The sequence below is a fragment of the Gastrolobium bilobum genome, unplaced genomic scaffold (assembly GCF_033153095.1).
Source record: "Gastrolobium bilobum isolate Gb01-03AN ecotype WA unplaced genomic scaffold, APGP_CSIRO_Gbil_v1 utg3001, whole genome shotgun sequence".
NCBI classification, from domain to species: domain Eukaryota; kingdom Viridiplantae; phylum Streptophyta; class Magnoliopsida; order Fabales; family Fabaceae; genus Gastrolobium; species Gastrolobium bilobum.
In genome coordinates, this window is record NW_026898188.1 from 75,446 (window position 1) to 147,534 (window position 72,089).

Genomic DNA, 72,089 nt, shown 5'->3' on the forward strand with positions numbered 1-72,089 from the left:
GACACACGAAAAATTTTAAAATTTTGTTTGTCGGACACGTGTCCGACACGGACATGCTCCGACACGCGTCCGACACACGGTCAATATTTGAAGACATGCGGTCAACTCTCTGACACGTTTTTCCGACACGCAGTCAATTTTTTTGGACACGCGGTCAACATTCGGACACGCTCGGACACGCTGAGACACGTTTTTTTTTTAATCTTAATTTTATTTTATTATCTAAATATAAAAAAATAATTTATAAAATAATTTTTTTCTATTATGAAATTTGACATGAAAAATTAACAAAGTACGAAAAATTATTTTTATTTATATTTATGTTATGAAATTTAAATATCTGATTGGTTATATGACTTATTATAGACTCTTATATGTATTAAATATAAAAAGGAACCTTCATCATCTCATCTTTGTCTTCATCAGATCTCGGACATTGCTTCTAGTTCAGCTTTATGTGTCCGGCAAAGGGGGTGCTCACTGTTTTGGCTTTGTCCATGCTGAATCTCTTCAGAATCTTCTCAATATATTTCTCTTGACTCAACCACAGTAGCTTCTTCTGTCTATCTCGGATGATCTTGATTCCGAGAATCTGCTTTGCAGGGCTGAGGTCCTTCATTGCGAAGGACGAGCTCAACGCCTTTTTCAGGGCGGCTATCCTTGATTTGTCTTTCCCTACAAGAAGCATGTCGTCAACATATAACAACAAAATCAAAAAATCTCCGGCCTCATACCTCTTCACAAATACGCAGTGGTCAGCTTTTGTCTTTTCAAACTTATGATCAGTCATGAATGATTCAAACTTCTTGTACCACTGCCGAGGTGCTTGCTTTAAGCCATAGAGGCTCTTCTTCAACCGACATACCAAGTCTTCTTGGTCTGGAGCTCGGAACCCTTCAGGTTGCTCCATATATATTTCTTCTTCTAAATCATCGTGAAGAAATGTTGTCTTCACGTCCATTTGTTCAACCTCGAGGTCCATCGAAGCCGCCATGGCTAACATGGTTCGGACCGAAGTCATTTTCACCACAGGACAAAAAATTTCCTCAAAGTCCACTCTTTTCTTCTGATTGCAGCCTTTCACTACAATCTGGGCTTTGTATCTCGGCTTTTTCCCGTTCTCTTCATTCTTAATCTTGTAGACCCATTTATTTTACAAAGCTCGTCATCCTTTAGGCAACTCGGTCAGCTCATAAGTCTTATTCTCGTGCAGAGACTTCATCTCGTCTTGCATTGCCTTTTTCCATTCTTATTTCTCTGAGCTCGTCACAGCCTCATCATAACTCTGAGGCTCATCGTCTTCAGCAAAACCGGTGTATTCATCAGATGAGTATCTCGTAGAGGGTCTTCTTTCTCGAGTTGGATATCTCAACTGTTCTTCAGCTTGAGAACCCGGTTCATCATTCTCATCTCGGATCTCATCATCAACGCGGACCTCAATGTCTTGGTCATCCTCAGCTGGTTGCTGGTCATCAATTTCTTCATTTTCATGATTTTCTCCCCCTGCTTCAGCTCGGACAGGAGGATTGGGTTCTTCGCGTCTGACAGTAACTCGAACTTTAGGTTTCGAGATGTCATGAATGTTCTCATCTTCATGAAAGATCACATCTCGGCTTCTCACTATCTTCTTATTGATTGGATCCCAAAGTCGGAACCCGAACTCACATCTCGGTGAACCAAGATTGATGCATTCTTTTGTCTTCGCATCAAGTTTTGCCCTTTCATCTTTAGGATATCCATGAAAGCTCGGCATCCAAACACTTTCAATTGATTATAGGCCGCTTTCCGACCTGTCCAGACTTCTTCTGGAATTTCTCCTTCAAGTGGTCGTGATGGTGAGAGGTTGATCAAGTCAACAACTGTTTTGATGGCTTCTCCCCAGATTGATATCGGCCATCCGGCATTGACAACATACTTCAGACCTTCTCTTCGATAGTTCTATTCATATTCTCAGCAAGACCATTCAACTGTGGAGTCTTGGGGGGCGTCTTCTCAAGTCGGATCCTGGCCGCTTTGCAATATGCATCAAAAGGGCCGCAATACTCACCACAATTATCAGATCGGACCACCTTCAATTTCTTGTCAGTCTCCCTTTCAACCATTGTATGGAATTCTTTAAAGGATTGGAGTATCTGGTCTTTAGACTTCAACAAATATACCCACACTTTGCGGGAGTGGTTATCAATAAATGAAACAAAGTACTGAGCTCCTCCAAGGAACCTTTCCGACATGGAGCAGACAACAGTATGGACGACGTCAAGAATATACCTGCGTCGTCTGGGTTGATCCGGTCTCACAAAAGAAACTCGGTGCTGCTTTCCAGCTAGACAATATGTGCAACTCTCCAACACTTGGCCTTTCAACCGGTCAGTAGTCCTTTCTTGTGTAGGATTTGGAGCCCTTTCACACTCATGTGGCCGAGGCGCTTGTGCCATAGCTCCAAGCTAGGTTCATCTCGGATATAATTGGCTTCTCCGTCATTGATCTTTCCTTGCATCTCGTACAAGGAGCCTTCCTTCTTAACTCGGGCCACGACCAAATTTCCCTTGGCCAGCTTCCATCTAACACTACCGAAGTAGTTCACTAATGCATCATCAAGCTTGCCCACCGAGATTAGGTTCAGACGCATGTCAGGTACATGCCTCAAGTCTTTCAACACAAGTTGGCATCTGACGTCTGTGGTCAGGGTCACATCACTGACACCAACAATCTTGCTGGTCACCTGATTTCCCATCTTCACGACTCCAAAATCACCACCTCGATAAGAGGAGAAAAAACCTTTGTGTGGAGTAACGTGGAAGGAGGCACCGGAGTCAACAATCCAGGTGCAGTCATCATATGCAACATTCAAATAATTATCCTCACCAAGGAGGAATATCTCGGCATCCGGGTTGGCAGCCACCGCAGTGGTGCTCTTGTCTTCCCTCTTCTTGGGAATAATCTGATCTGACTTCACAGAGCCGTTCTTCTCGTCATTCTGCAGGGTCCAGCAGTCTGGCTTCTTATGACCTGTCTTTCCACAGTAAAAGCACTTCAACTCATATTTCGGCTTTGACCGACCTCTGGACTTTCCTCTTCTGTCACGATCTCGACCCCTGCTTTTGCTTCTACCCCGGGAGTCGGATTCCCCTTTGTTTTCAGCAACGTTGGCCTCAGACGTGCTCAAAACACCTCGTTCTCTTCTCCTGAATTCTTCGCTCCGGAGGCTGTCTGTCACGACATCTATCTTGAATTTTCCTTCTGGAGCTGAATTACTCAAAGTCACCACCAGAGTATCCCAGCTTTTTGGCAGCGAACTCAACAGCAGCAAAGCCTGCATCTCATCATCAATTTTCATCTCAGCTTTTGACAGCTGATTCACAATACCTTTATAGGTGTTGAGGTGTTCAATCATGCTCATGTCGTGCTTGTATTCAAGCTTCACAAGTCGGCGAACCAGGTATGCTTTATTCCTGGGAGTCTTCTTCTTAATCATGGACTCCAACTTCGTCCACAACTCATACGCGTTCGTGAACTCGGACACATGCTCAAAGAGGCTTTTATCAATATATTTTGTGATCGTGGCTTCCGCCTTCCGACTCAGGATCTCCCACTCCTTATCAGTTTTTCCTGTCGGTCTCTCATCAAGGATAATGGGCTCATGTAAATCTTTGCAGTAGAGATGGTCTTCCATCATCGGTCTCCAATAGGTGAAATTATTTGCGGTCAACTTGAACATGTCTCCATCATTGGTTATGCCACTGGTCTCCATCTCGTCTCCCTCAGAACCCATCGAACTCGGGCTCTGATACCACTGTTCGGAACTCGGTTCCCTCAAGCTCGGCTCAGGGGCCTTTGCGGAAGTCAGTCAATGAGATCCTCGATCTCGGATCTCGGCAATACCTCGGCCTGAACTTTAGCAGGTCGGGCAGCGCAGCGGAAAATCAAAAACACAAATAGGAGAGAGAGATAACACAAGCAGTTTTAACGTGGGAAAACCTTCTCCAATGAAGAAGTAAAAACTCACGGGACCTAGTCCAGATCAAAAATCCACTTTGAAAATAATGGTTACAAATAATCAGAATCACCAATGTGGTGGTTAACTCAACCTCTCCAACAATGGTGATAATCGAACCTCCCTAGAGATGTTTCACTCAAACTCTCTTTAGAGATCTCTCAAATACAAAGCATAAAAATTTTCTCTCAAATCTCAAACAATTTTCTCTCAAATATGAAATCTCTCTCTTAATCTCTCAACATAGCCTACACCCTCAACTAATGAATATATAGAGGAGGTGAGATCTAGGGTTTAGAGTTTTTAGAAAACCCTTCAATGGACTTGGGCTTAGCATTGAAAGAGGAAGCCCGACAATTTAAAGTGAAAAGACGCACATAGAGTATATACGTTTAAGTCGTACATCAATCAATCCATGCCTGACTTAAGCAAAACCCAACTTACACTACTCACGTGTCGCACTCTAAAAGAAGCACATCACGCCATGCGTGCTTAAGTCGTGCACATCCCAATGCATGTCTTGCGGAGCGTGAAATGTGACCGGCATATGCTGGGTTTTGCTTTAATCACGCATGAGGGTGATGCGTGACTTAATAGACACTCTTAATGCACATTTTTTCAGATTATATTAATAATTTGTTTGGAAAAAAATTAAATGAATAAAATATTTATAATTTTGCATTATATGGTCAAAAAGCGGAAATTATCTGCCTTAGTTGCAATATTATAAGCACCCGAGGTAACAAGTAAGACTGAAGATAAAAATGTAGAAACAAACTTGAAAATTATCGACATGGCTAATGAAAAGGTCGAGAAATTAATTATGGTTAGATAAAAATTGAACTGACCTAATATTTAGATAAAATATAAATCTATACATTACATATAATTAACTCATAAAATGTTAAAAAAGGAAATTAAAATTAAGAATAAATACTATTTTTGGTCCCTAACAAAAAACACGGTCCCCACTTTAGTCACTTACAAAAATAAATTAGTCAGTTAGTCCCTAACAAATTCAAAGTAGATCCATTTAGTTGAAATCGTGGTCCCTCACAAATTCAAAAAAGACCCATATTAGTCCCTCAAAAGGACTAAAATGGGTCCACTTTGAATTTGTCAGGGACTAACTGACTAATTTATTTTTGTAAGGGACTAAAGTGGGGACTGTGTTTTTTGTTAGGGACCAAAAATGATATTTACTCTAAAATTAAATGATATTGTATAATATATTTTAAAATAAATTATATTAATATAAAATTATTATCAAGTTATACACTATATATTGATTTACGTTAAGAAGTCTTATAATTTATATTATTTTAAGATTATAAGTTTTAAAATATTATTTCGCATTAAATTGGAATAAACCAACTCAAGATGTCATTTGAAACTGACATAAAATCTTATCAAGTTTAATTTTCAAGGTCCAAGCCTAATTTAATTAATTTCATGTCAAACCGAGTTATAGTTCCAAGTTGAATCACAAGCATCCATTGCACCCAGAGCCAGTGACACTTTTTAAATTATCTTCTTATTTGTCGTCAAGAAATGAATATTTGAAGGGAACTAGTGTGTCAGCATTTATTAATGCCAAATTATTGGATACAAATTGTAACATATATAGTACTAAATAGTTGCCCCTGATTCGTATGTTAAGATTAAGACCATAGAATACAAATTATTTTAAGGAAAAAGTGTCTATCATTTTAAAGGATGTAAAGTTGCGTCATTTTAAGTGAGAGAAAGAGATAGATAAAGGAGAAGAGAGAATGGACAAAAAATTATGAAAGTGTGGGTCTCACCTCCTTGTGAGAGTGAAATGATATAAGTTATGTCATTTAAAATGATAAATATTTTTCTCTTATTTTAATTTAAAATTTCGCTTCTGTTTTGGTCACCAACCGCGGGACACACCAAATCACCCCTTCATGCGCTTTCATGTTTCAACATCTTTTATCCATTAATTTCGGGATATTTTTTCTACTAGTTGATTAACATGCAAAAAACATTATTGAATATACAATGCCTACATCTATAATAGGCATTGTTATTTTAATCAAAGCTCTAGTAACTCAAAATTCAGAATTTCAGATCCATTGCAAGTCTGAAATGCTTAAGGAAGGCCTTGCTTTGAAGTAAAGAAGCTGCGTATTTTTACTTTTATTTTTTATACAAAAGAAGCTGCGTATAAAAAGACTAGGCTGGGAAGAATGATGTTAGAGTCAGAGATTAAAAAAAAATAGCATGTAAATTATTATAAACTATAAAGAACTAATTCGGTGTAAAAATATAATTTATTAGGTAAAGTTATATTAATAATTTTATATTATATCGTTCTTATATGTCCCCTCACAAAAATTCATTGGCAGACCTTTTTAATTACTTAAGAAAACGGTGTGGATTGAACTTGTAATCATTTGGTTATATAGGCTTTGATATCATGTAAAAAAATTAATTTTAATTTTCAACGCTTTAATTTATATTAAAAATAAATTTAATAATTTTGCTAATGAGTACTTTAAGAATATTAATTAAATAATAAAAAATAAACATATTGAAAAAAAAAAATTAAATGCACTTTTCATTTACTTTTTTATTTTTGATTTCTTTATCCTTAAAGAACTTGTTATCAAGATCCTAAATTTAATATTATGAAAAGGAAATTCGGTTTTTTATTTCCTTCATTTTTTGTGTGTCAATACATTATGTCTAGGTTGGACTTTAATTTGAGTTTGGGGGGGGTGTGTGTGTGTGTGTGTTGGGTAGGGGGAAGAGATTTGTTCCATATCTATGATGCCAACTTAAGATGATTGTGTACAGGTTCATTAATATTAGGAGTTTACATTTATCATGTTACATGACACAAAATTTTTTTTTACACACACAATATTTTGTGGGCCTACATTTTTTGAGGCACAAAAAAAAAAAAATAACTAACTCACGCAGAACAAATCTCTATAATATTACATAATCACTTTTCTTATAACATAACTTTTATAAAACCCTTAATATTAACAACAACAAAAAAAATAGTTGGCTCCAATTTTATGTGAACCAAAAGTCCAAATTCCTTGCCCTTGGAAAGATGATTGTCTACAATGGGAGGCCTTAGCCGCCGGTAACCATTTCATTGGGTGGGGTCCAAGCCCATTTGAAAGGTCATTATGTTACAAGCATGAAGCAGCTTGGTGGCCCCAACCATTATTATTGTAATTAACTAAGTAGCCACCTATTTGTGGGCTCATGGGTCCCCTGTCCCCACTTTGATCCTTGTCTTTAAGCTGTTGTCAATCAAACTTAGATTTGGTCTCATCTTCACACATGTAAAAACTGAAGGACAGAATAAAAAAAAATTAGTCCATAGGAGATTTACATTTACTCAAACAGATATATCTAAGATAATCTCGGCTGGAAATAAATTTTAAGTATATCTATTGCATCTGAATTCAATGCATCTCGTTCCTATCAATAAAAGCATTACATATCACAGAAGAGAACAAAAATTTGGCAGACGAGAAAGAATTTTAGCTGACATACGTTTCTATTAATGAGATACGGAATCTTTAATGCAACAGTAATACCAAATATTTAAATATACTTTCAAATTGAGTGAAAAAAAGAAAGTATTAAAGCCGCCCAATCAAGATGTACCAAAGAGAAAAGGCCAACAGTAAATAAAATTATTTCTGTTGGAGGATTTCTTGGAATGTATATGATATTGGTTTTCATTTATTTAGACTTTTATTAATAATATATATATGTGTGTCAGTGGGGGGGAGTTCAAAAATTATTTTTTTTTGAGTTACCCAACCCTAATTATCTCTTTGAGATGAGTTGGCTCCCTCCGGTATCCCCACGAGCTTCGACTCTTTGAGTCGGCTATGGGACTAATCCGGAGTGCGGGGGAACAGTGATGGCTAAAAGTTCAGCCACCTCCCCAAGAATGCATTCAGCGGGAATCGAAATACCGATATTAAATTTTGTTGAATTTTATTAATTTGATTATAGTTTATTAAAAATTAATAATTAATTTATTAATTCTTAATAAATTATAATTGTTATATTAACAAGAATTAATAATTGAAATTTGATATCAATTTTTTTTTAATTTAACACCGACATTAAATTATCATGTCTTTCTCTCATATATATATATATATACATATATATATTGTTATAATGTTATATGTGGATAGTAGCTTAAGTTTTTATTTCACAAGTACGATGATATATAAATATGAGTTCAGTGTTTCGTTTTATGAGGTATTAATTTGTTATTTAAATCGTTTAATTTGATTTCATAAAATTAGGCCGGGTCTCTATTTTCTCATGCTGTAAGATAATTCTTTTTCTTATTATAAAACACAAGATGTGATGCGTCTCACCTCTCATTAAAAAACAAATAAAAAAAGTTGTTGCACACATTTCGATGTATCACTAGTAGGAGAAAGAATTTTCCTATAACATAAGAATTTTTTCCCCTTTTAAAAAATATAAAATATTTGAATTTGTTTTAAATTAGATATGACTATTGACTATCCTTTCAAAGTGTGCGTGCGTGCTTCATAGAGTGTATGTATTATTTAGCGAAGATTATTTTGTTAGAAAATCTTAGTAATATTTAGGGGTGTATAACATAACTAAAAAACTAAACCGAACCGAATCGCTATTAAAATAACTGATTTTTAAAAATTAGTTCAAGAACTGAACCGGTTTTTAAAGAACCAGTTCACCGAACCAGCTTTTAGAACCAGTTTAAGAACCGAATCGAACCGTTTTCAAATCGTACCAAATTAATTTTTATAACTTTATTTTTTAAATTTTAAAATTTTTTTCTTTTCAAAAGAGGGTTCCAAACCGAACCGCATCGTTTCCAACCGAACCACTTTTGAACCGAACCGAACCACTTTTGAACCAAACCATTTAAACCAATTCAGTTCGATTTTTCAAAAAATCCGGTTCGGTTCTACCCATGCACATCTCTAGTCAGTGGCGGACCCACTTGCGGGTGCGGTCATAAAATTTTGAATTTCAGTTTTTCTTTTCTTTTCTTGGTTGTAAGTTCTTATTTGTCTCTTGGTTTAATATATATATTAAGAGTAAATACCATTTTAAGTCTCTAGCAAAAAATATGGTCCCCATTTTAGTTCCTTACAAAAACAATTAGTCTCGAGGTCCCTAAAAAATTTAAAGTGGATAAATTCAGTTAAAATTGTGGTCCCTCACAAATTCAAAAAAGACCTACATTAGTCCTTCAAAAAGACCAAAATGGGTCCACTTTAAATTTCATAGGGATCAGATGACTACTTTTTTTATAATGGACTAAAGTGGAGACCGAATTTTTTGTTAGGGACCAAAAATGATATTTATTGTTATATTAGTTAGCAACGTAGCAACGTACGGAGATGATTAGAACAACGTAGCAACGCAAATTGATTAGAGAGAAAACTTATTCTTTCTCCCCTGTCACGTACCCATTCCCATGCTCTCTTCATCCTTTGTTTCCTTTTTCATTTTTATAAAAAGAGAGGATTGATTGCAGGTCTGACATTCTCAAATAAGTTAATATCTAGAGACGAGGCATTCATTGTGATTTTGCTTGCCTTCTGTACAGGTAGTGTTAACTTTTTTATTTATCACTATAAAATAGAATGATAATATATGAATCCACTGGAGTATATTCTCATATTTGTTTTGGAGGATTGATAAGATTTAGGGAAAGAAATAATTGGTCAAACTATTGCATGCAGCTTGTTATAGAAACAACTAGATTGTGAGCGAGTTTAAGCGTTGATTTAGACTTTCTTTACAAAAAAAACTCCGGGGGCGCTGCTCTCAAACCTCCGCCACTAAATATGCAGACATAAAAAATATTTCCTGAGTCTGCCACTGTCTCTAGTAATACCCTTCTAAGAAAATAATAAAAATAAAAGCCGGCAATGCAAATATTAATAGATTTTTTTTTCTTTTGTAAAATAACAAGCGCTAAGGAAATACCATTTCTGATCCCTAACAAAAAACACGGTCCCGACTTTAGTCCCTTACAAAAATAAATTAGTCAGTTAGTCCCTAACAAATTCAAGGTGGACCCATTTTAGTCCTTTTGAGGGACTAATATGGGTCTTTTTTGAATTTGTGAGGGACCACGATTTCAACTAAATGGGTTCACTTTGAATTTGTTAGGGACTAACTGACTAATTTATTTTTGTAAGGGACTAAAGTGGGGACCATGTTTTTGCTAGGGACTAAAAAGGGTATTTACTCGAAAAAATATTTCTTCGGTCACCGGTGTTAAAATTATCTTCAGTGAGCTCAAAATGACGTCATTTTGAGATTATAAGATTAAAAAATTATAAAGATAAAGACTAATATAACTCTGCAATATTTTAGAATTACAAAAACAATTTGATTTTCGGCCTAAAACGAAGTCATTTTGGACTCACTAGAGATAACTTATTTCCGTTGACCGGACAAATCCTTTACCCGTATTTATAGCATAATAAAATACAATTTCAAGAATTTTCTTTGTAAGGATTTAAAAATAACTACAATTTTTTTCTTAAATTGACACGGTAAATAAAATATCAAACTGAAATACAAATTCAGCGCCTAACTAAAACTTTTCTTATCTTTTATTAAAAAAAAAAAACTCAATTGTTATCAATAACCTTTACTCAACAAACCGATTAAAATAAATAAGGGTTCGTTTTTTATGTAATTATTGTAGATAAGTTATCTGCAGTAAGTTCAATACGACGTTGTTTTGGAGCAAAAATTATGGTATTTTTATAATTTTAATTTATTTCAAAGTTATTTTAGTCTTTATAATTATAACTTTTTAATTTTCAATCCCAAAACGATGGTATTTTGAAAATAAATACAGATAACTTATCTGCCGTAACTGCAGAAATATTTTTCTGAATAAATAAATCAAAACTTCTTCTCCAATCTATTAGCAAATTTACTTAACTTTACAATATTTAAAGTATAGCCATTCCTTTTTTGGGGGTCCGAATGATTTATTTTTTCCAATTATCCTCAAATATGCGCGTAGCCATTAAATGCGTACCTAGTACGGTTATATATTATGAGTTATAAGCTTATAATACCCACCTTATTTAACAGCAGTAGACATTAAATTCTATATCTAATAAATATCAATATTAATATATTTCTTAAGCCAATATTCATAGGGTAGCTGCGTGGATTCGATTGCCGGGTATTCCTCAAGAATTCTGTGTAGCTCCTTTCTTGAAGTTAATTGGAAATACAGTTGGCAAAGTGTTGAAAGTAGACAGAACTACTTCCATGGGGGACAGGGGCAAATTTGCTAGATTATGTGTGGACTTAGACCTTGCTAAGCCACTGAGGGGTGAATATATTTTGGAGGATGAAGTGTTTAAAGTCGAATATGAGGGCCTGTACCTTATCTGTATCAGATGTGGAAAATATGGCCATAAAACAGATAAATGCCCAGATTATGTAAAACCAGATGAGCCTACTGCTAACAAGGAATCCAATCAGCCTGAGGCGGCTAACTCTCAATCGACTCAAGGGGGTAGGCCCTTGGATGGTAGTCAAAAAAAAGAAATTCTATAGGAACCAACCTCCAATAAAGGATGAAACTAAAGGTGAAAGATCCTTTGGAGTGGATATCTCTAACAGTAAGAAGCCTCTGCCTGCTCAGTCTACGGGTATCACTATTTTGAAGAATCCAGGGTTGGAAAATGTGATTGAAGTGAAAAAGGGGTCACTCAAAGAAAATAAGAGGAACTCCATATCCTATGCCACTCCCAAGGCCTCCAACTCGAAAGCACCAGCAGGTAAAGCAAGTCCGAGTAATACTGCAACTAAAGCCTCATACAAACCGAGAAAGACAGAGAAGAAAAATGCATTTATTTTCTCCTCTGAAGCCAACCCATCCAGAAATAGTTCCAAGTCGTTAGAGCCCCCTTCATCCAGCAAGGCTACCAGCAAAGGTGACCTTAGATATGTCCCTATCTTACCCTCTGTTCCTGTGGTCAGTAGTGGCAATGATATTGATCCTGGAAACACAGAAGGCGATTTATGCTTAAAAGTATCTGCTGCAAGTATTACAAATACTAATAGCACTTTGCCAACTTGCGATTTATGTGTGGTGGATGATAAACTGTTGGATATGGATACTAATATGGCTAACAACAATCAAGGCATTGAGAGATTGGAGAGCCAAGAGAAAGAAATGGAAGATGAAATGCTTCTGGAGAATACTTTTAGTGAAGTAGCTGGTGATAATATGGTAGAGTGTGACCAGGGACTCGGGGATCCTGGTGACAATTTAGTTATCCAATGAACTGTCTTGTTTGGAATTACAGGGGTGCTGCTAAAAAGTCTTTCAAGACATCCCTCAGAAATTTCATTAAAAAGTACAAGATCAGTTTGGTTGCCATTTTGGAACCTAGGATAAGTGGTGCTATTGCCCAAAAGAAGATAAAGCAATTGGGGTTCAATAATTCTGTGATAGAAGATGCAGTGGGTTTCTCGGGAGGTATCTGGTTGTTATGGAAAGAGGAATTTTGCAATGTAACCATTTTAGAGAAATCGAGCCAAATTATTCATGTCTCATGCTCCATGAATCAGGGGTTAGATTTTTATCTTACTGTGGTTTATGCTAATCTTAGAGAGGAAGTTCGAGAGGAGCTTTGGATGGACCTAACAAGAATTAGTAGCAGTTTAGTAGGTCCCTGGGCTATGATGGGGGACTTTAATGAGATTGCCTCCGTCAAGGAGAAGAAAGGGGGAGCCCCAGTTAATCTTCTCAGGTGCCAGAAGTTCGCTTCTTTCCTTAATGATTGCAATATGTTAGATATGGGCTGTAAAGGAACTAACTTTACCTGGAGGGGGCCCAAGTGGCTTCATCTTGATAGAGTTTTCAAAAGGCTGGACCGTGTGTGCTAATGCTAATTGGAGAACAACCTTTGAAGAGGCTACAGTTAGAAGTCTTCCTCGGTTAAACTCATATCATAACCCTCTTCTGCTCTCCCTTTATCCAAAGAATCAAGACTGGAGAGAAAGACCGTTCAGGTTTCTGGCTAGCTGGCAGGATCATGTTACTTTTCCACATTTTCTCAAGTTTGTGTGGAAGCCGAATCTAAACATCAGGATCAGCTTGAGCAATCTGGTTCCTTCCCTTATATCGTGGAATAAGAGGGTTTTCAGGTGTATCCAATTGAGGAAATACTATCTTCTCAAAAAGATTCAGGATAACCAAAACAACTATGACACTGATAGGGATTACGCTCAAACTGAGTTAGATATAGCCCTCCAATGTGAACTTAATAGGGTCATGGATCACGAGGAAGCTTTATGGTTTCAAAAAGCTAGATGCAATTGGATTGCAAATGGGGATCGTAACACTACCTTTTACCATACTACTATCATTAGGAGAGCCAGAAACAGGATTAGTGAATTAAAGAATGATCAGGGTTACATGGTGAAGGAAGAAAGTGAGTTGATTTTGCTGATTCACTCTTTTTTCAAGAAGTTGTTTTCAGAGGAAGATGACTGCAGACCCTGGTTTAATACTACTCATACCTGGCATGTTTTGGAGGACTCTGAATTGAAGGTCATGCAAGATCCCATAACCGATTCTCAAATCAGAGAGGCATTTTTTTTCTATGAATGGCCTTAAATCTCCTGGGCCAGATGGGTTCCCTGCTCTCTTTTTCCAAAAGAATTGGGAATTATTGAGACTTCAAGTTACTGATTGTGTTAAACAGGTTTGGAATAGACCTGAGATGGTGAAAGAGCTAAATAAAACTCACCTTGTTCTTATTCCAAAGTTGGCTAAACCCGAAAAAATCAACCAATTCAGGCCAATTGCTCTTTGCTCTGTTATCTATAAAGGAATCAGCAAGTTAATTGTGGGAAAGCTGAAACCTTTACTAGACAAGCTAATTTCTCCCCAACAAGTTAGCTTTGTCCCTAACAGACAAATCCAAGACAATATTATCATTGCTCAGGAGATGGTCCATTCAATGAGTAGAATGAAGGGGAAGAGGGGTTTCTTTGCTATAAAGATTGATCTCGAAAAAGCTTATGATTGGATGTCCTGGAAATTTATCCATGAAGTTTTGTCTGAGGCGAACTTCCTAGTATCTCTGGTTAATCTAATCATGCAATGCATCTCCTCCTCTGAGTTGGAAATCTTTTGGAATGGCACTCAAGCTGGTAGTATCTCCCCTAGCAGAGGCTTAAGACAGGGTGATCCATTATCTCCCTATATCTTTGTCCTTTGTATGGAAAAGCTTTCCCATTTGATTACGGACTCCTTGGAGAAGAAGGAGTGGAAGCCAAAGAAAGCTGGGAAAGGTGGGCCTTCCATATCCCATCTCTTATTTGCGGATGACCTGATGTTATTTGGAGAAGCTGATTCTGACCAAATAAGGATTGTGATGAGCTGTCTAAACAAATTTGGCAGCATGTCTGGCCAAAAGGTGAGCCTTAAAAAATCTAGCATATTTTTCTCTAAAAATGTCCCTCAGGATGTTGTGAATGCTATTGTGGAGATTAGTGGTTTTGCTCATACTAAGAATCTGGGAAGATATCTTGGTTATAAAAGGAAGCATGGCCGTGTAAGCAAATTGCACCATGGAGAATTAATGGATAGGGTCAATAACATGCTCCAAGGTTGGGAGAAGCAGTGTTTGTCAATGGCAGGGAGGATTACTTTGGCCAAATCAGTTATTTCAACTATTCCTATGTTCAACATGCAAAGTAGTCTTCTTCCTATGGGAATTTGTGATGAGATTGAAAAATTACAAAGAAAATTCAGATGGGGAGATACTGATAATCAAAGAAAGTATCATGCGATTGGCTGGGATTGTCTTAAGTTGGCTAAAGATCAAGGTGGTTTAGGCATCATAGATCTCAGAAAGCAGAATGAAGCTTTTCTCCAAAAGGGTGCCTGGAACATTACTCAATTTCCTTTACAAGCATGGGTTCAAGTTCTTTTTTCTAAATACAGTAGGAAAAAGGATTTGATGAAAGAGGTGAGTTGTAAAACTTATGATTCCCACTTGTGGAAAAGTCTGTGCAGAATTTGGCCAAAAATGCTCAATAACACTGTTTGGCAGATAGGTAATGGGAGAAAGATTAAATTCTGGAAAGATGACTGGGTGGGAAACAGCAGCAATCTCATATCTATCACAGCAGCCCCTCCTACAGATGAAGACTCTGATTTGACAATTAATCATAGCAATTTTTGCTCAGAGGAGGGTTGGAACATGCAATTTCTGCTAAGTCATTTTGATCAAAACACTGTTAATCTGATCTTAGCCATTCCTTATCCAGAAGATGGGGTAGGAGAGGATATAATTGTGTGGAAATATTGGAATCCGAATAGTTCTATTGTTAAAATGGCTTATTGCAGTCAGACAGCTTCAGATTCTGCTCCTACAGACAGCTGCTGGAACCGTGTTTGGAAGTGGAAAGGAAAAGAGAGATTCAAGATACTCTTATGGAAGATGCTACATGGAAGAATGTTGACAAAAGATAGAGTTACTAAATGGAGTGGAGGGTCGAACAACTGCCATTTATGTCCAGATCAAGTGGAGGAGTGCTTACATGTGTTCAGAGACTGTTTTATGGCTAAAAAGGTTTGGCTTTTACCTATGTTTTATCCTCTTCCCCAAGGATTTTTCAATCCTATTTCGTTCAAGGAGTGGTTATGTCTTAATCTAAATATTAATTCATGCTCTGGAAAGGATTGGAGAGATGTTTTCTTTGTAGTTTGCAACTCTCTTTGGATTTGGAGGAACAAAGAGATTCATGAAGAAGGTTACAAGAGACCTGTGGACCCCTCAATTCCTTTAGCTGCCCATATTGAGGAAATCAGATGTAGTTTTGTTCACAGGTCCAGAGAGGTTCTTAGCATACCTGCTCTCATTAAACCCGAGAAGTGGACAGCACCTAATCATGGTTATTTCAAACTGAATGTGGATGGTGCTGTGAATGGGGGACAGGCTGCTTGTGGAGGTCTCATAAGGGGTAGAAATGGTGACTGGATTGATGGGTTTTCGATTTTCTTAGGTTCATGTTCCCCCTTAATGGCTGAATTATGGGCTGTATATCATGGCCTTGTATTTGCATGGAACCACAATTGGAAACAGATAACTTTGGAATCAGATTCCTCTCAAGCCTTAAGCCTACTTACCCTTAGGGGTAATGACACTCGAAAACTACCTTTAGTAGCTAAGATTCGAGTATTTCTGCAAAAGGAATGGAATGTTCAGCTAAATGGTATCTCAAGGAAGGCTAATATGTGTGTAGATTGGATTGCGAAAAAAGCTTTGGATGATCATCCCCTTGGTCTCTCCCCAATCTCTTCTCCTCGTTGTGCCCTCCTCAACCTGCTAGCTGCTGATATTCTGGATCCTGGGTTGGATACCGCTGCAAACTAGGAACCTGTGGTTTGTCCACTGGTTTTTAGTTTTTAGAGTTTTTTTTAGTTTCTTTCTGTTGCTTTGTATTTCTGTCTGTATCGTTTTCTGTCTTCTGTTGTTGGGGTGTTTTAGCCCCTGTTGAATACCAAAATATATATATATATATATATATATATATATATATATATATATATTTCTTTTTCCTTTTCTATTTTGTTTGTAAATCAAAATTTTCATCTTCAAAAAATGTATTTTCAGATATTGTTGTATGGGTAGACAAACCAATACGGTAAACCTTTGGGGTGATAAAAGAAGAAAATCAAGGCTACTTCCTCAAAGTACCTATTCCAATCGGTTTATTGTTTCGCAATTAATCCAATTCAAGGCAGGTTTAAAATTAAAGTTTTAAACTCCCAATAATAATACTGAAAAAATTCAAACACGTACTCCCATCCACCTGCTTAGCTCATATACGCCATTTTGAAACTCACTCATCAGAATCTTATTGTTGCAGCAGCAGCGGCCGCAACGTGGCCTTTCCCTTTTCAGTCATCTTTTTACAATAACTCATCAATCTTTATTCTTTAGGCAACACGAAAATTTCTTCAAATATTACCAAATTATATATATAATATAAAATTACAATAGTCGTTCATGCTCTGATAGCATTTTCCCTCCCTATGGCTATGAGTCTTCTCGCTCACTAACTTGCTTTACTTCTATTTCTTTTTTCAATATTTTTTCCATAATAATAACAAATTAATTTCTGAGAAATAATCTCTTGCCACGAAACAAAGAATCGCCGCTTCAGTGCTAAGATGGGATTGTACCGTACCACTACAATAATTCTACACTCTTTCACCAAGCACAACAAAACTTCAGCGAGGGCACTTTCAGAATTTCACACGTAGCATAACACAGCAATTACCAAACTTTCCCCGACTTTTTCAGTGAAAAAATCAAATAGGTCCCTAAGAATTTTAGTAGGACCACGTCATGAACTCGTCGAGATCAAACTCGCCGAACACCTCCTCCTTCTCAAACCGCTGATGACACGTCATCATTTCGTCCCCGTCCGGCAGACTTAACGGCACGTCGAAGTTGAACCCGAACGCGTCCACGTCGTCGCCGAAACGGAAACCGTCGAACGGCGTCAAATCGCCGTCGTACGCCAAGACGGACGTCGGCGACGCGACAGCATCGGAGTACGGAGCGCCGACGTCTATGATATTGCTGTCGACGGCGACCGTCGGTGTCGGTGTCGCTGCCTCGCCCTCCATCGGATTCCTTGGGAAGTTTGTAACGGCGTTTGGGCCCTTGAGCTTCACCGCCGCCTTGTCGTACTCGAGGGCGGCCTCCTCCGCCGTATTGAAGGTACCGAGCCAGAGCCGTTTCCGACGGATAGGGTCACGGATCTCGGCTGCCCACCTGCCCCAGGGCCGCTGCCGGACGCCACGGAACTTGTGGCGGTGCAAGGCGAAGGTGGAGGGTGCCGGTTTCTTGGGTTTCTTGCGCTTGGCCGGGTCATGGTCCGAGGAAGAAGAGGAGGAAGGAGGAGGAGGCGAATCTGAGAAAGGTAGGTGCATTTTGATCTGGATGATTTCCCTCTTCACTCTTGGTGACCTCGTTGGCTTGTTTTGTCGCTCTTCGTCGCTGGAATCAGTTGCGTCTAGGTCGGTGAGTATGATCCGAACGAGCTTCGTTTGGGTTTTCCTCCTGGCTTTGCATGGTGGGTCGCCCTCAAAAAGGGAAGTTGGGGTCCCAAGCTTCATTGTTGACTGAACGGATCGCTTGCCTAAAGTAAACAAACAGAGAAGGAGGAAGGGTTGTGTGTGTGTGTGTGTCTCAAGGTTGTTTGAGTGAAGGGAGGGAGGTAATGTAAAGGGACAAGAGGTAAGGTTTTGCAGTGTTTGAGTGCACGAAAGAGTGGGAAAGGAACAAGGCGGCTTTAAAGCGTAAGAATTTTGAGGTGATGAAAGAAATATGAGGAGATCAAGATGCTTGGTGGGTAGAAATAGAATGTTGAGGACTTGAGGTGGGAAAAGTAGATGTAGATCAAGTGGACTAGTAAATATCCTGGAGGAACTAAGATGTTTGGAAACTTTGCTGGTGATGATATGGTTAGAACCAAAAGAAATAACTTTTGCTTTTCGTCTAGATATATATTCCAAGAGAGAGAGAGAAGAGAATATGGCCAACCTTGGATGCGCTTAAAATCTCACCTGACTTTTGCACACCCACATACAGAGGGAGTATGAGTGAAGAGAGGGCAAGAGAAGAGGTGAATGTTATAGAGAGACGGTGAAGAAAACGAGATCGATCAAAGTGGTAAGGTTAAAGGCGGCTATTTATAGTGCACGGGGTATGTCCTCATTGGACGATTTAGAAAAATATTTCTCTCGTGAGTGGAGGGAAATGGGAAATGGGAAATGGAGTGAGAGTGAGTGGAAGTTTGTGACTCTGTGGTGCGTCATTGTCGGGAGTAGAAAATTCTGGCTTCCAGGTTCCAGCTGGCACCGTTGACGTGTCCCAACTCAAGTTTCCTTCCTCCTCTGATGTCCGTTTCTCTCAACTATAATTCCACTCTTGGATGAGCATTCCACTCATATGATAATATTCCTACTTCCTTCTTATCTCATTCACCAAATCACAATCACAATCACCTCTTTCGCTTTTACTCGCCTAAATTCATAAACTATAATTTTCTTTTGTTCTTTTAATTTGAGAGCCATATCTTCAGAAAGGCTCTTGTGAACTTTATTACTTTTATCTTTTTTATTAGCTAATGTATTCATTCCAAATAAGGGGGAAGAGGGAGCCGAGTCAGGCCAGAAAACTGTCCCAACTTTACAAGTTGGTCAAACTAAAACCGCGCAAATCGCAATTGACGAGCTGCAAGTTTGGTAAAGTTCTCTGAAAAGTGCAGTTGTTATTCTCCAAGAATCAATAACGTTGAAATCGGGCAATTGGTGTGCCTTTCTAGTTTTCACCAAAGCGTTCCAAAAACCAAGAACCGTGACGAAAAAAATAAATCAAAACAAAGGAGAAGACTGAAGAGTAGCGACTGGAGTCTAGAAGTAACGACACTGTTTATGCCCGTAACTAATCTCCTTTCAGTACAACTTTCTGCAACGTTTGTCCACTGGGGGTTCACGACATGGCTCGTCATGACCCTGCATTTGCCCGTAACTACTTCAGTACAATTTTCTGCACCGTTGGTCCACTAGGGGGCTCACGACATTGCTCAGCTGGAGCCTGCAGGTCTTCCTTTTCACCAACATAAAGTTTAAATATCAATTATGCTCGGATTTGATTCCAATACGAAGTGTTAACTCTCCTGGCCGAGATTTGGTATTAAAAGATTAAATTTATATTTAAACGTATAAGCCTTATCAAGTTTGACTTATTTGTAAAAAAAAATAAAAGTCTTATTTAACTTATTAGGTTATATAAAAAAAATAAAACAATAAAAATATATCCAAATAAAATATACAATCAACAGTAATTATATAAATATTCATAATTTTTTTTTCCAACAGAATAATATAAAATAAAATCATTCAAAATTTTTTGTTTAATCAATAAAAAAATGAAATAGATGGAAGAGAGAGAGGACTATTATAAGTAATATAAAATAAAAATTAATATACTAGGTTAGTATAAGAGACTCTAAGGTCGAGCTTTTAAATTAGAGTTTCAGACCTTTTTATTAAACGAATTTTTATACAAATATAAATACGGTTCCAACAATAATTTTAAACATGTAAACTTATTTTAACTAACCGAGTCAAAGGCACCTAAAAAGTCAGTGATTTGTTTACCACTGCTAATTCCAACAACAAAACCAAAATAGAGTATAAGCCTAAAAACCGTGTTTTCTTTTTTAACCTGAAGGATCGGTGCAGGGTTATGATGATATACTAACTTTAAAAACAAGTCCTTGGTTGCAAGTACTAATAAGTGAGAAATTTATTGTGGAATACCTGATCAAACATATATACAATGGATTTTAAGTTTATTTCTTTTCCTTTTATTCTCTTTAAGAAAATTTGTTTGTATAAGCAGATTTTCTAATAATAAAGATGTTGTGTAGAGATTGAATATAATATGGATATTATCAACTAAAATCATCCTAAACGAACATTTATACTTCTTCCAAGGCAAAATGTTCTTTTTCGGAGGTGTTCCATCAAAGAAAAAGAAAATGTTTTCTTAGTGTCCGATAGTATTTTAAAACATCTTATACATACATGTTCTGAACTAATTTTATAAGATTATTTAAACAATAAAAGGTGTTCCATAAGTGCTTATTGTAATAAATAAGTTGAAAATAAACTCTTTCAAATAGGACTTCAAATCTCATATGATTCTTCAGTGACTTGAAATTTTTTCATGTTGGTGTAGTGTGGGGAAATTTGAATTTTAAATTGTGAGCATCACAGCAATGGAGTTCTTTCTAGCATATAGGTAATTTATATGAATTTGTGAGAGGATAATTGATTTTTCATGTTATTGGATAAAAAATATGTCTAAGATGGGATCCATTGAAAAAGAAGAATGAGAAAAAATTAAAGTGGGATCCATACCTTATTTTATAGGGATTTATACTTTTTATATAATATAAGAAGAGATTTTTCATGCTAAATTTATATTGTTTTGTGTGCTAATTTTTTAAATTACTTTTTTTCAGTAAGACTCATATGAGTATGTGTATGTCTCAAAAATTCTTTTTTTATATTGCCCCTATTTTATATCAACAGGAGATAATTTTTTAGAAGATACATTTTTTATCCGGCAGGAAAAATCAATTACTTTTCAAAGTATTTCTGGAAGAGACACATTCGACAACAGTTATGTGTGTTTGTAAATAAATTTGTTTCCCTAATATTTCTAGAAGATTATTATTATTTAGAGTATAGATGAATTAAAAAGGAAGGAAACCTTAAAATCTAAACATCCTATGATGAGTATAGATATTGGAGGGAAAATGTTTAATATGGCTTTCGGCTTGAGGAAGAAGCAAAGGCAAAATAAGCCTGCTATATAGTCAAACACGTGTACAATCATCTATGCTGGCAGAGGCAAAACGTGGCACGGGAGTGACCCCGCTCTTTGCGGAAAAATTTATTATCCTCCTGTTTCATTATTTATTCAGTGGTCTTTTGTTATAGATAGAAATTTTTCTATCACTTTTTTTTTTTTTTTTTACTTTTTCCTAGTCAAACACCCTACTACCGCTTCACCAAATACTCATCGCTCTTCGCTGAGTTTGCTTGTCAATCAAGTGACCAGTCATTTTTATAGATATACATTAATAAAAATTAAATTTAAATATAAATTACTCAAATATTTTATTATTAGATCAATTCAAATGATTTATATTGGTGTTGATATTATAGAAATTGAATAGATAATCTAATATAAATTTTCTAAATCAAAATTAGAGAAAGGTTATACTTACAACTTTTTTTTTACAACCTCTTACAATCATATCTTAACACCTTTAATTTCCGTCAATCAACGGTTATGATTTTCGTAAATTAAAACCTTGCAAATTCTTTGCAAAATTTTCTTTAAGAATGTCACCATAACCTATGTCAGAGGCATCAGTTTCAACAATTTTGAACTGATTTTCAATATTCTTAAAAGAAATTTCTTCTTTAAGGAAATTGATTTATTTTTGTTCAACGGTTATTATTTATTGTGAATTAATAATTAATTAATGAGTTTAATTTACGAAAATCATAACCGTTGATTGACGGAAATCAACGGTGTTAAAATATGGTTATAAGAAATTGTAAAAAAAGAAAATTGTAAATATAACCTTCCTCTCAAAGTTAACGAGTGACTTTTGATTAGTCATTTTGTTAACTTTTCCTGTTACCTCCAACGATCTTGTTTTGTTTTAACCACTGACTTCAATTATAGCAACTTGCCATGACCTCACCGCAAACGTGTCAATGCTAGTGCTTTCCAGCATGCCTTCTTCAGGCCTAGGGAAATTTTTTTAATATTATGAATTTACTGTACTTAGTACACCCATTTATTAAAATGGATAAAAAAAAATTATTTTATATTTTTTTATATTTTCCTTCATATCTCAAATTTTTCGCATTTAGTTAGGATATAGGTAGACCTATTGTACCAGAAAGTTGCTCTCTTGCTCAGCACAAAGCAAACTTTATGGCTTTAATATTTGATGGAGGTTATATTTATAGTTACTTTTCATTTATAATATCTTATAATTATTTTTATTGCTTTTTGATCAAAATCAAATTAATAATTCCCATTTAGTCTACTAAAAAAATTTAATAATTCTCATTTAATACCATTTAATAATCTTTAATTTAGTTTTGATCAAACAATAATAAAATATGGTGGTAAAGAAAAAATAATTGTAATTATAATCTCTTCCTTACTATTTTTATCACTTTTGTCATTCCTAGAGAGAAAATTCTGAAACCATCATAATTGAATGTTCCCACAACGTGGCTTTCATTTTCCAGATATGATGCACACTAGAAACATGCCCAACGTTTCAGCTTTCACCTTCCCAAGGGACATATGACGAGCTTGTAGTTGGGCTGTCCCCGTCAAAATAATGTTGAAAAACGAACTATATTAATACGTCCTTACTAATGATCAGTAACATAAACGAAGATAAGTACGTATCATGGGGTTCATATAAAAAAATGCTAATGATCACCAGCTCTGCCTGACTCTTAGGACAACATTTCAGAATCTCCAGCCCCTTAACATTATATGCCTTAACTATTCCCAGATCTAAAGTTATTTTTTTAATTATTTTTTGTCCCCAAGCATAAAAATTCCAGTTTACATTATATCTGTCACTCGATTGCAATATCCAAGGTCAACCAGCAGAAGTTCCAAAAAAATTACATAACAGTTTCTTCCATCATTAGTGTCTTACAAAGAAATATTCACAAATGATAACGAAGTCCCTTAACATTGTTGAGTCCAATTAACAATAAAAGAAAGCATTGGCATTCATTCAAAATATCTTGTGTTCTTTTACATAAATTATGATTTCGCTGCTTCAATGCAGAAAAGTATGATCATCCCATGGCATACTTCTGAGTCCAGCTGCGAGCCGTAGCTTCATACTTGGCCCTGTCGGTCTTATACATGTGCGCAATTTCAGGCACAAGTGGGTCATCGGGATTAGGATCCGTCAACAACGAGCAAATTGACAGAAGGACCTAAAACTAGTGGAATTAGTTTCTCCAAGGCTCTAAACAGCAGCATACATAAGGCGTCATCATTCAGGTAATAGCATATCACAACAATCTCATAAAAATACAGCTCAAGTAAAACAATATAAAAAGATTCTTAAATAGCTAATATGTCTCCCAGTCGTGTGATGATGAGCTGATCAAGGTGAAATGAAACTAGAGTACTCAAGTCAATACTCAACAACAGATCACAAGTTAACAAGTTTAAACAGATTTACACAAACATAAAGTTATGAGAAACAGCTATGCATATCCTGGATATCTGATTCCAGACTACTTTTTGCACTAAACCAACACTAAATCAACAAACAAATCTTGAATTATTTTGGTGCTAGGATCTCAAGTTTACTAGTACTGAAACGGGTTCCAAACAATCCCAAAAAAAGAAAAAGAAAAAAAAAGATACACAAATAAAGCCGAGATACATTAAAAAAAAAAACATAAAACACATCAACATGCATAATGCAGCAATTTTTGACGTATTATATAAGCCCAGTTCCTTGATCTAAGTATAAGCTCCAATTTCCCAAGAAATAGGCACCAAAGGTACGATAGCAATAACACTTGCATTTTTTTTAATTTCAGCAGTCACGAGCATTTACCCAATAGAACATATACTATTCCACTACTCGCACATGCAGTATATTGACTCATAACATACAGGATATCCCATGGTAATTTGGAAATTACATCCTACTATGATCAGCAAGTGACACACAAACTCAAAACTTACGCAAAATTATTAAATATCAAAAAACCTTGGAAATGGTTAGCGCTGGGCTCCATTGTTCTTTGAGAATGTCCAGACATATACTGCCATTACTGTTGATGTTTGGGTGGAATACCTTAGTCCTAAATGCAACCTGCAGTTTTTAAGCATATTAATTTTTATCAGTCTAAATTTCAAACTTAGACTCCTAATACGTTCAAGATATTTACAAACTTAACTACAGGCCAGTAAAACAGCAGTAGTTCAGAGAGTAAATTAAACTGGAAAATCCTACTATAAATTGGGTGAGTAGTTTATCAAATAATCAAAGTACCACTAGGAATATGACTGGAATAGGAAAAAGAGGAGAATAAAAAAGAAAAGAAAAAAAAAAGGAACAGGAAAATGTATCTCTCATTTAACGAGGTATAGAGTTGAATTGAGGGCTATGTAATCCAAGATCTAATTTTCTATCACTAACTCAACTTTCTTTCCAGCCTTCTTTTTTACTAGTACCGCCACTATTTGTGTGTGTGGGTGGGGTGGGTACACACATGCCTGAACTGGGATAACAGAAGTAGGGAATACTCAAAGGAAAATGTTGAAAAAGCAAGTACACCTTTATCCCAACTAACTACAAAAAAATAAAAATAAAATCCAAAATAGATATACAGACACATATCACAATCCCACCTGGAACTAATCAGTTTTCCTGCAAACATAGCACTAGGAGCCATGAAACACCAGTATTCAAGGAAACACAATTATGAGTATCAGGTACCACAAGTACAAAAAGCTTGGTTCCAACTTCAGATTACATTTCCAAATTCCAAGTATTAATGGCTTTTTCTACTTCTAATATATTTCATCCAAAATAGAAAGAGGTACTAGAGTGACATCTCTCTTCCACAGAGAGGAGAATCATTCAAGTCAACATTTCAAACAAAGAAAAATGTTATTATAAAAAAATTAATTTTGAAATCCTATATAACGCCTTTATATGAATAATTTTATTTTTGTAATGTAATATATTCGAAAAGAGAAGCCAAATTAATAAAGACCTTGATCCAAATGGATTTTCAAAACATTTGATTTTTTAATAAATCCAAAAGGTGGTGGTTGTTGTATGCATGTCATATTCATGCAAACTCCATCCACGATCTGAAAACTCCAATGAAACCACATCTATATTTCTATCCATGAAAACTTGCATAAAGAAATTCTTACCAAAAAATTTCTAAAAAAAAAAAAAAAACACTAAAGTCATTTAATAAATACAAACAAGAGTAAACCAAGACTTCAGCACATGGATAAATTCTTTTGTACTGTCAAAAACAATCTTATTTCTATTGAAAGAATTTGAAACACATGACACATGGAAGTTTGATTGTGCAAGTGTAAAGGTGTATGTTTGCATGTACAAACAAAATAAAAAGCTTCGGAAAGAAAAAATTGCAATTCCACAATATTAGTGGAAAGGCTCAATTAATGGACGTCTTTTCCATAAATAAATTGAGAAATCTAAATATTTTTATTCAATTAAAAAGAAAAGAAAAGAATGAAAGCTGGACATAAGTTATCTTTTAGTACAAAGACAGAATGAAATATATGGTAACACAAACATATAAAGACTCAGATCCTCTGTTTATAGTGTGTGGTTGATTTATCAGAAAGTAAAACTTATTAACAAGGGCCGATCATAACCATGATGACAAATGACCTGCTTGCACAACAGGTCAAACTACAAACCTCCTATGATGTTTTATGCACACCAGATAGCAGCAGAAATTAGAAATACCCCCAGACAGATTGTCAGAGAGGCCACCAGGCAAACATCCTTCATATAGAAGTTTTATAATGTTAATACCTATATCTTTTGTCATCTTTATATTGTATAGTTTGAACCATCCTTGAAATAATATATAGATTCAAGCTAGGTGGATTAAATGGAGACCAATGTTTTATGGTAGAGAAAGTGGGGCAGTAAAGTACCAAAAATAGTATAACCTAAGTGTTGCAGGGATCAAAATTTGGTGGAAGAATGGACATACAAGTCAGTATGGAATGAATGTACCGGAGAGAAAGTAGGTGTAGCATCTATTGACAAAAGAGATGGTAGAATCTTGCCTCAGATGAGAAGATCTGTAGAAGCTTAAAACCGCAATAAGAAGCCTAAAACCTAAGATGGTTTTTCTTGGAAGATGATACGATACCCCTTAGGGTCAATTTAGGAAAAGCAATTGGGCTGAGTCAGCAATAAGGCAGTTAGGGAGAAAATGACTAGGCAGCATGGGCAACGTGAAGACTATGTGGCTGTTATAAAAGAAAGTGGTGCTGGAAAAGGAAGGAACTTTGGGAATTATTGGGATCCTTTTGGATATTGGGAGAGACCCCTGAGCCTCTCGAATCGCTCAGGAATATCCTTGTTTTCTTTATCTTCATGTGTTAGTTCTTCATTGCTTGTAATCTGTCTCTGTTTGTATCACAGTTTTATGGTTAATGCAAGAGTTATACTGTTTTCTTTTTAATTCTCTTATTTTTCTGGGTTGAATCCTATCAATTGGTATCAGAGCTCTCCGATCTAGGGAGGGTTTTGAACCACATCAATTCAAAAGAAAGAAAGAAAGAAAGATGGAATACAGATCTGAAGATTGGAGGAAAAGTGAGATGCAATTGGAAAATAGATTTGAAGAATGGAGAAAAAGAGGAAAGCAAGTTGAAGAAAATCATAGAGAGATTCTCAGACTCCTTGATGAGATTCTTCAGAACACCAAGCGTCTCTCTAGAGAACGATCACGTACAAGAAGGAGCGGCAAAAGCCTTGAGGAGAACAAGATAATCGAGACTTTGAAGAAGGATGATGAAGTGGAATTTTCGAAATCAAAAACAGAGATCGTGAAAGAGGAAACTCTTGTGAAGGATGCACAACCAACATCTTCATTCACGAAACCAGATTTGGGCTGCCGTATGGAGAAGAAATTTCAGAATGAAAACAAAGAACAGTCACCTATGAATGATGTGCAAGCGACGATGTCGACACAGCCTACGGAGTTGGATCTTCATGAGTATGAGGAGTCTCCCCAATGCAACTATGAACGAAATCAAAAGACGTGTGGGAGAAGGAAAGTAGGGTTAGGGAACTCAATACAAAACGTGGGCCACAGTGCTGATTATTCAGGTCAGACCCCAATTGTTGATGGTGAACCTGAGTATGATAAAATGGCTGAAGTTGAAGATGTTGTGGATAAGGAAGCTTCTGCAAGTGAAGATGAAAAGGAAAAAGTAGATGAAGAAAGTTGCGCGAAGTTGGTGCTTGAATCGGCAGCGTCACATCCGCTGGAAGAGGTGGGCAACCCGCCACTATTTCTTGAGCCGCCATCGGTCAAGAAGGAGGAGTCTTCGTGGCTGTTACAAACACGCAAGCAGTTCACTAGATCAGGAAGTGCAAACCAGAACTTGGGCCAGTTTGCTAACCTAATGGGCCAGGTCCAAAGTGCTGCCAAATTGTCCCAAGGTCAGCCCTGTTTTATTTTTTTATGTGTAAGTTGGGCTGATGAATCCAAAAAGAAAGAAAAAAATTCTGGTCTTTGGGGAAATTGGGCTTATGAGCCCATAACTACATCTGGACTAATAGGACTGGAAAAAGGGTTAGTGGTGAGTAGATTGACGCACATGATCAAGAACTCGTTTGAGTGAGGAAGTTGTAACATGAAGGCGGCAACATCCATGGGCAAGGTGCTGGCGATGCAGCTGAAGGCGGAGGAACCATGTATAGGAGTAGGAGGTAGGGTCTACATTGGCATTGAGAAGGAGATCAATCATTCTGGATCTAGTGGATTGTGGGCTGAGTTTGTAAGCAACAGAGGATTTGAAGCTTGGGGCCTAAACTCTCCTTCGAATATTGATCCTTGGTCGATTATGGGAGATGAATCGTCTGTAAATATTTCAATTGATTGTAAATCCTGCTTTGACCATAATAAGGTTGCATTTCAATTGGGGATATTATACAGTACAGGTGAAAACAGATGCCCAATTGATCATTTTGGTGTTTATAATTCTGGTTTTTGGGGCATGAATATTGAGCCTAATGTGCTTGGGACAACAGTTGAAATAGAACAGTGGGATCCAGGTGGAAATTGTCGAAATTGGTGTGTCTATGGAGTCCTACAATTCAAACAGTGGGATCCAGGAGGTGGGTCTTTATTGACTAAACCGCACCTTGAGGACAAGGTGCTTAAAAGAGGGGAGTATTGATACGATACCCCTTAGGGTCAATTTAGGAAAAGCAATTGGGCTGAGTCAGCAATAAGGCAGTTAGGGATAAAATGGCTAGGCAACGTGGGCAACGTGAAGACTATGTGGCTGTTATAAAAGAAAGTGGTGCTGGACGAGGAAGGAACTTTGGGAATTATTGGGATCCTTTTGGATATTGAGAGAGACCCCTGAGCCTCTCGAATTGCTCAGGAATATCCTTGTTTTCTTTATCTTCATGTGTCATTTCTTCATTGCTTGTAATCTGTCTCTGTTTGTATCACAGTTTTATGGTTAATGCAAGAGTTATACTGTTTTCTTTTTAATTCTCTTATTTTTCTGGGTTGAATCCTATCAGAAGACCAAGAAAAACCCAAGTAAAACGGTTAAAGAGGACTCAGATCTAAATGCCCTTCTTGAAGACATGATTTTTGACAAAACACAATGCCATTGTTTGATCAATGTAGCTGACCCAACCTAGTCGGAAAAGGCTTTTGTCGTTTGTATTTTGGATAGAAAAAGAAAGATTATTGAATACGAAGGGGGACATACAAGAGAATAAGGTATCCTCCAAAAGAAACCACAAACTGAAGGAAAACAAAGAAAAACAATAGAAAACCACAAAATAAACAAATTATTACAAAGAAACAGAAAAAGGAACCACCAGAACTGCCCTAAAACCCTTATAGGAAACTCCCTCAGCAAAACACCTGCAACAAAAGGGAAAACTAGAACAATATTAAGCATAAAACAACACTCCTTTTGCCTTTGACAAAGAAGACAGCTTCAAATTACCTCGTTGAGCTCTCCACAATTTACAGTTGTTACCAACCAAAGGTAGTCTATCCCTTCAACCCTAAAAATTATGTATTTTCATCTTGAGTAGATGTGAGTATATTCATACTTCATAGAACATCACATCCACTGCCAGTTTAACAAGGAATGGGGTCCTCAATGGCATAGTCTGCAACCCGTCAAGGGCACTCACAGTGAACTATTTGCATTAGGACAACTGGACAAGCCAGGTAGCTAACCAGTCAACCTGGAAACAGTTTGGGCAGTAGGTGCAAAGGTTGTCAAGTATCTCGCTCAACAAAACCTCCACTGCTATTGAAGATTAAAGGAGGCTCAACACTAAGTTCATAATCACATTAATCTTCGAAACAAAAAAAACAGTTTGAACTCTATAGATACAACTTAAAGAAAGAAATTTAGAATGACAGACATTGTAAGCTTATTCCAAAGCAATATGAATAAAGTAATCATTGAACAGACCTCAAAATGATTGCAACATCAGAAGACATGACTATACAAGCAACTAATATGAGTAACGAAGTAGAATAGAGTACCTTTGGTGGCTTGAAGGGATAATCAGGAGGAAAATGAATTGAGACTAGGAAAACACCACCTGCATACGGGCTATCAGCAGGTCCCATGATTGTGGCTTGCCAGTGAAACATGTCCTCAGCCACAGGACCTGAAGTAGACAACAAGATCTTCCAAAGTTCTTGAAAAACAAGAATAAAAAAGGAGGAACCTAAAGCTAATTTCAAATAACCAGCAAGAAGAGCTACAACTTACAGCAGATGAAGTATCTTAATTAATGGATAAATACATGCTTAATGAAAACGATTGGAAGCACAACATATCTACCAAGGACTAATACTTATCATCCCCAAAGCTCTGTGGACAAACTGATTATGCACACGTTCTAAATGGTCACTGGAAATAACAGTCTTACCCACACCTTGCCATAGTAATAAAAATGCAGACACATACAGGAAGCAGATTCTTGTGGATCGAAGTATATTATAGGTTGTTTTGTTTAAAATCAACTCTCCAACTTGAATCTAAAGCTAAAAGAGGAACATAGTTAAACTAAATAACATAATCAAGATACCAGCGATAACAGATAAATAATTAAAGAATTTTACATAAGACCATGCACACACACACACAAAAGCACATAAAAATCCACAAATAGCAGAAAATGAAGCACCAATATTTTTTCTGTTCTTCATTTTATTTTTAGGGTGGTGAGGTTCAACAATCAACAACCTAATAGCGTTGGTTATTACTTATTACCCTTCGAAATTGAAAGATAAAAATTAAAAGAATTCAACTTTTTTTTTATCACACAGAAAAAAAAAACGAGGGATCAGGAAGCTCACCTGCACTGCACGATGTAGGAGGGTCCTTCTGCAAATCCTTGAGCTCCTTCAAGATGCGTTTCGAAGCCATAGATAAACTTCAGGGGGGGGAAAAACTGAGAAACGCAACGTAGAAACCAGAGTCCACATATATCCCCCAGAAATAAAGCTTATGAGAAACAGATCGTTATACCCAGAAACCAATCAACAGAATTGAACCAAAAAAATTTTGAACTTGAATTGATATTGACAGAAAAGGCACTAACCGGTTTCAATTAGCACAGGGAAAGCGAGAGAAGGAGAAAACTGACCTGGGCCAGACCCGTAGAAGAAGAACAAGGGACTCAAAGACAAAGAGACTGCGAAGAACTGAGAGAGAAAGTTAAAGAAGGGGAAGAAGGAGGAGGAGGAGGAGAATAAGAGAAAGAAAGGACGAGAAATTCTGGAAATTTCAGAAAGAAATGGTATTGGATGGTAGCGTGAGATGAACGTTGTGACGTTATATTAATTTTTAATTGAGAGACAGAGAGAAATACCGACAGAAAGAAAATAAATGTGTCATAAAAACAAACATATATTTATGTAATAATGTAAGTATGTAACAAAGAGACTGCATTGAATTTCATCAGTATTTGTATATATTTTGTTAGAGTTTTATAATTCTCATCTCACTCAACATCAGAATTCAAATTTTTCACACCTTTCGATTTTTGTGCTGACATAGGTTTTATATATAATTTTTTCTAACATATAAGTCTCACATGCTTTTTATCTCTACAACATGAGAATTGAATTCTCATTCAACATGAGAAAATCAAACCTCATTTTGTTAATCCTACGTATACACATACCTTCTGGCTTCTACCGTTCCGTTACATTTTATCTCAAATAATAAAAACAACCATAGACTTTCGAAAAAAAATAAAATAAAAACAACCATAGTTACCACTATCATATGCTATGTAATACGTATCCTACGAAATGGTATCATTCACAAGTGGAGCGATATACATACAGAGATGTAACAAAAAAATAACTGTATCGGATGACACGATATTATATTGTATGATACGATATTATATCGTATGATATAGTGTCATATCATGTATTATACTATACAAAAATTAAAACAAAATTTATAATTTTTAATAGAAAATCGTGTTTCATATGAAGTCAAAAAACTAACTATTCAAAGACTATAAGCTTTGAACAAATCCAGCCATAGAGATGTTAAGCTTCCAGCCATAGTTTCACGAAAAAGAGTTTTATGAAAAGCATCAGAGACATCTCCAAGAGTTCAGCTTCGACTTCAAGTTTAGTTTTCTTTTTCTTATACCTGTTAATCCATTTTTATTTTTATTCTAAATTTATTCTTTTTTTTCTTATACTTATACAAAAAAATAATGTGAACAAGCTTGATAAATAAGAAATGAGAGATGAGTAAGATAACTACACTTATGAAGAGAATGATGTATTAGTTATGTCATTGATAAATAATGATAATGATAGTAGTGATAATAATATTGATAATTGAGTAGGAGAATAATTGATTTTCATTTTAGTTACTTATATATTTTGCTGAGTGGATCCTTTTTGAAATTTAAATTTATATCATATTAGTTATATTATATATTTTTAAATAATTTTTTTGATATTTCTCTATTGTAATACGATTAATAATATGTGTATAGTCAAAAAAACTAAGTTTTTTAAGTAAAAGAATAAATTCCTTAGGTCGTGTTTGGTTCGAGACTTCTCCTCACTATCCCAGCAAAGTGCATCTGGGTATCTTATTTCTCCACGTTTGGTTGAAGGATATCATGAAATTTCTCCATCAAACTTGCTTCCCCATCTATCCACATATGCGTGTAAAAAATGAGTTTTTCACTATTTCAGAAGCCCTCTCAGATGATGGTATTGTTTTGAATACCGGACAAATTGAAAAGGGGAAGAAAAATGTGACAAATTTACCCCTCCTCTTATCCCTCCTCTTCGCTGCTATCTCCACAGCTCTGCAACTGGGAGAAGCCACCATGAAAGAGCACAAAAAATTTGGGAAAATCTGGAGAGAGAAAAACACAGATAGAGAGAGAAGGGATGAAGCCACCATGAAAGAGCACAAAAAATTTGGGAAATTCTGCAGAGAGAAAAACACAGATAGAGAGAAGGGATGAAACCACCATGAAAGAACACAATTTTTTTTTGAGAAATTCTGCAAAGAGAAAAACACAGATAGAGAAAGAAGGGATGAGTGCTATTGTTTATTGGTGTGTTGGTATGAATCCCGACGAGATGGAATGGGCCAATGAATGAGTGCCACGTCAGTGAGGGGAGGGTGGGGCTCTTTAATCATGCGCTTGGAGAGAGCCAAGGTTACGACATGAACACCATACAATACATCCGCTTCACACTTTAACATTTCAAAATTTTAATAAAAAGGTTACTTTCGTAATTTTAACTTTTTTTCCCATCTATTTCTTATTTTCAACCAAACATACATCAGGATTTTTAACCCAATTTTCCCATCAATATTTTGAGGTACCAAACAACTTTTTTTAAACTTTCCTACCAAACTTACTTTCCTTCCATTTTCCTATCAATTACATTTTTCTAGTAAAATAAAATTTCTCCTGAACCAAACACTACCTTATACAAGATGAGATAAAGGGATGACTCGGCAAAGTACAGATCTCTGATAAATAGAAAAATCTATGTTTATGAAAATGTATTGGCAGGATAATGTTATATATACTTGTGATGTTAGACATTTTCAAAATATATGAAGTTGACATTATTCATTAAAACCATGGATGATTTTTCCATATTAAGTTATGGCTAAAAACACTATATTTTAGCAAAAATCCTTTTAAATTGTTATCTTCAATAAGATAAATATCTCATTCAGTGTGTGATTTGGTACGTGGAAGACAAAGACTAAAATAGATGCTATGTATCATGTATGTGCAAGGAAGAAGTATTAGCCAACAAAATCTGCATATTTTTTTACTTGTGAAATTATGTATTTGTTATGGAATATTTTCATATCCTAACCACCTATCCAAGGATCCCTTAAAGGATAATTACCCAATTATCCTAACAATATAAAACAGTAAGGCTGCTAAGGATAGAGTCCCTATCCACACAGAAAGGAAGTTGAATCTTACTACAACTGGGAGATCTACACAAGCCCAAGAGGTAACCGTTATAAATAAGAGGTTAAAAACCCCTGGTACACACCTTTAACTCATTTACTACTTCTTCCCACACTGTGCACACACCCACGTCTCGGCTATAAGCATATTGCTTGTGCGCAGTGATGGGGATATTGGCTATAAGCCAACAAAGATACCTATCCATAGGATATCTCTGAGCGCATACCATACGGTATAGCAATACGGTATTTCCCGGACCGAACATTGGCGCCGTCTGTGGGGATCAGCAAATTTCGACTCCCATACATGGTGAACACGCGCGGCATAGCACGAAGCCACAGATTGCAGGCTACCTCACGGGCCCTGAAATTGCTGAAACCACATATATATGAGGAGAAAAACCCTACCGCAAAAAGGGCCTTTGATCCTCCGAGAGACTCTAAAATAGAGCTCTAGATCCAAGCAGATGATGATTTGACAAAGATTCTTGTCGTCGCAATTCTTGATGGAGAAAGTAAAGACCTGGAGGTCATTAAATCATAAGGAAAAAGCTTCAATCCAAAAGAGGGCTTAAAATTTAAAAGCTCAGCCTCAGCCTTAAGCTCAGCCCAACGAAGGGCTTCAAATTTAATAGTTCGGCCTCGGCCTTGAGCTTCAACTCAACCCAGTGAAGGGCTTCAAGATTAAAGCTCGGCCTCGGCCTTGAGCTCAGCCCAACAAAGGGCTTCAAGTTTAATAGCTCGACCTCGGCCTTGAGCTCCAACTCAGCCCAGTGCAGGGCTTCAAGATTAAAGCTCGGCCTCGGCCTTGAGCTCAGCCCATCAAAGGGCTTCAAGTTTAATAGCTCGGCCTTGGCCTTGAGCTTCAACTCAGCCCCGGCCTTGAGCTTCAACTCAGCCCAGCGAAAGGCTTCAAGATTAAAGCCCAGCCTCGGCTTGAGCTCAGCCCAACAAAGGGCTTCAAGTTTAATAGCTCGGCCTCGACCTTGAGCTCCAACTCAGCCCAGTGAAGGGCTTCAAGATTAAAGCTCGGCCTCGGCCTTGAGCTAAGTCCAACAAAGTAGGGGTGTTTGCGGTCTGGATTGGATCGGTTTTGGAAGCAAAAATCATTCGATCCAATCCTTTCGGTTAGACCATATAATCATCCATTCGGTTTGGACTTTTTTCAAATCCGTTCCGATCTGATCCAATTTTTTCGGTTTGGATTGGATCGATTTTCGGTTTTTTGAAAATTCTAAAATTTGTTTCATGCAGATAACATCTTTTACAGATATATTGGCTTTGTAAAAAAAATTGAAATACAAAAGCATCAGTAAACAATAATATAGGTTTTTTTTGGGACAATGAGATATGAAGCTCTACGCAGATGAAATTTTGTTGATGAGATGTGACTAGGTTTTTTCTTGGGTTTAGTTGATGGGTTAATGGGTCTTGGGTTTAGAAATTTTTGGATTATGATTGGATACCAAAGTAAGTAGAGGGGAATTAATATATTGGATCGGTTTTCATTAAGCAATCCGAAAACCGATCCAATCCAATTAAAAATTGCGGTTTTTTTCGGTTTTCGATTTTTCGGTTTTCGAATTGTTCGGTTATCGATTTTTCGATTCGGTCACCGCGGATTGAATCGGTTTGGATCGGTTGATGAACACCCCTACAACAAAGGGCTTTAAGTTTAAAAGCTCAGCATCATCCTTGAGCTCAGCCCAACAAAGAGCTTCAAGTTTAAAAGCTCGGCATCAAGCTCGAGCTCAGCCTAGTGAAGGGCTTCAACTTTAATAACTCGGCATCGGCCTTGAGCTCCAACTCAGCCCAATGAAGGGCTTCAACTTTAATATCTCGGCCTCGGCCTTGAGCTCCAACTCAGCCCAATGAAGGGCTTCAAATTTATTAGCTCGGCCTCGGCCTTGAGCTCAGCCCAACTAAGGGCTTCAAGTTTCATATCTCGGCATTGGCCTTGAGCTCCAACTCAGCCCAGTGAAGGGCTTCAAGATTAAAGCTCGGCCTCGGCCTCGAGCTCAGCCCAACAAAGGGCTTCAAGCTTAATAGCTCGGCCTCGGCCTTGAGCTCAACCCATCAAAGGGATTCAAGTTTAATAGCTCGGCCTCGGCCTTGAGATCCAACTCAGCCCAGCGAAAGGCTTCAAGATTAAAGCTCGACCTCGACCTTGAGCTCAGCCCAACAAAGGGCTTCAAGTTTAATAGCTCGGCCTCGACCTTGAGCTCCAACTCAGCCCAGTGAAGGGCTTCAAGATTAAAGCTCGGCCTCGGCCTTGAGCTAAGCCCAACAAAAGGCTTCAAGTTTAAAAGCTCGGCATCAGCCTTGAGCTCAGCCCAACAAAAGGGCTTCAAGTATAAAAGCTCGGCATCAGGCTCGAGCTCAGCCCAGTGAAGGGATTCAACTTTAATAGCTCGGCCTCGGCCTTAAGCTCCAACTCAGCCCAATAAAAGGCTTCAAATTTAATAGCTCGGCCTCGAGCTCCAACTTAGCCTAATGAAGGGCTTCAAATTTATTAGCTCAGCCTCGGCCTTGAGCTCAGCCCAACGAAGGGTTTCAAGTTTACTGGCTCGACCTTGAGCTCCAACTCAGCCAGTGAAGGGCTTCAAGATTAAAGCTGCTCGGCCTCGGCCTTGAGCTCAGCCCAACAAAGGGCTTTAAGTTTAATAGCTCGGCCTCGGCCTTTAGCTCCAACTCAGCCCAGTGAAGGTCTTCAAGATTAAAGCTCGGCCTCGGCCTTAAGCTCAACCCAACAAAGGGCTTCAAGTTTAAAAGCTCGGCATCAGCCTTGAGCTCAGCCCAACAAAGGGCTTCAAGTTTAATAGCTCGGCCTCGGCCTTGAGCTCTAACTCAGCCCACTGAAGGACTTCAAGATTAAAGCTCGGCCTCGGCCTTGAGCTCAACCCAACAAAGGGCTTCAAGTTTAAAAGCTCGGCATCAGCCTCGAGCTCAGCCCATCTAAGGGCTTCAAGTTTAATAGCTCGGCCCCGGCCTTGAACTCCAACTCAGCCCAGTGAAGGGCTTCAAGATTAAAGCTCAGCCTCAGCCTTGAGTTCCAACTCAGCCCAGTGAAGGGCTTCAAGTTTAAAAGCTCAGCCTCAGCCTTGAGTTCCAACTCACCCCAGTGAAGGGCTTCAAGTTTAAAAACTCGACATCAGCCTTGAGCTTCAACTCATCCCAACTAATGACTTCAAGTTTAATAGCTCGACCTCAGCCTTGAGCTCCAACTCAACCCAGTGAAGGGCTTCAAGATTAAAGCTTGACCTCGGCCTTGAGCTTCAACTCAGCCTTAGCCTTATCTTCAGTCACCGAGATCAAAATGGAGACAGAAAATGAGAGATGTGATCTTAATAAAAGGATCACACCCCAATCTGAGATAAAAATGAAGACAGAATTGGAGAGATGTGATTCTAGTAAAAGGATCACACCCCAATCCGAGAAGACGAATTTGGAGAGATCGTGATCCTGGAAAAAGATCACACCCCAATTTGAGATAAAAGACAAATTGAGGCGGTATATGATGTTGGACTCCTATTCAAGATTTTGGCAACAAAGCCAAATGACAAAGTTTGCGGCCCAACAGGCCAGCCTCAAATTAAAGATCCACCGTAAATGAAGCGGGGTTCAAAATAAGAAAACCACGGCGTAAGAAGCCGGGTTCAGATAAAAAGTCCACCGCTAATGAAGCGTGACTCAAAGTAGAAAGCCACGGTACGTTAAGCCGGACTAAAATCAGAAAGGCAATGATACTGCCTTCAAAAGTATAGACAAGGCAAAGGCCAAGTCAATTTAAAGAAAGCCACGGTATGTGAAGCTGGGCTCAAAATGAAGAAGGCAGAAAACTGCCCTAGTAACTTAAGACTACAACAGCAAAGTCAAGTCGTTAAGGTTTTGGCCACAAAGGCCTAACGGGCTGGCCTCAAATTAAAAAGTCAACGCGAATGAAGCGGGGCTTAAAATAAAAGCCACGATATACTTATTCGGGCTTAAAATCGAGGAGACGAACTCTTCCTTCAAGAATCCAAGACTATGGCAAAAGAAGCCAAGTTCGTAAAAAATAAGAGAAGTCATGGTATTCGAAGCCAGACCAATTGTTCAAGAAGGCACGAAAGACCTTCCCAAAAATAAGATATAGGCAACAAGTCAAATCCAAAAGGGGGAAATCGTAGTAAGAAAATTAGTGCTCCCTAAAGTACAATACACCTTTGCAAAAGGCCAAATTCATGCTAATAGAGATTTCGGTATGCGAAACTGAGCCAAATCTGGAACCACGACACTTAAAGCCAGGAGGTGCAAAGTCGGGTTAATTATTAAGGAGGCATGAAATGTTGTCCTAAAACTTAGACGAACGCCTATATAAAAGATTGACAATAATAAGCCTAGTCAAAACTAGAGAGCCTCAGCAAGAGAAGCTGAGCTCAAAGTCAAAAAAGTCAAATACCGCCTCACCACTCAGAGACTTCAAGAGAAAAGAAGTCAATATAAAAAGCTAAACAAAGAAGAGGTAGTCGCACCAGATCCAAGGCAGGATCATAGTACCCCAGTAGGGTCGACCTACCAATCAGACTTAGGCACCCCAGCAGTCCAAGCTTCCGAATTGCCGAGCTAGGGGGCAACTGTTATGGAATATTTCCATATCCTGACCACCTACCCAAGGATCCCTTAAAGGATAATTATCCAATTATCCTAACAATATAAAACAGTAAGGCTGCTAAGGATAGAGTCCTTATCCCAACAGGAAGGAAGTTGAATCTTACTACAACTGGGAGATCTACACAAGCTCAAGAGGTAACCGTTATAAATAAGAGGTTAAAGACCCCAGGTACACACCTTTAACTCATTTACTACTTCTGCCCACACTGTGCACACACCCACTTCTCAGATATAAGCCTACTGCTTGTGCATAGTGATGGGGATATTGGCTATAAGCCAACGAAAATACCTATCCATAGGATATCTCTGAGCGCATACCATACGGTATAGCAATACGGTCTTTCCCGAACTGAACAGTATTAGACCATAATTATAGTTTGTTGTAGTGTTTGTATTTTGTAAATGTGACTTAATACCTTATTTTGGTTGAATTATTTATATTTTGATATTTTGGAATAAAATCAATTTTAATAAAACTTGCATTCTAAATTTTTTGTACAATATACTTATTTAATTATGTAGTTAACGCTCCTTGATTAATAATCAAAGGAAGTTACGTCTTTTACCCCATCTGCTCAGCCATTTGCCAACTCCCAATACGAATTTAGCATATCGTGCATAAATATGTATAGGACATTGTATGATGTTTTTTTTTTAGGATGCAAAAGTTGTCTTGTCACCACAAAAATCACACATATATATAGTAACTAGAGGTTGGCAGATTAATTCACAGTTAGTGATGTAAATGACCTGAGCGGAGACGAGCTAAACTTTAACTTAAACAAGTTAGTTTATGAAAAATATTAGCTTAGTACAAGGTAAATTTTATGCTTGTTTATAAAAAAATTAAAGTCTTGGCTTGAGCTTGGATTGACTTATTTATAATTATAAAATATATTTTTTCCAAATTCACATACGTCCAAATGTTGAGACTATAAATGCATCAAATTCTGTATTCCTTCGTCAGAGAAAAAACAATCACAAGATTCACTCAATCCACATATATTTTAAGATCAAATAATGAGTTTCGCAATTTCTTCTTAAACATTGATTCGATTTATAAAATAAAGAATGTGGGGGAAGAATATTTTTAAAAAAAATATGTAATATAGACTAACCTTTAAAAAATTTCAGTGATAACAATTTGTAATATTAAAAAAAAATAACAGTTACTATGACCTTTATTAAAATAACCAAATAAACCCGATAAACAATTCAATCTCATCTCATGTCACCATCATTCTCATCCTCAAATTGGAACAAAACCTAACCAAAGAAGAAAAAAACTACATATTAGCATTACTACCAGACCTCATGTTACCCCAGAAAAACTTAACACTTACCCCAAAGTCCACCAGCACCTTCATATGAGCAATTTGATATAAAAAAATAGGGTTAATGATTTATTGACATAAAACTATGTTATGTATTATAATAATATATCGAGTCAGCTCACGAGATTTCAAGCCAAGCCTCATGAAATTAAGCTTGAGCTTGTTTGCTAAACAAGCTTTTTTTAAAATTTAAGCCCGTTCTATTTATTAAACAAGTCAGGTCAAACCAAGTTTAAAGCAAGCCAAGTCTTGAGCCCTTGACAAACCGCTCGGCTCATTTACACCCATATTCACAGTCAAGACAGATTGTTATAAAAATACAAAAACTATTATTGTAATCTCACCCAATAGCTTAAGTTTTTGTAGGTTGAATTGATTCTTTTAGTTTAATCTTCATGTCCCTCATTTAATTAATTAATAAATAATTAAGTATTGTGAAATTTATTAGCATACATAGGTGAGTTTGTGCATTGTGCACTCTTTAAACACAGTGGACTTTTGTGTAAGGGGATGTGTTAGAAAAATATAAAAATTATTAATATAACATCACCCACAACTTAAATTTTTGAGTTGAATTAATTCTTTACAAACGATCTTAGGGGAAGTTTGGTATAAGAGATATTTTTTTTACAGGAAAAAAAATGTTACTGGAAATATGTTGGAATTTTTTTTCCTGAACAAGTTACAAAAAGGTATTTGATAGGACAAAATTTTTATAAAAAATGTTGAGTTATTTTTATTATGCTATATTTGGTTTGTTGTAAAATATTTGTGTAAATGTGTACTAAAACTACCCATTGTGTTTGAATATTTGCTTTGAACGTTCGTTTTATAAAAAGACAGTCTGTCTCTTTCCGTGTTCGTTGTTTTTGTTTTCTATATCGGATAGGGCTGCCGGAGAGCTAATCGACACCCGCAAAGCCGCGTTGTGCCAGCCCTCTCCCTCCGCCGTCCATATCGTGTGCAAGACCTGCCTCAGTATGCTGTCGAAACCCACGAATATTGCTTCGTCAACGTCTTTCGTTTTGCAGCCAACATTTCGAAAGATGTCATCATGTGCATTTTCAGTTATAACCATTTAATTAATGAGTTGAAGTTCATGTTCTGATCTCTCAATTTATGAGTTGAATGAGTATTCTGATTCTCTCTGTTTCTTTAAAATTCAACTTTATGTCTATTGCTTTTGATTGGTTTTCGCAGATTTCGTGTATTATAGATATAGCTACTACTAAATGACTACATTGTTTCAGTAATAATAAAATGTAATCCATGGAGACTGCTTGGGTTTTGGTAGGTTTTGGGTTTTTTTGGGTTGATTTGGGTCATAATTGTTTTTAACCTTGTAAAGTAAATGTCTTTCGCCTTGACAGAGGTTGTAAGTAGTGGAAATTATGAGTTTGTATTTTTGGTTTTAATTGTTTTTATTTCAAGAAGTATTTGATGCCAAGATTCATAGGATTTTACACCTTTTTAGCAATTTGTGGGTAATTTACCTTGGGGTTTCACAGAGTTTTTCAAAGAAATGCAAATTCAATTTGCATTTAGGTTTTCTTCACTTTGTTTATTTCTGTAAAGAACCAATTCAACCCAAAAGCTTAAGCTGTTGGGTGAGGTTACATTAATGGTTTTTTATATTTCTCAACACACCCCTTCACACGAGAGCTTAAAGGGTGGACAATGCACAGACCCACCTACCTATGCGAACAAAGAAATTCCACTTGAAAGAAAGTCGGGCGGCGAGGATCGAACCTGGGACACGAGGCTCTGATACCATGTAAAGAACCAATTCAACTCAAAAGCTTAAGCTGTTGGGTGAGGTTATTTATATATCTCAACAATTTCTATAGGAAGGTTCTTGGGTTAATTCATTTGTACGCAATCAGAACGTGGGAGTAACCGAACTATCTTTTGCTGCATTGGGTGAGTATTTTGATGTTCTGCATTCATTTTTTTAATTTTTTTTTTTTTTTTTTGCATTTCCTTTTTCTGTTTTTATGGTTTCTTTTTTGGTTCAGTTAGTTTGATAATAGAGAAGTATAAACTGTTTCTAGGATGTGTCTCCTTTATCATTTGTGGACAGTAATGATGTTAGTTAAAAGGGTATCTGGTTTTTGTTGCAGGAATACTTATCCAATTAGCCTTTTTCCACCATAATCTTGCACTAAATGGAACAGTCGAATAAGGCTGCAGAATGTGATGCCAAAGAGGTTGGATTTTCAAACCCAAGCAGTGTATGATTATGTCTTTGTTTCTGAAGCTCATTTTATGCATGTCTACAGTATTTACATATCTTGCCCCTTTGTTCGAATCTTCTATCCTTTGTTGTTGTGGATCACAATTGCTATTGATCTTATTATCGTTATTTTTTTATTTTGAAAAAATTGTTGTCATATTCTTGTGTTACTGTATCCTTTGTTTCTCTATTCTTGTTCTGCTTACAACATTGCTTTTTGGCTGGCAGGAGCTCTTGTTGTTTAACACATGTAGTTTAGTGAGCAGCTAATTTCTGCTGCTCAAAAGGATGATGTTAATTTTTTAATTCACTCATATCTTAAACCCTTAATATTTTTTTCTAGTGCTATATGGGTTCTTTCTTTCATGGGGTTTGGAAAGATTAGAAATTTCCATGTAGGTGGTGGGGAATAGTACTGCCTTTGTTTAGTTTTTTGGGATAGCCTACATGTGTTATTAGTCTCGTCAATGGTCATCTCTTTCTCTCACTCACTTTTCTTTTCTTTTTTAGTTCAAGTTTATTATTTGGTGTCATGTTTTTTGTGACTAAAGGATTCTGGTTCAAACTTCAGCCTATATTGGTGAATGTTATGTTTGACCTCAATCACTCTAGGCTTTTATGGAAATTCTTTCTTATCCGAAGTGATTGGGGTAGCAACTAGCAACTATTAAATTAATTTAAAAAATTTGCATTACATACCTCCCACATGGACGAAAACTAGTACGTAATACCTTCTCAATGTTTGTTGAATTTTCCAAAGGTTGATTTTTCAATCAATGGGGAAGTATCCAATGTCATAGTTGCTCCTTTGTGAACATAGATAAGTTGCCTTTGATTCTTCCAGAATCCCTTTTTGATACTTATGACTCTCATAACAAAAGTGATTGCAACAGACAGTAAGTAATGTATGCTGTTGTCTGGGATGGATAGTTATTCCCTTTCAATCCAAGTTTAGTTCATGTATAGAATTGTAAGTGCTTGCTTCCCATGACTACTAGAAGTATACAGCCGTGCAGTAGTTGGATGGTGGTGATTTTCGAGATGGTAAATTGCAAGTGCTCATTTGTATCCTCCCTTGTGTTTGCTTCCCATTCATCTTTCGAAATGGTACATTTTTAGGTGGACAAAATGTTCGGCTTTCATGGGGCAGAAGGCCTTCAAACAAACATAACATATTTACTGATTGTTGTAATTCTGAGTAGCATTAGCCTCAACGTGTTACTGATTCTGATAAATGAATTTGGTTTCCTTGGATGGTTTACAGACTCAAGCAGATCCAAATCAATGGAATGGTATTGGTGGATATTATGGATATGGGATATAGTTGAAGGAGTTCCGCCCCAAATTTTCCGTTTTCTTTTGTAATCTTATGATACTTATTTTCTGTTGCTTCTCTTTTCGTGTCTCGTGGAAAAGCTCTCATTGCTCCTTCCTTCTTTTGTATCAATAGGCTTTGTTTGGGAGTTGATTTTAGGAGGGGAAGAAAATGAAATGGAGGATTTTAACAAGCACTTTCCTTGTTTGTGAGTTTAAAAAAATGAGGAGAGGAGAAATTGAAGATTTTTACTAAATCCTCCAAAATTCTCATTCTTCTTAAAATTAAAATCCCCCCAATTTGGGAGGTTTAAGGGAGAAAATATTAAAAATTATTTATCTACCCATAGCATTAAAATGTAAAAACTACATAAATATGAATCATTTTTAAATGTGACATTATTAGAAAAGTCTTAAATACCGACAAGATTTATTCACGAAAAATATTTCGTAAAAAAATAGTGATAAATTTTTTGATGAAAACCATATACGTCAAAAAATATCTATCAAAACTAAAGATTAAACTAGATTTTGTCATAATCACTGACATAAATTTTTTACGGAAAAAAAATTCAATCAAAATTAATGATAAAATCTAAATTCTGTCGAAATTTTTAATGAAAATATTTCAGTCCACAATTTTAATGAAATAAAATAATTACGTCAAATTTTTTTAAGGAAAACATTTCCATCAAAATTTTCACGAAAAATATTTCCATCAAAATTTGTGACTAAAAACATTTTAGTAAAAAATTTTGACGGAAATTTTTTTTTGTCAAAATTTTATACGGAATCTAAATTTTGTCAAAATATTTCCCTCAAAATATTTAACAAAAGAATATGTTCATCGAAATTTTTAACGAAAAATATTTCCATCAAAATTTTCGACGAAACACATTTCCATCGAAATTTTTTGACGGACAAAAATTTCATTAAAATGCTTTACAGAATTCAAATTCCGTCGAAAGTTTTCGACGAAAATATTTTTGTTAAACTTTTTGACAAAAAAAATTTGCATCAAAATTTTTAACGAAACACATTTCCATAGAAAATTTTCGACGAAAAATATTTCCGTCAAGTTTATTTGATAAAAAACATTTTCATCAAAATTTTCAACGGAACACATTTTTGTCAAAAAATTTCGATAGAAGATATTTTCGTAAAAAATTTCGATAAAAAAATTTGGCGAAAAAATATTGTGTCAAAATTCTTTACAAAATCTAAGTTTCGTTACAAGTTTTGAATGAAACACTTTCCTCAGAATTTTTGACAAAATAATTTTCGTCGAATTTTTCTTCAGAACACATTTTCATCGAAATTTGGAACAGAGAACATTCCGTCAAAACATTTGACGGAATGTTTTCGTTTAAAACATTTGATGGAGGAAATCATTTTCGTCAAAACTTTTGACGGAAACTAAAGTTCGTCTAAATTTCGATAGAAAATTTATTTTTGTAAAAATTTTCGTCGGTGAAAAAATTCCATCGCTTTTCGATGAAAAATATTCTGATGAAAAAATAATTTTGTGACAAAATTTTCGTTGTTTGCAATGTAGAAATTTCATCGAAAATATGATCTTTTTTAGTATTGTGAAAAATATATAAATAATTTTATTAGAAATTTTAAATTTTATTTAATTTGTAAAATATAATAATTATATTAATTTTAAAAAAAAAGGTAAAATGATAAAAATATCTCATTAATCCTCTATTTTTCTTTCTCACCATTTTTTTAACTACTAAACAAGAGAAGGAAATAATACCCTTCAATTTCCTTTTCTTCCTCTCTCTCCCTTGGATCAGCATCTTTCCCCTCCAAACTCCCAATCAAAGCCATAAAGAATTGCTTTGCTGAAATACTTATTTGATGTCTATGTTTGATGAATTGGCCCACATTCGCTATCTTTGATGTCTATGTGACATTTTTTTCCGGATGCAACCATTGATTGATTCACAAAACTGAATTTGAGATATTTGGGGGAAAGAATTTTTATGCTACCAAAACTGTAAAAGATGCTTATTCCCTTAACAAGGATGATTACAATTTTTATGTATCCAAAACGTGATAATTCGATATTCAAGTTTTCTATAATAACAATAACTTATTAGCAAGGATCATCTTCTATATTCAAATTAAACATAACCAATGATCTCTACACTGTCATGACATCATCTTCTATATTCAAATTAAACATAACCAAGGATCAAATATTATGATTGACATATTTTGTACCTTCAACTCTTACACAGATTGTACATATGTCTTTGATGGGTAATAGCCATTTCTATATTCAAATTAAACATAACCAAAGCATCATATGATTTCTATTTACAAAACATAGGATTCAGTCATGGCTTCAACATGTCAAAGCCCCCTGTCCACACTGCCAAAATGAATTGATCACAACTTGGAGGTAAGACATTATATAATAATGTGCTCCTTTGCAATGTGATCCCCTCTAGCATATACAACACAGGTTACCTAAACAAGTTAGAAGGAAATTAATTATTGTAAGTAACAAAAAAACAAACCATTGTGATATAGTTCATATACCACTACGCATAAAGAGCAGCTACAAACCAAGACAAACCGCATTGCTCAATGAAATGGTTGGCTGCTCAATTGAAGAACATTACATATACCTCTATTCTGATCTGCAGTGACAAGTGGTTCTTTTTCCGGATCTGCAGTTGACACAAAAATATCTATTCCTGGAAGATCAGACTAGCCAGCAGGATTGGAGGGATTAGGAGTTTCAAACTTCTCTTTCAAAACATCAAGATCAACAACACGATTTATGGGGAAGAGCTTTGGAAGCTGGTCAAGCACCCAAGAATTTTTCATTTTGGTATCTAATTTTGTTTTATTTTTATTTGTATTTGAACACTATTTCTAAAAATGATAAAATTGCAAACATTTTTAATTTACAACTACAATTGCGTTCAAATATTCATGAACTTCTCACCTTACAATTATATTGATTTCCCCAAAATGTCATTATTTTTTTTATTTAAACATAATATAAAATAAATTATAAATATTTCTTACATCATATATAATTGGTTTGAAACATTTTTTATTATTTTAATCAGAATTAGTGTAATAGATACATAAGTTTTGCAATATTTGATTGATTACAATTTTGTATATGGAAAAAGTATTTCTCTCATTATTTGAGAAAAAATTTATCTCCAGCTCAAATAATGTCATTTTGAGTATGGAATTTTTTAATTGATTTTAGGCAAATCTGCCCGCGAAGCTCTTATTTAAGATACCTCCCTATTGTTCGTGCTCCTCACCGTATGACTTCTCGAGTATAAGATTAAAAAATTATAATTATAAAGACTAATATAACTCTGCAATATATTGAAATTATAAAAACACCTAGATTTCTGTTTCAAAACGACGTCGTTTTGGGTTATACCAGATAAATCCTTTACCCTTTGTATATTCCATTTACTATAAAAGTTCCTCAGGAATTCATTAGAGGAGTGTTTTCAATAAAAATAGTTTGTTCTTGGATCACTTCGAACTTGAGGCGAATAACTGATGAAAAGTATCACCACGACATGTAAATTTTACCATTTCATGCATTTTTCTCAGCAACTACTGGTCTATATGTGAAAATTCATCGATGTGATTTAAATGTCGAACGTCCAATGGTATATTTATTTTGAAAGCAAACCTACAAATTATTCTGGTTCTGAAGGGATAAACAAGTTGAAAATGTGTGGCAAAGCAATTATATGGATGAAAATAGTTATATAACGACTTGCTGAATTGAATAGAACTAATTAACTATTTTACTTTGTTATTTACTCTCTAACTATAATTATCATTCGTATTGCCATGGCTCGTGCTTCCTCCAAGGTATATACACCCTTTAAAATGAATGCAGCACATAAATTTGAAGAAAAAACTTTTAACATGTGATGGAGTCGGTTGAACCTGTGGCTAATGGGTACTTGAACATGACCTTATCAGAAAAGGAAATTTTGATGCAGAAAGATCCTCTTCCTCCAATTGAAGAGGTCTGATTGGAGTTTCAAATTGAAATTTCTCCTTTAACATTTTTTGAAAATAATAGAAAGAATAGATCCTCAACTTGTTTAAGGTCCGTACATTGGGAAGTTGAATTTTGTCCTGAATCCTGATGCTGTTAAGCAATATTCACTTGCTTCTAAGAAAACAGCGACTACGAAACTTTGGATTGAAAAAGTACAAAAACATCTTGCATATTTTGGATGGAAAATTGAGCGGACAGAATCTAAATTTGGTGATAATAAATTTCTGAATATTTATTTCATGTTGCTATAAAAAAAAAAAAAAAATTATTTTCGCCCCCAATTAAGAATCCTGACTTCATCTCTGTGCACATAGACATCATAGAAAGCACGAAAAGAGAGAGAAGAAAAAATAATAAAGACAAACTAGAAACCTATTCAACCAACACCGCCATAATAATTAAGCACATCCTACCCAAAACAAATTTCATCTTATAGTTTTTTTGACACAGATATAATCAAATGAAATAGTAACAAGTAACGACGGATAGAGAAGAAAACCAATCTAGGAAATAGAGAACCTTCTTCTTCTGGGCTTGGTCAAGTCCATAGGCCCATCGTCAATATGGGACGTGTCCTTGGACCCATGCTTGAACGGGTTCAACTTGTTCAGTTTCTTGGACACTGACGATAAGAACGTGGGCTTTTTGGCGGACACCGACCCTTCCTTCATAGACGACGTCGTTCCATTAACGTTATTCTGCAAATCAGAAATGTACATCTTCATCTTCATCAGCTCCGTCCGCAACTCCTCATTCTCCCTCACCAAAGACACGTCCGTCTGCAGCTGATTCCCCGCCGCCGCAGCGTCCCGATCCTCCGCCGTCCCACTTCTAAGCTTTAACTGATCGTAGTACAGCGCGTGAAGCACGATCTGCACGGGCAATCGCTTGTTCTGCGACGCGTGCACACGCGCCTCGTAAGACAGTTTTAGCGGGTCCATCACACTGCACACCTTCTCCTTCTGTATCTCATCCAGGTTCGGGTGCACCTGCAAAAACACGCGGGCGCGCGGGGGATTATGAGATTAGTTACTAGTTACTTAAGTTTAAACGGTGTCGTTTCATCTATTCCTCCTGTTTGGGAACGGGATTATGTTATTACGTACCTTGAGGTAGATATCCACGGCGCGGTATAGATCGTCATCGAGTTTTCGTGCGCTTTTGGGGATGAGGATAGCGATGCCGTTGAACTTGGAGATGGTTAGTTCGCTGTACGCGGCGATCTCGCCGAGGTATGCATCGACGGTTTTAGCCACGCGCTGCATCGTGGCGGAGCAGACATCCCTGACGTTGCTGCCTGCGTTTAACACCGACGTGCTCTTCTCCTTCTCCACGAAGCCGGAGATGATCCTCCGTACGCTGTCCAGATCTAAGAGCCTCTCTCCGTCGTACGTAAACGTAAGAACCAGTAGGTCGTCCACCGTCACGTGCTCCAGGATCTCCGTGATCCGCTTCTCGAGCTCGCGCTTGCACCCGCTCGAGGTGTGGAGGTGGATCGCGCACCGGAGAAGGCAGCAGAGGAAGTTGATCGGAAATGCCGCTTTCTCGGATGGGAAGAGATGGACGATGGACTGCAGAAGCTCGCGTTGTTCAATTCTTGATTCCGAATCGAAATCGCCGGTGTCTGATGACAGGATTCCTCCGCCGCCGCCGGTTTGGTCCCGGACTAATTCCCGGAGCGCGCGTTCTGTGTACGTCATTAACGCTCCTGCCAAGGTTAGGTACTTGGCGCCGCGCTGCTTCATGGCGGAGATCACTTGCCCGAAGGAATCGACGTCGAGGACGGCAAGCTCCTCCGTCCACCAGTTCGGTGGTGAACGGCTGGGAAAGTTGGACTCGCTGCAAACCTTGTTACTGACGGCTTCGACGCAGCGGTTAACGATGCTGAGGTTGTCGACAAAAGGGTGAAGATGCCGGCAGGACTTGAGGACGACGACGGCGCCGGGGAGGCTAGAGAGGGCGACCTGAGAGAGGAAGTCTTCCGTTCTTCCGGCGAGGTTGCCATCGCAGTACTCGTCGGTCATCTGGAGGAACACGGCGGCGCAGTGCAACGCAGCGACGTTGTGGACGGTGATCTCGAAGTTAACGCCGTAGCAGAACTTGGCTGCTTTCTCGAAAGCTTCTAGACTTCCGGGTATGTCCGAGAGGTCTATTCTGGTGAGGTCGCTCTCTCCTGATTCCACTATCAGCTTTCTGATGTAGTTGCTCTTTGCCACCAGCATGAACTGTAAACATTTCCAATAGTTAAATTTGAACCCTTTTCACATGCACAAAATCACAGAGATAATACAATTGGCATGCAATGCATTGTTTTGCTACCTTGTGGAGAGAAAAATGGGCTTCTCCAACTTCAACTATAACATCGCTTGGAATTTCTTGAGAGAAAACCCTGCAATAATGCAAGTCATATTAGGAGAACAATTAATTAAAGCATGGGTTTGTAAAATGGAGGAAGGGAATGAGGTGCTGTTTACCATTGCCCTGTTCTCTCCATGGCAAGTGAGAGTCTGGTGGGGCTGGGAGCCGCCATGAGCTGCTGTGCTTGGTTTTCTTTTGGTCTTGAATTGAATTGTTTTGTGGTTTGAGAGAAATAGTGGTTTACATTTTAAATGGTGATGGTCGATTGTTATAAGGAAATTTTGAACCCTGTAGCTTCACTTCCTTGTCATGATTTTATCTTCATGAGTTGTGAGTTTATCCCTGCGGTCACTGTCTATCATTTGCTTTTCTATCAATTATTGTTATTTTACTTATTTTATCTTTTTCAGTTAAAGTGATTCCTTTTGAAGATAATATATCCTACGTCATTTTCCCTGCCCTAGTTTGCTAGCTGCTTCCAGTCCAGTTCACACAAGTGGGAAGTTTGAATTCAACAATGACATTTCTTATTGGCTCCACTGGGTCTTGTTAGTTGTTACCGACACGAGCTCCATCTGCTATTGTTTCTTTCTCTCTCTCTTTTTTTTTTTTTATGCATATTGTTTCTTTCTCTTTAACTGAGGTTTATCTTACCTGTTTCCCTTGCTTCAATCTTCATTTTCTATTTTTTAACTTTACATAATTGATATATATATATATATATATATATATATATATAGGGCTTAACATTTCTGCAGCAGCCGTAAATAGTGTTATCTACCGCTGACACAGAAAAGTGGGCCCCACGGCTTTAAAAAAAAAAAAACTCAGGATCCGTTGTCGTATCCTAGGATTCGGACGTGTATCCTTGCTTGCTGTATGTACAGCAGCTGCAGAAATCATTTTGCCATATATATATATATATATATATTGAGAATAATGATTCAAGATTTGACAATGATTGTATAGGTTTTCTTACGAATTATATGTGTAACTTTTCTTCAAATAATTTGCATATTGGAGTTTGGAAATGATCCAGTTTGTTCAATTTTGCATGCCTGAATTAGAGTACAAGGAGAGGTCATTGATTAAAAAAAATTAAATTTAATTAATTAAAATAACTAAAGATTTCGTTTACCAATATTGAAGTTCCAAATTGAATAAAAAAGTTGTTTACCGTTGAACGTTTGTGTTTGTCAATAGGTCAATGATATTCATTTTAAGGCTAACAATTCGGGTGAGGCCTCACAGCTTTGCACCTCACGAAGAAAAAAAGGGATAGAAAAAGACAGTTGTTCCTTTCCTTCGTCACGAGAAAAAAAATTACTAAAAAGTCACTTGGAAATTCCAAGAGTATTGTAAAGGGAAACCAGTTGCTTTTAATCAGAAGTTTTCCGTAGAAAACATGTTATTGTTACATTATTCAACTAATATAAATATTACATTTTGTAACATCTAAATTGATATTTCCCTCCTAAGGGGGATGAAAATCCTAGAGATGTATAACATGCACGGGAGTAACAGTTTAGCCTGTTGTTTCAGTAACTGTTTATACTTTATATTGCAGGCAGGGAAAAAAAAAAAAAAAACCTTGCATACTTATCATCTATGAAGCACCGACACTTCTAAAACCTTGACGTGTCGTGTCCGACACTTCCCGACACTCTCCGACACTCCGACACTTCCCGACACTCCAACACGCGTTATAGAAATTCAAAAAAAGGTTCAAAGGTTACGTTGCGTTGAGTTTTTAATTCCAACTATTAGATTCGTTGGATTACGATTACCATTATATTGAATTTAATATAAATATTTGGGAAATCTTATGTTTTTTTGCAAAATTGATGAATATTATAAATTTAGTTTTGTTTTTTATTAAATTATTGAATATTTAATATAATATACACTACATAAATTAAAAATATTATTTAATATCAAAACGTGTCCTAATGTGTCGAAATCTAATATTTTTTAGAATTAACGTGTCGGAGTGTCGTGTCGTATCGTGTCACGTGTCCCGTGTCAGTATCGGTGCTACATAGCTTATCATATTTTGGGAGGTCATTTATTCATTAACTCCCAGCGACAACATCATCCATTTACGTTTTTACCATCTCCATCTTCTCGTTTTAATATTGTCGTTAGTACTCTGTTATTATGCTACATTATCATTTTATTTTCAATAACCTGGTATGATTTTGAGGTTGTATTTAACTCAGAAGATATTAAAATCCGTTAAAAAAAATTAATATTTTTTATATTATAGAAAATAATTTTATTTCCTATATATATATATAAAAATATGTGAGACTCATGTTAGGTCACGTAAAAAAAATAAAAAAAAATATGGATCTCATATATTTTCAGATAATTTTATCTCTTATAATATAAGAAACATTAAAAAAAAAAACATTGAGGGAGATAAATGATATCAAAAGATGAGTTCACTTTAACCTTGTGTCGTCATAGTCATGGACTCATCGGTCAAATGTAACGTGCCTTTTAACTGTAAATATGTTCCCTCGTATATATAAAAAATGATACGAAGAATTGAAGAAAAGATGCATTCAAAAAGCCACAAGATGTAGGTCGGTAAGGAGGAACTTAGTTTACAATATATCATAGGTTTAAATTTTAATGTCACAATTGCAAAACGAAAAAATTGCGTACCAATTCTTGAGCCACGGTATATATATAAACTGCGAATATTCATGCACTTAATGTCTTAAGATTTTAAGTTTGATTGTAGTATTCCGAACCCACTTAATGTTACTGTCCATTTGGCCCATGATTAGTGATATCTTCCCTCTATGAGCTTCCCATGCACTGCCCAACAATTGGTATCAAAGTCCAGGTTCAATGGGTTCGGAAGGAGACAAGATTAAGACTGGTGGCATAACTCATGATAGAGATATGTTCAAGCTGACTGCGGACAATTTCACTTATTAGAAGTCGATAATGGAAGATCATCTCTACTGCAAAGATTTATATGAGCCCATTATCCTCGATGAGAGACCGGCAAGCAAAACCGACAAGGAGTGGGAGATCCTGAGTCGTAAGGCGGTAGCTACAATCAGAAAATACATAGACAAAAGCCTCTTTGAGCACGTGTCCGAGTTCATGAACGCGTACTAATTGTGGAACAAATTGGAGTCCATGATTCAAAAGAAGACTCCCAGGAACAAAGCACACCTGGTTCGTTGACTTGTGAAGCTGGAATACAAAGACGACATGAGCATAATTGAACACCTAACACCTACAAAGGGATTGTGAATCAGCTGTCAAAAGTCGAGATGAGAATTGATGACGAGATGCAGGCTTTGCTGTTGTTGAGCTAGCTGTCAGAAAGCTAGGATACTCTAGTGGTGACTTTGAGTAATTCGGCTCTAGAAGGAAAATTGAAGATGGATGTCGTAACAGATAGTCTCCTGAAAGAAGAAGTCAGGAGAAGAGAACAAGATGTTTCCAGCACATCTGAGGCCAACGTTGCTAAGAACAGAGGGAAATTCGACTTCCGGGGTAGAAGTAAGAGCCGGGGTCGATATCGTGACAGACGAGAAAAGTCTAGAGGCTGATCAAAGCCGAAATACGAGTTGAAGTGCTTCTACTGTGGGAAGCCAGGGCATAAGAAGGTAGACCGCAGGACTCTGCAGAATGGAGAGCAGAATGGTTCTGTGAAGCCGGATCAGATTATTCTCAAGAAGATGGAAGAAAAGAGAACCACGACTGTGGTTACAAATGCTAATGTCGATATATTCTTACTTGGTGAAGAAATTTTGAACGTCGCATATGACGACTGCACCTGGATTGTTGATTCTAGTGTCTCTTTCCACGTCACCCCACATAAGGGATTCTTTTCAGCTTACAGAAGTGGAGATTTCAGGGTCGTGAAAATGAGAAATCAGGTGACTAGCAAGATTGTTGGTGTCGGTGATATAACCTTGACCTCGGATATAGTGTGTCGACTTATTTTTAAGTATGTAAGACATGCACCTGACATGTATTTAAACCTAATCTCGGTTGGCAAGCTAGATGTTGTCGGGTTAGTGAACTACTTTGGAGGAAGTAGATGGAAGCTGGTCAAGGGAAAATTGGTCATGGCTCGAGGTATGAAGGAAGGTTCCTTGTATGTGATGCAAGGAAAGATAAATGGTGGAGAAGCCAATTTTGTTCGAGATGAACATAGCTTGGATCTGTGGCACAAGCGCCTCGTCCATATGAGTGAGAAAGGGCTCCAAATCCTGAACAAGAAAGGATTATTGACCGGGTTGAAAGGGTAAGCGTTGGAGAGTTGCACGCACTACCTAGCTAGAAAGTAGCACCAGTTTCTTTTGTAAGACCAGATCAACCCAGACGACACAGGTATATTCTTGACCTTGTCCATACTGATGTCTGCTCCATGTCAGAGAGTTCTCTTGGAGGAGCTCAGTATTTTGTTTCATTCATTGAAGACCATTCCTGCAAAGTGTGGGTTTATTTGTTGAAGTCTAAAGACTAGGTACTCCAATCCTTCAAAGAGTTCCATGCTATGGTGGATAGGGAGATTGGCAAAAAATTGAAGATAGTCCGATCTAACAATGGTGGTGAGTATTGTGGCCGTTTTGATGCATATTGCGTTATGGATCAAGTTCAACTTGAGCCATGATGACACCTACCCTCTCTTGACCCAATATGTGGGCTTTACTAACTTAGGCTCATTTTTCCTTATTGGGCCCAAACCACATGTTAGAATTCAAGACAACTTAAGGTGTTTGTGTGCGACCCATCAGACCCACTGACATAAATGGCTTGGACCCATTAGGCCTAATCCATCTAATGATAACACAGAGCACTAGCAATGCTTTGTTGTCCTAGAGCTAGTTGAGTTTATAGAATAATCAATCTGTTATACTCATTTGGTTACTGTGTGAATTGTCCTTTCATCTTGTTATCCGTCCCATTGACCTAGTTCAAGGAAAAAGTATCAACTCCTGCGGTCTAGGGTTAGCTTTTACTGAAACAGAGAATCTTCATTTACAGACTCTAAAGAGCGGGTCATCTCATGACTCCTTTACTATGCATAGATTCTCGAGTTTCGTAAATGTCATCCTGGTTTCACCGGTTTATGGATAACCTAATCTCTCAAAGAGATTGACGAATTTCTTCAGTTTGTCACACTAGCCCTGAGTCGTTAGGGCATGCCCAAGAGTATACTTACGAGTCTCCATGTTTCAGGCAAACAAGGTATACAATCAAAGCAAGCGTTCCAGAGCACAAGTCTATATGACAACGTCAGGTCTAAGGAAAGACACACCCAAATAATAATAAACATTACCTATTGATACTATCTGTGAGATTTCCTTGTAGTGTCTTTTTTTGGGTCAATTTAGTGCGAGCTATTCTTCAATAGGTCCACCCACGAGTCAGTTAAGACATCTCTATGTCTGTAGACGAGGACTCTACCTTGCATCTCCATGCAAGTAGCTGAGTCGTGTTAGTCTTACCCGAGATCACCAATGCCCATTATCGGTATCTCTGGACTAGGAACATATTTCTGGCAATGGACGTGTGGTGTCATTAAGCCCTCATAATTGTGATCCCTATCACAGATCCTCAATATGACACTCGTTCCATTCCAAGGGCTTTATCCAGTTACTCATATTCAATATTTGAGACATGCAATATGAAACAAGATAAATAATGCTTTTATTCATAACAATAAAGAAGTACATGAGTCCATCCGACTCTTAGATTGTCTCTAGGACACCTATGTACTAATAGAGTGAACCACCATTTTGGTGAAGCTTGATTCTTTGTACCCATTATTATCATAAAGGAAGTTTGAACTGGACTAGGTCCAATGGATTTTTACTTCTTCATATTGAAGAAGGTTTTTCCACGTTAAACATATTTGTGTGTGAATTTCTTTCTCGCTCCCTCTCCCCTTCGTATTCTTTGCATTTTCTGTTTCTGCTGCGCAAAAATCGACATGGTGAAGTTCAGGACGAGTTCAGATTGTCGAGATTCGAGATCCAGGATCTCGTTGATTGACTTCCGCGAGAAGACTGTAGAAGCTAAGTTACGGGACTGACATGTTCCAACCAAGATAAAGGGAACCGAGTTCCCAACAATGGTATCAGAGCTAATGGTGGATTGGCTTGTGGTGATCCAAGTATGTCTCGATGAGGGAAGCCAAGGTCTTAATGAGTGCAGTCGTGCAAGCCTTGATGAAAGAGGCAATGTTTGAAGAGAAGCCAAGCATTGGTGAACCCTGTGAATACTCGAAGAAGCTTCTTCTTGAAGAGGAAAGAATGTGGGCCTAAGACTCACACTTGAGGGGGACATGTTGAAGAATCCAAGTGTGAATGATTGAGTGAAAAATTCCACGTTGGTTAAGAATGGACTAAGTGAGTACCATATAAGTGGAAGGACCCATGTACCTAATGTCTTAAGGTTTTGGGTTTGATTGTGGTGTTCCGAGTCTACTGAATGTTACTGCTCACTTGGCCCATGATTGATGGTCTTTCCCCGCCATGAGCTCCCAGTGCATGACCCAATAAGATTTATGATTAAAACTTTAAATCCATTTTAAAGATAACATTAGAAAGGATCGAATATATGTTCTTATCTCTACCTCAATTCTCATGGATCAATTGAACTACTATCATTTAATTGATCATGACATATATAAAATTGAAAACCTAAAGAGTTTATACACCAAACATTTTAGTCTATGTGTTTATGTAAAATTGACTGGGAATTACATTTATTGCGTAGTTTTAATAGTTTCAAATGGCATTAACTAATTGTAAATGCATTCGGTGGAAGAGAGCGATGGGACGTTAAGTGCAGGGGACTGGGAATTGGAAGAGGGGCATGCATGCCGCATGGTTATGAATTGTGGGGAGAGGTAGGGCTCGCCCGGTGTCTTCGCCACTCAAAGAAAAAGGAGTTGTTGCGACACATCAAACAGCGACAGCAACTCATACTAGGACACAGAGCTGCCACGTCTCCAGCTGGCTAAAGTCCATGCCAATACGGACTCACATGTCTGGGAGGGTTTGAGCCACCCAATAACAGGCTTACACGAACCTCATTGCGGCTTTGTGAAAGCAATCATAAAAGTTAGAAAGTAAAAGAAAATGTGTATTGAATTCCTTAATGTATAAAAAAAAAATGTAAAAGAATATTTTAATACAATAAGAAATATTAAAGTATGGAGCACGAGACAAGAATCCAAAATAAGGGCCGTTCGATTTCTGTTTTAAAAAACAATTTTATAATTTAAAATAAAAATGTTTGACAATGATTATTTTTTTTGAAAAGAATTTTAAAATAATATCAGTTTTTAGTTTTTAGAACTAAAATTAAAGAATATGGGCACGTTTGACTTTTATTTTCAAAAATAATTTTTCAATTTAAAAAAAGTAAAAAAAAATTATTTGATAAGGTCTATTTTGTAAAAATTATAACTATTTTTTAGTTTTTTAAATTAAATTTAGAGAACATATTTCAATTATTATTATTTTATATTTTAATTTTTAACTTTTAAAATAAAAAGTGCACAAAAAACCAGTGTTAATAAAATCGGACCGACCTAGCCGGGTCTACCCGAGAACCGGTAAACCGGTCATATATCTGGTCCCGGTTAAGGCAACGGACCGACCATGCATCAGAACCGGTGCGACCCGGTCCAAAATTTTTTTTCCAAATTCTTTCTTTTTCAAAAAAAATATAATGGACATATTTGAATATTTTTTTACTTATTGACTTACATAAATTATGTACCTAAAATATTAATATTATCTCAATTATGCACTATGCAGAAGTTTTTTATTTGATTTGTAGTTATAGATGTCATTTTCTGAACCTAAAGCCATGTATCACGATCATTATATTTTTGTTTGATCTTTTATTGGATAATAATATGTGATTTATTATTTTTTATATTAAAATATTTGAAATTTTTATCATTTTTTTATATATTTGAGTATGTTTATAATTTTTTAATATAAATTATAAAATTACATATCATTACCAGGTCATGCGGTTGAACCAGTGACCCAGTACCTCGACCGGGTCAATGACCGGGTCGGTTTTAATAACATTGCAAAAAACACTCATTTTATTAACAACTTTACAAAACAGTTTTAAGAAGAAAAAGAAAACACAATCAACCAGGTCATATATTTGTCAGTTGTTTTTCTTCTCTTTCCATAATTTTAAGGCGTGTTCTATGAAAGAGACATGCCCAACATGGGGCGTGACCTGGGAGGAGAGACACACATTCATGCTAAGGCATGACCCAAGGCCCTAATCTGCATTATTTAGGTGTAAGTAACTTAATTCTCCCTTATTTAAACCCCTCTTCTCTCCACACTCGTCAGAACTCTTTTCCTTCATAAAATCTACTCTTACGTACATTATCACTTGTTTATTCATACTATGTTTTGTGTTTTTCATTAATATATTTAAGCATGGGTTCAAATTTTGATTCTGTTCTGTTGTTCTATATTATAATGGTAGAAAAGTGGAAGATCGATGTGGTGTAGTTTTTGAAGGCGAGAAAAAGCCAACACGTATTAAGCGAAACTATTAGATTATGTCAATGTATTAAGCCAACACGATCTGCATTAGAAAACTCGCCAAAAATTATCTTTCAAAGGTAACCAATCTATCACTCTGGTTAAGACAATATTATGGCAATGTCACAATACATTAGTTTTCAAGTTGTGATGATGAAAATATAGATATGGTAATGGAAGAATACTTCAACCAGTCAAGGAAAGATTTCTTAGTGTTGTATGTCGATATTGCCGGAGCAGAGGATGTTAATTTACCCATGAGGTTATTTGCTTTCAATTCTTCACGTAATGCATTTTCATTTGCTACTCCAGTTGTAAACATGTTTGAGGAAGATGAAAATGACCCTACGTGGGTGGTGGATGACGACTATGATGATGGTGATGATGAAAATATCAAAATAGAAGATCGTCTTCTTGCCGAATATCATGACGTGGGCTCGAGACAATTATCACAACATCCTGAAGGTATGTTAGTAAACAACTCATATATACATATATGGTTTTGTTTATATAATTTAAAATAAAATAAAATATATATTTTTATTACAATTATGCTAAGTCACTATTACAATTTTATATATTACAATTTTATTTTTTATTTAAAATAAATTAAAATTTATAATTCCCTATAATTATGTTAAGTTACGTAACTAACAATTTTCTAAGTCACTAACAATTTCCTACATCACTAATAATTTTCTATGTCACTAGTATAATATATCTATTGTTGTAATTAAAAAATATAGAAATCAGATATTTAGACTTATTTGACTAACAGAGCTTTGCCGAGCAAAAAAATTAAGGAAAATTCTAGAGAGAAGTCAGATCAAAGTTTTAGAGAGAAGGTGTGAAGTGAAAAAAGTGAGAATTTGGGGTTTTTATAGAGGCCTTGGTCACGTCCCAGCATGGGCGTGTCTCTCTCCTGGGTCACGCCTGGTCCTGGATGTGTCTCTCTCCTTCTAGGTCATGCCCCATGTTGGGCGTGTCTCTCTCATGGAACATGCCTGGTGCTGGGCGTGAGTGGTCATGCCTAATTCTGGACGTGACTGAGTGCAATACATTCATATTTAGTTGTAAAACAATTGTATATTCGTAATTAATTATTAAAAAAAGCAATTGTAATATCCCAGAAAAATACTAGTAATTTATAATACAATAAATTAATAATAGTAATAAATTATAAATTAGTAGTAATAATAATGTGTGATAAATTATGATTGTTTGATTTATTACTTGATTGGTCATTTATGCATTAATGTTTGATTGGTAATGTTTGATTAATAATTTGATTAGATATGATGAGTCAGCGTTGAGGTAGTAATGAGTTAGCGACATTCTGAGTCATAAGAAATTAAGAATAAATAATAATAATAATAATAATGTATGAAGCCAATATCTGAGTCAGATACATCAATGAATAATAAGGAAATAAATGCACGAAACCCATATCCGAGCCTAAAACTTCAACTATAAATAGAGGCATAGCCTAACCAAATCAATTAACTCTTCAACATTTTTCCTCTGCTCTTCTTCCTCTATACTACTCTCTCTCTTCTTACTTCAAAAACTTATTTTATTTTATTTTTATATTCTTCTCGTTACCAACCGGTTCTCTGCCTCAAATTATTTTTCTTCTTCTAAAAGTTAGCAAAAATAGAGACTGGGTCAAATCTTTTGTATAAGTTATGTTTGTAATTTTAATACTTAGAGTACTATCGTTTTGTATAAAAATTTATTCTAATCCCTGGTCTTTAATTATTTATAAAATTATTATTTGAGAACTTTATTGGGATTTGACCCATAGAAAATAATAAGGTTATTTATAAATTTATAATATTATTTGGAAACTTATTGGGTTTTAACCCTATAAATTATTAGGATTAATTATATGAGTATTATTGTGAAACTTTATTGGGTATTACTTTCTATGGAAAAATTTATTGGTGATAGATAACAAATGATAATATAAATTTTACCTTTGATAAAATTTGAGTTTGTACGATATATGTGCGATATGAGTCCTATCGAATAATTGCGGAAATTGATTTTAATACCCTGTAAATTATATTGATAGATATTTGGATTATGATAATAGATATGAGTTGAACTTTATTTGAATACTTTTGAATAATATGGAAAATTATGATGACCTTGAGCAATGGATATATTGAAAGAAGAAATTTTCAAATATGATAATTGTGATATGATTGAATTTTGATGATTGTATGTGATTGTAATTAATTAATAGTGGGAGGATAGCTTTGGGATGGTACATCTCAAAGTGATGAGCACAACCTTTGGACTTTATGCCTTCGATATATTTATACGATGTGAACATAGATTATCTGTTCTTCTCAAAGTGGTATCTGGCAGGATATCTGCGATACTAGTAGCAACTTTGGGAAGAGGTGTGCACACTAGGAAGAGATATTTTTGATAATGGTCAAATTGTTGATATGTGACTGCCAGGATGTCCAGGTCACATGGTAGACTGACAGGATATTTTTAGAGAATGCTCGGGCAGAAGCAGAAATAGACCTCTTTATCTTTGTTAAATGAAATATCTAATGAATCATCGTACATGTATCTCCGGGTCTACCATGGTTCTCTTCCCACTAAAAAAATTTAATAACGTTAATTTGTAATAATAGATTTAATTATATATATATATATAATAAATATTGAATTATTATTTGAGTCCGCTGTTATTTGATTTCATCTATTATATTAAGTTATATATTTGTTTTTGATTAAGATTACCAGTTTTGTTGACTTTTGTGTTTGTTTGACTGCAATGATTCAACGGGGGAGCAGACTTTCAGTGAAACATGTTCTAAAGGATGGGGCTAGCAGTGAGCAGTGAGGATAACGACTCAGATTTTTCTAGCTAGCTCTAGGGCTTAAATCTTCATTCTTTCATTGAACTTAGTTTTTAGTTTTATTTTTAATTTTTGTAATAAATTTTTGCCTTGCGCTTGTCTATGATAACATTTCTCAAATTTAGTTATTTTGAATTTTGCAGTTATTTACAAAATTATTGAAATTGTTATCTTTATTATTTTTATAAATTGTTAGAGATTTGGGGTGTTACAACAATATTTAAATTTTTGTTGCCATTATAAAGTATTAGAGGTTTAAACATAAAATTATAAAATCACCTACCATTTGAGATTTCCAACAGTGCAATTCTTTTGTTTGGGTTAAACTTTGTTGCTGAATTAGTCAATGGTGTCGACACATGTGTTGTTTCTACACAAATTAGAATTTGTGAGTTTAATTGAACATAAGAATTTAAAAAATTAATAATAGGAATAATTTTGTACTACAAATAGACCTTGTATAGCAGATGTAAGATTGAATGTTTGTAACGGTCTTCCTTGTTTTCTCTGTTGAGTTGAAGCACCCTCACACCGACTTCGAAGTTGATTTTCCTCTAACCCTACAAATATTGTTACAAATTTAAAAAAAAATAGTATATATTTATTTTTAATTGCTAATAAGTTTGATGTATAAAATAAAAATAATAATATTTAAATAGAAGAAGTTAAAATTAATAACTTTAACCTTGAAAATTAGCTGCAGGAACAGATGTGTCTCACTCTTTTCGTCAAAGGAATAATACAATCATTGCATAGAGTTGGATTTTGATTTTCTTTTAATACTATCAATGATATCCAACAAATATGAGCAATTGTATAATAATGCATATGAAAGACATTTAAAAATGTATTATACATTATAAATTTATACTGCAAGAATCTTTTGATGAGTTAACACATGTAAAATGTTGTTATTTTAAATTGGTTACAAATTATAAAATTTTGAAAAAAAAATTAATATTTTAACTATATAATTCTTTAAAAGACTTACTTAATAGAAACAACCTTAAAAGCATTAAACCTTTTTAATTTATTATTATAGTTGAAATTGGTATTGGGCATTAGACTATGTGAAACAATTGTTTAAAGAGAAACAATATTTTATGAGTACAAAGGGATATGAATTTTCACTGATCCCCCGCACTACGGATTAGTCCCATAGCCGGCTCAAAGAGTCGAAGCTCGTGGGGATACCAGAGGGAGCCAACTCGCCTCAAAGAGGTAATTAGGGTTGGGTAACTCAAAAAAAAAGGGATATGAATTTTTATTGTTGAGTATAAAATTTAAATGAAATAGTTTCGTTGAAGGAAAAAACAAATGACACAAATTTGTTAAGTGAGTGTTGTTTGCAAAAGACCAGAATTACCTGAATTGTGTGGGTTTCTCAATTGTCGTTTCTTATACAGCTGAAGCTTTCTTTTAAATCTTGCTTGTTTTGAGTTAGAAGTCGAAGATGCCATTTTAATTTTGAAGGAAGTTGCAATTCGGATGACAGAAAGGAAGATGGAAGAGATATTGTGTGGGAGATATATTGAAGAGTGTGAATAAGCGGATGAGACCTATGATGATGGAAGAGACGTTCTACCCAAGGTAGTCAAAATCAGAATTTTACCTAAAATCGGAAAGGGAATAAAAAATCGTAAATCGTAAAATCGTAATACAAATCGTAGATTTTACCTGCACTCTAAAATTAATTTTTTATATACATATGCTTATGTATAAAAAAAATTAAGAAAAATAGACTACCTGCCACCATCCTTATACATTTGCATACAATTGTTGTAGGAAATCTTAGATTTATGCGGAAGCGGTTTAGGACCTAGTACATTGGTATGCTTACCGAATCATCCTTGTTTCACAATTACCTCTCGGTGCGCAGGTCTCGTGTAGAATCTTCCCTTGTAGGATTCCTCTTCACGAACAGCTCACCTCAGCGCCGCAGCACGAACAACCTCCTTGAAGCTGGACTGTGGCAGATCTTCCAAACTATCTCTCGAGGAGGAAGGGGAAGTGTGTGGGCACTGATTAGATTCAGAGCTTGCCTCTTTCTCACAAAAAGGACCTTGGAGGCTGATGACTTAAGAGGTACTATTTATATGGGTTCCAAGAAACCCTAGCTCATTGGGCTCTAGGTTCCTTGGGCTCTTCTCATACTAATAACCCATTTGGGCTTTAGTAAAAGAGCAAACCCAACAATCTCCCACTTGCTCTTTTGGATACAAACTTGAGTCGTAAAAACCCAAGATCATGTAACCCATAAGTCATCATCTATCCGAAAAATACCCCATCCCTTGTCTCAAGCTAGCTTGGGGATCTACCATCTGTTATTAATCAAGGCTCCTGATAATCAACGAATGATTATCTAATTCGGTGCTACTCCACTAAAAGCCCGAACTTGAACTCCAAGATTAACAACACTTATAACATGAATATGCATCGCCCCTTTGTAGAATGTCTATAATTGATTGACAAGTTTTCTGTAACTCAATCAATTATTTATTCCCTTGACTATGATAGTTTCTTTAATGGATTACATGCACTGGCCAGTGTCTTTAATATCCAAGTACCGAAACATATCAAGGGGACATATCCTACAAATTCCATGTTGTTTATCTCATAAATACCGATAATCAAATAATCTCACTCCCAAAATACCGAGTTATTGGCCGTCAATAGATCGAACCTCACCCGTTGGTAAATCAAAGAATGAAAACTATTTGATTACCTATTTATAATAAACTCAGGATTAAGAGCAATTACATAACTATAGTTAACTAGAGATTTGATACCTTATGACAGAAAAACAACCTTAATCAAATCTCTCCTTGATCCTTTCAATGTGAATGTTAACTCACACCAATATTTTACAATGATTCAGACAAAACCATTTCATAAAATATTGCAGCCTAAATAAAGTGCCCAACTTTATTTAACAGCTGTGAATCCATTCATCAATTGTGAGAACCTATGATCATGTCCTCTATGAACGTATCCATATGATCATATACTCCACAATTTGATCCGGACCTTTATGTTTGTAAATAGTGCGCAAAATAAATAAATAAAACCTTATTTATGAAATTCAGAAAATTATTTTATTGTTTCATTGTCTTACTCCAAGAGCGCAATGAAACCAATAACTCCCACTTGCTTAATGCAAGTCTGGGATCCTCCTAAGACCCAAAGAAGTAACATGCCTCTCGAACACAAGTTCTGGCAAACTCTTAGTAACTGGGTCTGCAAGATCCACCTCTAATGCTATCTGAGTTTAGTGAAAAATTCATAGCTCGAGGTTGATTTTCTTGAGTCAATATCCACTTGAAATAACTGAATTTTTGAAAACTCAGCTTTTCAAGACTCCCAACCAGCATATAATCTCTCGTTCTCCAAAGATACTTGAGTACATGCTTAACAATAATCTAGTATTCCCCTAGGTTCAAAATGGTACTATCTCACTACTCCCACTGCATGACAGATGTCTGGTTTAATGCCCAACATGATATGCATGAGTCTACCTTTGCCAAAGCATAAGATATCCTACTCATGCATTCTTTCTTCTTAGAAGTCTTTGGTTACTCCTTAGGAAGATGAATTCCACATCTGAGAATTATAATTCTTCTATTAGAATTCTCATGTTGAATTTTGGCAAGAGTTTTGTCAATGTAAGTAGCCTGAGGTGATGCCAACAACTTATTCTTCCGGCCTCATAAGAGTTTTATACCAAGAATATAATTGGCTTCCCCAGTACTTCCATACCAAAACACTAACTTAGCCAACTCTTTATGCTTGATATTACCTCCACGTTGTTTCCAATAAGGAGCATATCATCTACATAAAGTACCAGAAAAACTACTGTCTTCCGTTGAATCCTTTACATACAAATACACATCATTCATCAAGGTTCTCTCAAAATCAAAATTTTGATAACCTGATCAAAACTGATGTTCCAAGACCTGGATGCTTGCTTAAGACTATGAAATAGACTTTCACAACTTGCATACCGTGTGTTTCTACCCATTTGCTATAAACCCTTTTTGGTTGTAGTATGCAGATATCCTGACATCCAACTCCCAAAATTAAATCTCATAATTGAGACTTATAGCAACCAAGAGAATCTGGATAGACTCAAGCATGGCGTCTGGCAAAAAATGCCTCCAAGCTAGCTTTGAAGTTTTTCACCTTCCTGTCCATCCTCTCTTTGCCTTTTATGTCCACATGCACCTTGTTGGTTTTACCCCTCTTGGTGTTTTTACTAGGACCGAACGGAGTTGAAGTACAAGTATTTCATCTCATTGTTCATAGCTTGAGCAACACTTGATCAACAACATTTTCTAGTGCATTATCGTAACTAGTAGGATCAATGTCACTCAACAATAGACAACTTGAGAGTTAACAAGGTTCTCTCCCACTACGAATGTACTGCACTAGACCTTGTGTATTTATAGGTAAAACAAAGAGTGGGTCAAATGATGGATCTTCAATTTCTTGAGGATCCGCTTATACTTGATATTGTTCCTTTACATGTGATACTAATATTTCTACTAGTTTCACTTATATATTATCATGTTGAATTTCCAATCATGGTTCTCTTGTTTGTTCACTTAGAGATATATTTATCCCCTCTTGAACAATCAAGGGAACAGTGGATGAAGCTTCTAGAGATTCTTGAAATTCTTGATCTGAGATAAATCTCATCAAGAATAACTTAACTTAAGAGCTTATAATTTCTTATCTAGTCCTCCTTTAAGAAAATCATGTGAGAGCTCACTTAGATTATCTTGTCCTTAAGACTAAATAAGAAATCATCCCTAGTTCTCTTAGGGTAGCCAAAAGATATGCACTCTTCCATACAAGATTCCATCTCATTTGACTGCTGTTGTAGGACGTGTGTCGTAGCACCCTAAATCCGAATATGGTTTGATCTGGGCTTGCACCCTTTCCATAATTCTTTAGGTGTCTTTACAACAAACTTTGACGGAACCAAGTTAAGAAGGTACATTTCCTTCTCTTAGGCATCTCCCTTGAACAACATTGACAAAGATGAATAACTGAACATGATCTTCACCAAGTCTAGAAATGTTTGATTTTTGCATACTGCAACTTCATTCAACTAACGCGTTCTTAGAGTTGACAGTTACGAAAATTATCCCCTCTTAAATCAAGTAAGACCTGAACTTACCAGATAAGCAGCCAACACTTTAGTCAGACCAAAGTGTTTTTGATTTGAACACCTACATGCTTTTCTGCGTCAGACTAAACCTCTTGGAAATTTCCAAAAACTTTAGACTTACGACACACTTGGTTCATCTGTCCAAATCCAGAGTAAACATTCATATAATGAAGTACTCATCACCTCTTCTGGTCTGAACGCTAATTGGTCCACATACATTAGTATGTACCAGTTCCAGTTGAATAGTTGCGCAAACCTTTTTGGCCCTTGTAGGATTGCTTGGCCATTTTACCTTCCAAATAAGACTAACATGTAGCTGTTAGTTAAAAGATTCTTGAACTTTCAGTCCCTCTTTTAACTAAAACATGTTTCCTACTTGAGATAATGTGACTCAATCACAAAGGCCAAAGTTATGTTTCATTTGAAACTTTTATTTCTTTGGTGAATGTTCTTGTTCATCACCTTTTCCATTCAACATAACAAATTTAAAAAAGGGTATAGGACATATGTAATAAAGACTATTTAAACAATGTACCAGAAAAAACAAGACGAAGATGAACTTCGAAATGTAACTGAGGAATCAATTGCATTGTCAACCCATGTTTTAACCAAAACAACTAACAAAAATTGAATTCCTCTTGAAATCTGGAACAAATAAACAGTCACCCAAAACCATAGTCTTATAAATAACTTGTCCTACTGCAAATGCAGACACAAGTTCCCATTTTCAAGCTTAAAATATCTATGTCCATTGCTGACAGGTATGCCATGTTTGAACTACTACAAAGAGTAACAAACATAATCAGTGATTCCTGAATCAATAATTCATTCACTGATCAGGCCTCAATATACCCATGTCTGGTTCTTTTCATCACCTCTGGGCAATTTTTCTTTCAGTGTCCCTTCAGTCTGCACTTGAAGAACTTGCCTTGCGGCTTCTTCATAGCAACTGGTTTGACAACTGATAACCAAGTTATTTTGTTCTTGTTACCACCCTTGGGTTTCCCTTTGGATTTAACAAGACTCTTAGCAAAGCCTGCACCGACTGCATTCTGTCTAGCAGAACTGCTAGACGCAACAAACATGTCATTAAGAGCCTGAAGCATTTCTACTCCACTCTTAATCATGTAGACTTGCTTCTGCAAGTATTTGGAAAGACTGACAAGAACATAGCAGCGAACTACCATATCTGCCCTTTCCCAATCTGAGAAATGCATCTTAGTTTCCTAAGACGCATCCTCTGCAGGTTGCTATGGCCCTCGCATTGTCAGAACAAATTTTAGCTTCCATGTTTTAGAACAATATCAAAAAATTTGCTTTTCACTTATTCATAGTTGGTACCATCTAGAGGTTTTCGACTCAAAATCATTTCTAAGATATTTTCTGAAAAACATATAAAGCACACAATTACAAACAAATAATGCAATAAACAAACGAAGTGCAAGTAGATTCTCATAACTACTCTTGTTTATTGTTAACAATCCTTCAGTTTATCTTTACAAGGCTTACGATGGGCAAGTCACTTGTAAAAACCAAAATTGTTATTTGGGCCTTCAGTGCCATTGCCAGAGCCTCGATGGGAGGGTTAACAATTTTACCAAAGTTGAATGTAATTAACCATTGTTTAATTTCAAAATTATCCTTAGTGTCTAAGCATTGCCGACGATGGGCCGTACAATACTTTACTAAAATTTTGAAATTATTAAGATTTAATCTAGTGAAATCTGATTATCCTTATCCGATGGGGCTTCAGCGATAACCATTTCACTAATAAACCCACAAATGGAGCCCGCAGGTTTTAAAATTAATTAATTTTTAAAACCTTCACCCATTCAACATTTTTGTTTGAGAATTTTCATAAGCCCAGTCGAATTCATTGTTTAATTTCAAAATTATCTTTAATAACTTAGTATTATCGACGATGGGACGTACAATACTTTATTAAAATTTTGAAATTATTAAGGCCCAATAAAATCCAATCATGCTTATCCGTTGGGGCCTCACATGATTATTTTATTGATAGGCCCACAATGCGCCTGGAGGTTAAATTAATTTCTTAATTTAAATCTCCTCCCATAGATATTTAAGTCCAATCTAATAAAATCCAATCATGCTTATTCGATGGGACTTCACATGATTATTTTATTAATGGTCCTATAATGCGCTTGAAGGTTAAATTAATCTCTTAATTTAAATCTCCTTCCATTCAACATAAGCAACATTTTCTAATTTCCAAGAATTATTTAATTGAGAGTATCCTTTGTTCGATTTCAAAAACTATATAAGTAAGAGCGCCGATAAACGTGCACTAAGCTTAACATAATTTTGAAAGCATTAAGGTCCTGAAATCCGGTCACTTTACGTCAGCGTGTGCTCCAAACAATCATGATACATGAATGTTGTATGCAGCGTGTGTTATTCCATGACCATTTCAGAAAAAACCCACAAATTACTCGCAAAATAAAAGAATTCTCTTAGGAAATTTTCTCTAATTATTTTTCTAGATTTAAATCATCCAAATAGCTGACTTAATTATTAATCTAGATTGCAACAATCATAATAATTATCATTTATGAGGATAATTTGAAATCAAAATAATTTCCATAACGATTATTTGTCTTGATGTTAATTATCCAAAATTAATTAATTCAATTATTAATCTAGATTTTTAATAAAAATCATAATAATTATTAATTAATTTCTTAGGATGATTTAAAATCAAAATAATCCCATAATAACTATCATACTAGTCGCTGAAGACATAATAGCTATTATGCTCATGCAATCATACAAGTTATGCAACAATATGGCACCACCTATTCTATATGGCATGTTATCGCAATAAAGCATGTTATCAATCATATAATTTATACCAATCAATAAAAGCATTAAATAATAAATCATAATTACTTTAATCCATGCCTTCCTATTTTAAAGAAAATAAAATAAAATAAAATTAAATAATACAACTTTGGAATTCGACTTTCGCCTAGCCCATAGTATCTGTCTCAAGCCCCTTTAGGGTTTCATGGGCCCAAAAGCCCAAAGACCCAATCCTTTGGCGAGAAACCCTAGGACGCGAAAGAGGAACCCTAGCCGTCAGGTCTGCCGCGCCGTCACCCGAAGTCAAATCAGGCTGAAACTCCAGGGGAAGGACCGCCACGTAGAGACGAGTGCACCGCCGCCGGAACCACCCAAAAAGGTGGCCGGACGCTCCCTCACTCTCCCATTATTTTCTGGAGAGTGGCGGCCACTCTCAGCCTCTTGTGGAGGCGCGTGGTGGAGCGTGGAGTCTCCGATAGCGGTGATCCACCCACCGTTGCGTTCGTATTTCCGTCCTCTTTCCAACCATATATAGATCTCCTGATTCCGAGATCGGGAAGACCTCGAAAAGTCTTCGACAGTACTGACTGCGCATCTTACTCGCGGTTTCTCGATCTTGAACTTTTACAAAATATTGGAAAAATACACAGAAATTTCGAAAATAAATAAAAACAGCAAGGAGGAAACCTAATCATATGGGATTAGCCTCCTTGTTACAAATCGAGAAATACACGAGAGACCCTAACCATGGATTAAAGCATTTTTACCGATTAAAATTTAAACTTTTATGAAAATGAATTATAAAATACACATGTTAGATTCATACCATAATCCTAGAACCCTAGGTGCCACATTTCAAGAAGCAAAACTAATTACATGAATAGTGAAACTAGATTCACATACCAATGTACAGCCAAGGCTCTGATACCAATTGTAGGAAATCTTAGATTTATGCGGAAGCGGTTTAGGACCTAGTACATTGGTATGCTTACCGAATCATCCTTGTTTCACAATTACCTCTCGGTGCGCAGGTCTCGTGTAGAATCTTCCCTTGTAGGATTCCTCTTCACGAACAGCTCACCTCAGCGCCGCAGCACGAACAACCTCCTTGAAGCTGGACTGTGGCAGATCTTCCAAACTATCTCTCGAGGAGGAAGGGGAAGTGTGTGGGCACTGATTAGATTCAGAGCTTGCCTCTTTCTCACAAAAAGGACCTTGGAGGCTGATGACTTAAGAGGTACTATTTATATGGGTTCCAAGAAACCCTAGCTCATTGGGCTCTAGGTTCCTTGGGCTCTTCTCATACTAATAACCCATTTGGACTTTAGTAAAAGAGCAAACCCAACAAAATCAATAAGCTAAAGTGAAACTGAAATTGATACATAAAAAAGGAAGCAATTACTATAATGAGGACAAGAATATGAGCAAGCGAGGGTGGACTTTTGGGGTTGAGCATTTATATATCTCTTTGAATTAATTTGAAGTACCAAAAATGACTCTTCTTCAAACTGTTCTAACATTGTTGGGTTAGGATACATAACGTTTACTAGTTTAAGGTAGTAGAAGCTTGTCTTGTAAGAGATGAAGCACCTTCCTCGTATAGAGCGAAATCAGAAAAAGTTATCTCAAAAGTAGAGGACAAAAGTGGAACTTATGTGACTGTGAGAGGTGATGTTGGACTTGGACATATACGAGTGGAAGCCATGACGATAAATTTAGATGAAAAGCTTTGTGTAACGCACATTCCATACATACTCATAGGAATTAATGTTTTTATAAGATAAAATTATCTTGTACATATATAAAAAAATATATATGAGATTTATATTTTTTTTCTTTTTTTTTTTTATATGATTTCACATGAACCTCGCACACTTTTATAGTGTGTAGGAGATAAACAACACGAAAAACATTAATCTCATTAATTAATTTATTGGTTTTGATATTTTTCATATTGTAACATGTAAATTTATCTCTTACAAGCAGATATATAAAAGTGTGTGGACCCATAAGAAGAAAATATGAACCGCGCACACTTTTATGTGTGTAGAGATAAATTTATTTTCTACAACATGAAAAACATTAAACCTTAATTTATTTTGAATTAAAAATAAATTGACTTAAAAAAATTGAGTAGAAAATTCTAAACAAAGAAAATAATAATTTAACTCAAACGCGTAATTTGTCTTCTTTATGCCTATAAATTTCAAGATACTAGCTTTTTGAGAAATTGAGTATTTACTTCGCACTTTTTTAATTATTAGTTGGTTTTCCTTCGTAATTAGTTATTAGTGGGGCTTGGGCATGTTGCTTCTGTCTATCCCTAAAAGCATTGATTTTATTATAATCAATTAATAATGCTATCCATAACTTAAGCTCTAGTAGCATTTATTTCTATAATTTGAAGATTAATATGATACAATATTTGAATTTTATTGAACATTATCCACATTGTATCATTAATTCCCCCCCCCCCCCCCCCCCCCCCCCCCCCCCCCCCCCCCCCTACTAATTAGTCTTAAAAAAGTCTTAGAACTTCTTTTGTAACTATAAATGAAATTTATTATTTCAAATTCAATTACTTGCTAAGAAATAAGTCCACACTAACATGAAAAATAATTAATAAGTCACATGTGGTGTGACACAAGAAAATTTAACATATATATACATTCTAATTAAAATAGCTAAATATTTTTTAAAATATCACAAAATCCAAACAGAGATATGTTCTTTTCTTTAAGAGTTGACTACTTGTATTGAAATTG

General features: G+C 36.1%; 4 protein-coding genes and 1 long non-coding RNA gene across 6 annotated transcripts; 2 read left to right on the forward strand and 3 right to left on the reverse strand.

Annotated features, from left to right (window-relative positions):
* Window positions 1-12,325: 12,325 nt before the first annotated feature.
* Window positions 12,326-16,437, forward strand: LOC133313656 (uncharacterized). The gene is made up of 3 exons (XM_061515050.1): window positions 12,326-12,784; window positions 12,843-13,640; window positions 13,756-16,437. The coding sequence occupies exons 1-3, from the start codon at window positions 12,326-12,328 to the stop codon at window positions 16,435-16,437; spliced, it is 3,939 nt and encodes a 1,312-aa protein (XP_061371034.1).
* A 659-nt stretch (window positions 16,438-17,096) lies between these two features.
* LOC133313657 (pathogenesis-related genes transcriptional activator PTI6-like) lies at window positions 17,097-19,598 on the reverse strand. Its single transcript, XM_061515052.1, has 2 exons — window positions 19,540-19,598; window positions 17,097-18,573 (listed from the first exon to the last, which is right to left on the reverse strand). Exons 1-2 carry the CDS (start codon window positions 19,596-19,598, stop codon window positions 17,400-17,402), a joined length of 1,233 nt encoding a protein of 410 aa, XP_061371036.1. The 3' UTR covers window positions 17,097-17,399.
* Window positions 19,599-23,300: 3,702 nt separating this feature from the next.
* On the reverse strand, window positions 23,301-31,265 carry LOC133313654 (ubiquitin-conjugating enzyme E2-17 kDa). Of its 2 annotated transcripts, none has more exons than XM_061515047.1 (5): window positions 31,094-31,265; window positions 30,804-30,898; window positions 29,982-30,109; window positions 24,431-24,535; window positions 23,301-23,639 (listed from the first exon to the last, which is right to left on the reverse strand). In XM_061515047.1, the coding sequence occupies exons 2-5, from the start codon at window positions 30,871-30,873 to the stop codon at window positions 23,496-23,498; spliced, it is 447 nt and encodes a 148-aa protein (XP_061371031.1). In that variant the 5' UTR covers window positions 30,874-30,898; window positions 31,094-31,265; the 3' UTR covers window positions 23,301-23,495. The 2 variants fall into 2 exon arrangements, with proteins under 2 accessions (XP_061371031.1, XP_061371032.1); XM_061515048.1 differs by having other exon boundaries at window positions 31,049-31,265.
* A 9,519-nt stretch (window positions 31,266-40,784) lies between these two features.
* On the forward strand, window positions 40,785-43,642 carry LOC133313677 (uncharacterized). The gene is made up of 3 exons (XR_009751842.1): window positions 40,785-41,837; window positions 42,038-42,124; window positions 43,415-43,642. It is a non-coding gene; the product is annotated as an uncharacterized LOC133313677 (long non-coding RNA).
* Window positions 43,643-47,862: 4,220 nt separating this feature from the next.
* Window positions 47,863-50,546, reverse strand: LOC133313670 (root phototropism protein 2-like). Its single transcript, XM_061515067.1, has 4 exons — window positions 50,005-50,546; window positions 49,850-49,919; window positions 48,637-49,755; window positions 47,863-48,519 (listed from the first exon to the last, which is right to left on the reverse strand). The coding sequence occupies exons 1-4, from the start codon at window positions 50,058-50,060 to the stop codon at window positions 48,034-48,036; spliced, it is 1,731 nt and encodes a 576-aa protein (XP_061371051.1). The 5' UTR covers window positions 50,061-50,546; the 3' UTR covers window positions 47,863-48,033.
* Between the last annotated feature and the right edge of the window lie 21,543 nt (window positions 50,547-72,089).

Coding starts and splice junctions, on each gene's coding strand:
- LOC133313656 (XM_061515050.1), top strand. CDS start 12,326: ATGAACTGTCTTGTTTGGAATTACAGGGGTGCTGCTAAAAAGTCTTTC. Junction 12,785..12,842: donor AGAAGAAAGGGGGAGCCCCA/GTTAATCTTCTC, acceptor GCAATATGTTAG/ATATGGGCTGTAAAGGAACT. Junction 13,641..13,755: donor CCGATTCTCAAATCAGAGAG/GCATTTTTTTTC, acceptor TGTGTTAAACAG/GTTTGGAATAGACCTGAGAT.
- LOC133313657 (XM_061515052.1), bottom strand. CDS start 19,598: ATGCAGGGTCATGACGAGCCATGTCGTGAACCCCCAGTGGACAAACGT. Junction 18,574..19,539: donor GACAAACGTTGCAGAAAGTT/GTACTGAAAGGA, acceptor ATATATATCTAG/ACGAAAAGCAAAAGTTATTT.
- LOC133313654 (XM_061515047.1), bottom strand. CDS start 30,873: ATGGCTTCGAAACGCATCTTGAAGGAGCTCAAGGATTTGCAGAAGGAC. Junction 24,536..29,981: donor ATCCCTTCAAGCCACCAAAG/GTACTCTATTCT, acceptor TAAAAACTGCAG/GTTGCATTTAGGACTAAGGT. Junction 23,640..24,430: donor CAGCGCTAACCATTTCCAAG/GTTTTTTGATAT, acceptor CACTAGTTTTAG/GTCCTTCTGTCAATTTGCTC.
- LOC133313670 (XM_061515067.1), bottom strand. CDS start 50,060: ATGGCGGCTCCCAGCCCCACCAGACTCTCACTTGCCATGGAGAGAACA. Junction 49,756..49,849: donor CCCATTTTTCTCTCCACAAG/GTAGCAAAACAA, acceptor AAATGTTTACAG/TTCATGCTGGTGGCAAAGAG. Junction 48,520..48,636: donor CCGTGGATATCTACCTCAAG/GTACGTAATAAC, acceptor GTGTTTTTGCAG/GTGCACCCGAACCTGGATGA.